Source organism: Alexandromys fortis, unplaced genomic scaffold (assembly GCF_014885135.2).
Source record: "Alexandromys fortis isolate MF-2015 unplaced genomic scaffold, M_Fortis_MF-2015_v1.1 scaffold_31, whole genome shotgun sequence".
NCBI classification, from domain to species: Eukaryota; Metazoa; Chordata; class Mammalia; order Rodentia; family Cricetidae; genus Alexandromys; species Alexandromys fortis.
Genome location: NW_026067974.1, coordinates 15044850 through 15100985, shown reverse-complemented (window position 1 = coordinate 15100985; position 56136 = coordinate 15044850). Strand labels below are relative to the sequence as shown.

The window sequence follows — 56136 nt, the reverse complement described above, 5'->3', positions numbered from 1 at the left end:
GCGCCCAGCCGGATTGCACCCACCTCTTCCCCACCCCCATACACCAAAGTCCATCCCACCTCTCGGGGCTGCGAAAAGCAACAGCCCTCTAACTGCTATAGCAACCACAAAATCCCCTGGGACCAGCTAGACCCGGGCGCGTGGAGAGCTCGACCTCAGAGCTTGGAAATCTCTGAGCTCTCTTGCCCTCAGGATTTCTCCCATCGAGCCCCGACTCCCCCAATGGCCTGACCTCGAACGTCACCAGCCACTTTTGGAAACTTCTAAAAGTGGGCTGCCCCACTTCCAAAATTTTACGACAAAGGGATGGGGTTCTGCCCTTTGCAGGGTTGGAACAGAAAATAATTTCAGAGTCACCACGGCCCAGTAATAGCAATGGAGTGGCCCATTTCGGATGCTTCAAAAACATCTGTTTGCGTTTTGAAATCCGAGCCATAACTTAGGGGCGAAACGGCTGTGCTGCAAGGGAAAGGCAAACTAATTCCAATGTGCTCCTTGTAAGCCTACACAGTGTCCAGTGTGAAGTCTTGATCCACAAACGGGAGAGTTTTCAGTGCCTTTGTTCCTAGAGCCATATCTTCCGGAGATGTAGAAAGTACTTAAGTAGAAATGGCCGTTTTGATGGACTTCATGTATGTGGCATATGGGATATAGGGGAGACATTCTTTGAACGAATAAACTTGCAATTTAAAATTAGAGCCGTGCCGGCATTTAAAAGGCTGGCATTTGATGTGATGTTCACTTTCTGAATTGCAAACCAAGCATCTTGTTTCCTAGAGATTTCCAGGCTACACCTTCAAAAGACAGCTTTGTAACTGCTGTCACTTCACACTGTGTCCAGGGAGGCGCTGGAGTAGGTGGTTAGCCATTGGTATCTGTGGGGACCGCGGAATGAATTTGACTGCCAGTTATAGACGTCAAATGCCTAGGCCTTTGCTTAAACAGTAGGACCCATGAAAGTTTCCTCAGGGTTGAATGCCTGCGCCTTGTATGAATAAAGAAGGGCTTTCTGGCTGGGTGTGGTGGATCTCTTATGGATTTGAGGCCAGCCTGGTCTACATGGAGAGTTCCAGGCCAGCCAGGGCTGCACAGACTCATTTGAAAATACAATAGTCTTATGTGATGACTTCACAGTTATAATCAATTTCGCCCTGCATCCCTCAGATGCTTTGAAAAAAAATCTGAAAACTGCCATACAAACAAAAAGCTACCAGGTCAGCATTAACTAGGGTTCTTTTGGTTTTTTGAGATGTCTTCTTCTAGCCCAGGCTGGACTCAAAATCAGGGTAATCCTCCTGCTTCAACCACTAGAGTGCTGGAATTACAGGTGTGAGCTACTATACCAGCTTGTTTTTCCCCTTGTACTTTTGAAATGGTTTCAGTTAGCCCAGACTGACCCTGAACTCCTTGTGTAGTTTAAACTGGCCTTGAACTTCCTTCCTCCACTTCCTAAGTTCTTGGATTATGGGCATGTACCACCACACCCAATATTATTTATTTACTTTGTGTGTGTACATGCACGCGTGTGGAGGTCAGAATTGGTGAGAGTCAGTTCTTACATCACCTGAGTTCCCAGGGTCAAAACTCCTGCCGCCAGGCTTGGCAGTAGGTGACTTTACACAACGAGCCATCTTGCCTTTTTGAGATCGGGTCTCTCTAGCACAAGTTACGGTGGAGCTATCCGCTTGAGCCCCTCAGCTGTTCTCAGGTGTATACTACTGCATTCAGTGGTGACTAAGATTAATTAATTAAGACAGGGTCTCCTATAGCTCTTGCTGGCTTTGATCTCTGTGTGTCAAAAATGACCCTTGAGCTCCTGGTCTTGCCTGTACTTCCTGAGTGCTGAAGTCGTATAAGCGTACCATCATGTACCATTTCTGTGCTGTTGGGGATTGAACCCAGAGCTGTGTGCACTCGAGGCAGCATACCACCAGCTGAGTTTTAGCCCCAGCCCCTATGAGAGTTTTTAATTCAAAATGTGAGCTACATTTTTTTTTTTTTAGATTTGGCCTTGCTCTGTAGTCCAGGCTGACCTAGAACTATAGACTTTAGTGGCCTTAAATTCATAGCAGCCCACTTTCCATAGCCTAGGATTACAGATGTCAGCCAAATAGTTAAATAAGCTGGTGTAACTATTTCTCAATGAACCATTAGTGCACTGTTCATCCTGTAGTTTCCTTTGTTCACTTGACCCTGATGAAGAAAAGCTGAAGAGCCTTGTATGGTGGCACATCCTAATCCCAGCAGTTGGAAGGCAGAGGCAGGAGAATTACCCACAATTGGAAGCTAGCCTTGGCTATAGAGTAATACTGCCCCCCCCCAAAAAAAAAGAGAAGAAAATGAAGCCAGGTGGTGGAGGCGCAGGTCTTTAATCCCAGCACTCAGAAGGCAAAGGCAGACGGATCTCTGAGTTCGAGGATAGCCTGGTCTCCAGAGCTAGTTCCAGGACAGCCCAGGCTGTTACATAGAGATACCCTGTCTTGAACTCACCCCCCCACCCAAAAAAAGGGGGTGTGTGTAGTTCAGCAGAAGAGAGCTTGCTTAGCATGCTCAGGAGTGGAGGGGGATGAGTTAGGGAAAGAAGAAAGATGATATTAACTTGGTAGCTGTTGAGTTAAAGAGTCATAGGAGCTTAAAGGAGGGTTCGGGTTATCTTTGTGGTTCTTTTGTCAAGAATTTATTGGAGGAGGACCCTAGACTCCTATGATTCATCCTCCATTGTGAAGCAGTCTTGTTAAACTTTGGATGCTACTAAATGGCAGTACTAGCCCAGGTGCAGAAATGTGTTACTCACTGAAAGACGAAGCCTTAGCAGTACTTAAGGATGACACATGAGCTTTTCCATTCCTTGATTTTAAACAGTTGAGAATAGTTGGGTGTGTTGGTTCATGCCTGTAATCCTTATACTGAGGAGGCTGAAGTAGGTGGATTGTCATATTGGACACCAGTCTGAGCTACAGTGAGACCCTATCTTAAACAAACAAACAAACAAAAAAAAAAAACAGTAGGAGAGAGAGACAGCTCTGGCTTTAAAGTGTGCAAGCTTGAAGACCTGAGTTCAGTCCCCAGAACCCAAGTCAAAAGAAATTGCTAGGGGCCTGAACAATGCTCAGTAGTTAAGAGCACTTACGCAGGGTGGTGGTGGCACATGCCTTTAAACCCAGCACTCTGGAGGCAGATCTCTGAGTTTGAAGCCAGCCTGGTCTACAGAGTGAGCTCCAGGGCAGGCTACAAAACTACACAGAGAAACCTTGTTTTGAAAAACAAAAACAAAAAAAGCACTTACTGCTCTTCTCCTAGTGGACTAGGGTTCCAGTACCAGGGTCCTTCTCTGACCACCATGGACACAGGCATGCCTGTGGTTCACATACATCCATACATTCATGCACACAAACACTCAACAAATGTGTGAGATGCCAGGTGTGATGGCGCATTTTCTTGATCCTAGCACTTAGGAGGCAGGAGGCAGAGGCAGGCCAATCTCTTGAGTTTGAGGTTAGCCTAGTCTACAAAGCAAGTTCTAGAACAGCCATGGCTACACAGAAAAAACCCTATTGGCACAGGGGATGTTAGATAGGCAGGATCCCTGGTGTTTGCTGACCAGGCAAACCTGAGTGTACTTGGCTAGTTACACTAGTAACTAGTACCACCAATACAATTATTAGTGCATATATATGACCTACCTTACCAGTGCATACACAAAAGAGAGGCCATCTAAGGAAACTGAGTAGGGTCGGTGTCTTATAGCACCAAAGCAGTTGGTACTATAAGGTACTTGACATTTTATATTATTTCTATTTACTTGACTGGCCCACTGCTGGAGACCAGTCACTCTATAAATAGGATTCTTAGGAAGAGATGGAAATGCTTCTCCAAATTTCCAAATCACTCCCAGTTAGCAATATGCTGATCCATCCTTCCATCCAACCAATTTTTTTTTTTTTTTTTTTTTTTTTTGAGACAGGGTCTCTCTGCATAGCCCTGGTTGTCCTGGAATTCAATGTGTAGACCAGGCTGGCCATGTAGTCAAAGCTGAACTCAATTTCTGGCCTTAGCTCTTAGAGTTCTGGAGTTAGATGTGTACCACCAGGTGTTTGGTTTTTGTTTGTTTGTTTTTTTGTTTTTGGTGTGTGTGTTTTTAGATTTTTGAATGCTATTAGGCTAAGTGTACATTTATTAAGAACTACAAGGAAGGCGTTCCTTTCAGTCCCAAAGTTAACTCCATTATCCAGATATACAGAATTACATGTTTAAAGTAGCCTCCAGAGGCTGGAAAGCTGGTCTCAGTAGTGAAGAGCGTGCTCTTTTAGGGGGCCCAAGTTCAATTCCCAGCACCAATATCAAGGTGGCTTACAACTGCTTGTCATTCCGCCTCCACACTTGTACTCATGTTCACACACCCCTACACACAGACACACATGCACATGATCAAAAATAATAAAATATTAAAGTAGGCTTCAGAACTCCATTAATTTTCTGCCGTAGCCTTCTAGAGGCTAGATCAAGTTCTGTTCATTAGGGGAGATGCTGGTCATTTCCCTCGTATTTTATATGAAGTACTCCAAAATTCTTATATCTCACTTCATTGTAGGAGAGTTTTTTGTTTCATTGGTTTGGTTTTGCCTTTGTTTTGTTTTTACAAGACAAGGTTTTACTGTGTAGCTCTGGCTGTCCTGGAATTCACTATGTAAACCAGGCTGGCCTCAAACTCAGAGAGATCCACCTGCCTCTGCCATGTGCCATCCGTGGTCTCACTATGTGTCCCTGTCTGGCATTGATATGCTTGCCTCTTCCAAGTGACTGGGATTTAGGAATGTAGTCCTTGTTCACTGCAGACCAGTATCAGTTTGTATGTGCTGGAGAGATGGCTTAGTGCTTAAGAACACTTTCTACTCTTGCAGAGGACCCAGGTTCAGTTCCTAGCACCCACATAGTGGTTCATAACTGTGTGTGACCAGTTCCAGGTGATCCATCACATTTTGGCCTCCTCAGATACCAGACATGCACATGGTGCATAAAACATTCATGTAAATTAAATTTTCAAAAATAGAGATGGGTTTAGTGGAGCAGCCTTTAATCCTATCACTTGAGAGTCAGAGGCAAGCATATCTGAGAATTCAAGGCCAACTTAATCTACATATTGGGTTCCAAGCTAGTCAAAGAAAGCTACAAGGTAAGTCCCTGTCTCAGAACAAAAAGCAGGGGGAGAGGGGCTGGAGAGATGGCTCAGAGATTAAGAGCACTAGCTGTTCTTCCAGAGGTCCTGAGTTCAAAACCCAGCAACCACAGGTGGTTCACAACCATCTGTATTGAGATCTGGTGCCTTCTGCTGGTGTGCAGGCAAACATGTAGGCAAAACACTGTATATATAATAAATAAATTTAAAAGAAAGTCTTTTTAAAAAAGGATAGGGGCTAGGTGTGGTGTCAAACAGCTGTAATTCTAGCATTGGGTAAACATGAGGCAAGATGGTCAGAGGAGTTCAAGGCCAGCTGTGGCTACATAGTGACATCCTGTCACAGCAGAACTAGATAAATATATACATCTGTATATATAACTTCAGATAAGACCTTAGAATTCCCTTCTGAGTTTTATTTGTGTATGTGTGTGGTATGTGCCTGTGTGTACAGGTGTGCTTAGAGGTCAGGTGTCTTTCTCTCTTGCTTTCCACTTTATCTTTTGAGACAGCCGCTCACTGAAACCAAAGTTCCCTGGCTCTGGGGAGCCCTTGTGTTTGAGGATCAGTCACTTTACCCACTGAATTATCTTCCCAAACTCTAAATTTTTGCTATTGAAAAAACTGTTTAAGGTAGGTGTAGTTTGTACTCCCAACACTTGGAAGGCTGAAGCATGAGGATTGCTGAGAGTTCAGTGCCAGCCTGAGGCACACAGCAAGTAGTAGGGCAGCTCATGTCACAGTGAGACCGTTCACTTTTGTTGTATGGAAACGGTCTCTGTGCAGCTCTGGCTGTCCTGGTGCTTGCTGATAGACCAGGTTGGCCTGGAACTTAGAGCTATCCACCTGCCTGCCAGAATTAATAGTATGCACCATCTTGTTCTTGTTCAGTATAGGGAGGACTCTTCCAAAAAGAAAAAGAAAACAAAATTAAAGCCATTGGCACTGCTTTTGGGAATTGGACAAATCACACTAGATTTTTCAAGACTTAATATCAGCTTCCTGTAGCAGCTCAGCTTTTTGAGTTTTGTTGACATGTAAAGGTTTGTTAAAGAGCTAGAGTTACTGTCCATGTGGGGTAATTTTTCATAATTGAATCTCATCTTTATAAGTAAAACTCAGGAAAAGTTTACTTAAGTAGTTTTGTTTTTCTGGGACAGGGCCTAGTGTAGACCAGATTATCTTCAAACTCAGTAGATAATTGAGAATGCTTAAACTCCAGCCTGTGCCTCCACTTACAATTCCAAACACTGAAATTCAAGGTTGACACCTGTTCTTTTTGTAGGTTGCTAGAGAGATGCTAGAGACTGAACCCAAGGACACCTGTGTGTTCTACAGGCTGAACTAAGTCCCCAGCTCTTAGGAGGTTTATAAGAGCTAAGTTACCAATCTGTCCAAAACAGTCTTTGTTTCTTCAATAAGAACCCAAAGGTGCTGGGTATAGTGGTGCATGCCTTTAATCCCAGCACTCAGGAGGCAGAGACAGGTGGATTTCGGTGAGTTCCAGGAGTTTCAGGACAGCCAGGGCTACAGTGAGATCCTGTCTAAAAAAAAAAAAAAAAAAGAAAAAAGAAAATAATCAAGAACCCAAATGGTAATGATGCATACCTTTGATCCCAGCACCCCAGGTAGAGGCAAGCAGATCTCTGTGAGTTTCAGGATAGCCAGAGCCACACAGAGAAGCTCTTGTCTCAAAAAAAAAAAAAAAAAAAAAAAAAAAAAAAAGCTTTTCTGAGCCAGATGTGAACCAGGCTACTGGGGAGGCTGAGGTAGGAGATGGCTGGAACCTAGGAATTGAGACCAGCCCAGATAACATGATGAGACCGGTCACAGTAAAATAAATTAACAACAGCTGCGTGTGGTGGTGCATGCCTGTAATCCCAGACAAAGGCAGGGGAATCACTGCAAGGTCAAACATAGTTTGGGCTACATAGTGAGTTGTTCAGGCCAGCAAAAGTTACATAGCAAGGTCCTCTCTCAAAAAATTACATAGTTAATAGGACTAAATTTGAAAATATTTCCGAGTGTGGTGGTATGAACCTCTTATCCCAGACAGAGTTCAGGAGTCTAAGGCAAGGGTGTTGCAAATTTGGCCTATATATAGCAAGCCTCTCAAAAGTAAATGTAAACACTAGGGTCCAGTGAGATAGCTCAGTGACGTTCACTAACGTGGCTACTACCAAGCCTGATGACCTAAGGTGGATCCTCAGGATTTACATGGTAGAATAAGGGGACACCTGGTATCTGCAAGTTGTCTTCTAACCTTCACTTGCATGGTGTAGCATGCCTACACATACACAAGGTGGCTGAGTGCTTACTGGAACTTGCTATTCTTGCTGAGGACCTGGGTTTGGTTCCCAGCACCCGCATGCCCGCACACAACCAATCATCTGTATGTAATCAGGAGTTCTGATGCTCTCTTCTGGTCTCTGACACCAGACGTGCATGCAGTGTACTCACATACGTGCAGGCACACATACACATAAAATAAATCTTTAAAAATAAATTTACTTTTTATTTCTTTATATATTATTTATTTATATTTTGTGTGAGAGTAATGTGGTACTTTTATTGCAATTATGGTGTACAAATGTGCAAAGTTAACTCCCTTCAAGAAAACAGTTAGTGCCAAGTATGCTGGCCCATGCTTGTAATAACCTCAGCATTCAGAAGACTCAGGCAGGATTGTCATGGTTTTGAGGCTAGCCTGGGGTAGAGTGAGACCGCATCTCACAATAGTAACAAAAGTCTACAAATTCAAGTGTACGTTAGGACTCTGTATAAGTACTTTATCAGTTATAGTTAGTTTTTTATCACATTGTATTTGTCCGACATGAGGCATGTAAGTAGACTAGGGCAACATATGTAGGCGTTTAGAATTGCCTAAAGTTCTGTTTTGTTTTTTTCCCTTGGAAATCTTTTTTTTATTATTATTAAAGATTTCTGTCTTTTCCCCACTGCCTCCCCCAATCAAGTCCCCCTCCCTCGTCAGCCCAAAGAGCAATCAGGGTTCTCTGCCCTGTGGGAAGTCCAAGGACCACCCACCTCCATCCAGGTCTAGTAAGGTGAGCATCCAAACTGCCTAGGCTCCTACAAAGCCAATACGTGCAGTAGGATCAAAAACCCATTGTCATTGTTCTTGAGGTCTCAGTAGTCCTCATTGTTCGCTATGTTCAGCGAGACCAGTTTTAACCCAGGCTTTTTCAGACCCAGGCCAGCTGGCCTTGGTGAGTTCCCGATCTGTTTTGGTTTTTGTTTGTTTTTTGAGACAGGGTTTCTCTGTGTAGCCCTGACTATCCTAAAACTCGCTTTGTAGACCAGGCTGACTTTAAACTCACAGAGATCCGCCTGCCTCTGCCTCCCGAGTGCTGAGATTAAAGGCGTGTGCCACCACCGCCCGGATATTGGTTTTGATTTTAAACACAAGATTTTACTTTGTAGAGCAGGGTGGGTGGTCTTGAACTCAGACATCTTCCTCCCCCTGCCTCTGGAGTACTGAGTGCTGCGATTAATGTTTGGTTTCATATAGCCATCCTTTGATAAAATTTATTTATTTTTTTTATTTTATTTTCAAGACAGGGTTTCTCTGTGACTTTGGAGCCTGTCCTGGAACTAGCTCTTATAGACCAGGCTGGCCTCAAACTCACAGAGATCCACCTGCCTCTGCCTTCTGAGTGCTGGTATTAAAAGCGTGTGCCACCACTGCCTGGCTGATAAAACTTTTAAAAAGATAATATTTTTATTTCATTTATGCATTCAATGTTGTAATTTGATTAGTCTCCCTCTTAAGTCCTCCCAGATTACCCATACCACCTCCCGATTATTTATTTACTTACTTACTTTTTGTATCCCACTGATTCTAGTTTGTGCTTCCTACATATCTGTGAGTGTGAGGCTGTCCTAGCATGGAGGACCCGCTAGGGGCCACACCCTTAAACAAACAAACAAAAATAACAAAATCTTCCTCATCCAGAAGCCAGCAGCTGTGATTCCTCTTCCCCTTGTGCCGGAATGTTGACCCCTTGATTTTCTGAAGGTACACTGTTAGGTTGTAGGGTTTTTTTGTTTTTGTTTTTAGATTCTTTGGAGTCTTTTTGTTTCTCTGTCTCCTGTGTCCCCAAACCTGGAGATTAAATCCAGAGTCCTTGTTGAAGCTGGGCAAATACTCTACCACGGAGCTTCACCCCCAGCAATTTCTCTGACTTGGACGTCATTAGGGAAAGTATGGACTGTTTCATGTTTTGTGTGTGCTAGTCAAGTACTCTAACTGCCCTGTCATTGATCTACATCACAGAGCCATGGGGTAGGGAACTAAACTTCTACCATGCAGCAGCTCAGGCTGGCTTCAAACTCTTCTGTTTCCCAAATGTTGGGACTCTAGGTATGCAAGTTGCACCTGGCGTTAAAGTATGTTTATTCATATTTTCCCCAAGCAAGGGATTTTTATTCTGGGTGAAGTGAAAAGTAAAACACTGATCAAATATGCAACTGTGCTTGGTAGAGCCAATAACAATCATGCCTATCTTACGTTTTGTTTTAGTGTGTTTTGGAGACAGGGTTCCTATAATCCAGGCTGATGCTGTGTAACCAAGGATGACCTTTAATTTCTGTTTGCCTGCTTCCACACCCCAAATGCTGGGACTACAGGTGTTCATCACCACACCCAGTAGAAGTATCTTGCTTTTGTATAGCACTTTTTAAAAAGATTTGAGTGTTTTGCCTGTATGTATGTATGTGTACCACATGTGTGCATGCCTGGGTCCATGATGTCAAAAGAAGGGATCAGTCCCCCAGAACTGGAATTATGGATAGCTGTGAGCCACCATGTGTTGAGAATGGGACTTCTGCAAGAGCAACAGGTGCTTTTAACCTCCAAACCATTTACCTATTACCTATCCTCTCTCTTTCTCTCTCTCTCTCTGTTTTTTTTTTTGTTTGTTTTTTTTTTTGTTTTTTTGAAACAGTTTCTCTATGAAGCCTTGGCTATCCTGGAACTTACTCTGTATACCAGGCTGTCCTCGAACTCACAGAGATCCACCTGCCTCGCCTCTGCCTCTGCCTCCTGAGTGCTGGCATTAAAGGCATGCACCACCACCACCTGGCTACCTATCATTTCTGAAATTTCTTAATGACAGTCTTGTATATATGATTGTGTGGCTGTATATCTGTGGCCGGTGCACATACACATGTGGAGGCTGTGGCAGGCACATATACACATGTGGAGGCTGTGGCAGGCACACATATACGTGTGGAGGCTGTGGCAGGCACACATACACGTGTGGAGGCTGTGGCAGGCACACATACACGTGTGGAGGCTGTGGCAGGCACACATACACGTGTGGAGGCTGTGGAAGGCATATATACACATGTGGAGGCTAGAAGACAGTTTATTTTGCAATCATTGTCCACCTTGTTTACTTTGTGTATGTTCTTTATGTTCATGAGGTCAGAGGATACCGTTAGCCATTTTTCCTCAGGAGCTGTCTGGCTGTCTTTTTTTGTTTGTTTGTTTGTTTTTGTTTGTTTGTATTTTAGATAGCCTTAACTGTCTTGGAAAATTCACTATATAGACAATATAGGTCTTTAACTCAAAGAGATCCATCTGCCTCTGCCTCCTGAGTGCTGGGATTATAGGCATGTGTCCTTATGGCCAGGCTTCTTCCCCATTTCCTCAAGGGAAAGTCTTTGACTGGAACCTGGGACTTACATTATATTAAACTGACTAGTTGTCACAAGCCCCAAGGATCAGCCTCCTTCCCCAGTGCTAGAATTGATAAATGCAGGCCCCCACACCTGACTTTTTTTTTTTTTTTCCGAGACAGGGTTTCTCTGTGGCTTTGGAGCCTGTCCTAGAACTAGCTCTTGTAGACCAGGCTGGTCTTGAACTCACAGAGATCCGCCTGCCTCTGCCTCCTGAGTGCTGGGATTAAAAGCGTGCGCCACCATCGCCTGGCCCACGCCTGATATTTTATGTGGGTTCAGGGAACAAACTCAGGTTCTTAAGCTTTATGGCAATCAGTTTACCAATTTAGCTATGTCCTGTCCCCTCCCCCTTTTATTATTTTGAGACAGGGTCTCACATGGCCAGCCCAGGCTGGCCTAGAACTTGGTATGGACAGGAAATGACTCTGAACTTCCGGTCCTCCTGTTTCTACTTCCTGATTGGTGGGATTACGGGCATGAGTACACGCCTGGGTTACCAAACCCAGGACTCTCTACACGATAGGGAACCACTGTGCCAACTAAACTACATTCCCAGGCCATTATTTAAGAGAAAATCTGTTTTTCAGATCTAAATTAATCTTGAATTCTTTGGGTCTGTCCTCTAAAACTTGAAATCAAAAGGATTCTACCTCTTAGTGGTCTCAATGTTTTTGACTGGCCCAAGAGAAGTTCTGTCTACCTGTCAGCCCCGGGCCTCAATTTCCTCTCATCTATAGCCTTAGTACAAGAAAGGGAACAAACTGAAATTGCTCACTTGCAAGCCAGGTCTTTTGAGCAGCTGTTAAAATGTAGGCTGGGGTGTGTGGGGGGTGGCGGATCGTTTGTCATCACAACCTTGTTACTACAGGCAACTCAGCGTCTTCTCTGCTGGAAGAGCAGTAGTCTGTGTTTCAATCTAGAAAGTTTTAGTTAACATTTATCATTCCAAGAACATAAATAGCAAAGTGTTAGTGCCTTTGAAACATTGAGACAAAACTTTGCATAACCCAAGGTGAAGTGGAATAATTTAGAGAAACTTAAAACTATTTGTGTGTATGTTTAAAACCCGGACGTAGTTTTCACTTCAAAGTAGAATGCACACTTTTCCTAGTGACAGATGCATTTAAGGTTTTCCCAGAGTGGGGTCTGGAAAGTCCGTGTTTCTAAGAGTAGAAGAAATAGGTTGTTTCTAGCTGAATCTTAGGAAAACGATCTCACTGCTGCATCCTGCTCTGGTGCACTCAAATGAGGTATGGCTTTGCATGGTAAAGCCAGAGGGCACTATTGCTGCTTTCTGCCAAACAGCCGGTTTTCTAGGGCTGCTGCATGATGTCATAGAATAAAAAATTAAAAAAAAAACACGGAAACTCTTTCAAAATAGATATTTAATGCAATCTTTAGGTCAAAGAAAAATTGGTTTTTACAATTTCTGCAGTAGACCGCCTGCCAGAATGGGACCAGCATCCTACTGGCAGTTTCCCTTGATTTACGGATTTGTCTGTGCTGCTTATGCTCCACTGTGGCCATTTAGCTGCCAGAACAGAGACGGGTACCCCTCCCACCCTGTTTAGGGGTTCTTAAAGAATTGGGCAACCCCCTGAGTTTCTTGAAACCAGTGGCTGTTTGTAAATATATATCTCACAAGACTACATACAATTATATGGGGTGCATGGACCCCCAAGGCCCCCTGTGGTTTTTAAGACTCCAGGTTAAGGAACCAGTGTGCTAATAATTTGAGCAATACAATTGCCCTAGGAAAACACTGACACAGGTCAGGTGAAGGAGGGATACATTAACTATGACAAGAAAGAACAATGGTTGAATTTATTTTTCAATCTGTTGTAGGAACTAGTTCTCAGAGCTTTCCTGCATTTTCAAGAGCAGAAGTCCCTAACCCAGGCAGCTGTCCAGCAGCATAGGAGACTGAGACTAGCTGTTGTACTGAGAACATGCAGGGTTTCTGCTCATCAACTCAGGGCCTCAGGCCCTCTTTGTAACCAGCTTCACTTGCAAAAAGGGGCATTTCAAATTTTAGTTTGATTCTAATGGATAGGTCAGCTTTTCTTAATAGAGAAAAATACTTTTAAGTATAGGACAATGAAGCTAAGTCCTTGGATCACTTAGCCATTTCAATCCAATATTCTGTCTCTAACATGTTAACATAAAGAGTTGCCCCACAAGTTTATTTCTTGCTTGCACTGAGAAAAGCGAGTTTACCAGGAACCTCACCTAGGTCTCCAGGACTCCTTAGCATTATTGGAGTTAGGGGTGAGGGCTTAGAAGGAAGCCAGGACTACTGAAAACTGGGACTTGTAGAGCTGTAATGATGCTTCCAGTTCTCCAACAAATTGCCAAATTAGGTTTATTCTTTGGTTACCACACTTCTGAATGGCCATCAAGGGGCAGATGCTGGGCTTCTGTTTGTAGCCACTTTCTATGCCCCCAAATACCAAGCAACTCATAAAGGAAGCAAGCACAGTTTAGTACTGAAGATAAAGCTGAATGTATTTTACCTGAACTGCATTTTGAAGCATACTAAAACCATAGGGTGGGGGGCAAACCGAATTTCAGGTAGTTTTGCAAACTGATAAACAGTTTTTTTTACCCTTCCTCAAAAGTACAGTCACATCAATCAACACGATTTTGAATCTCTAGAAAGCACACTGAAACTGTTACATTTACAAACATTAAATTTATTATAACTAGAATGAATGTAATGGGTCTCAAATTTGGCCACCTCATAGCTCCGCTTAAGGAGGGGATTTTTTTTAAACAGAAAAATGCATTTTAACTTGGTCAAATTACTTGCACATTAAGAAACAACGTCTAAAAAGGAAAACAAGAAAAGCAACCCTTCAGTTTCACATAATTAACGGGAGAAAGCACACAAGTAACATCATGGCTAAATTTACCAAACCAAAGCCAGGGGGATTTTCTCTTCTGATTATGTGTCATAAAAAGGTCCGCTGTCTTATATACACATGTATATAATGTTACATTCCAGCACTGTAAAAAGTCCCCTTTGCCCCCCCCCCCCCCCCCCCCCCCCCGCCCCAGAGTTTTCAGTCTAGTCGCCGAACTTGGAAAGCGGCGCTCGCTCCTGCTGCCGGTGTAATTCGTTCTCGGTCAGCAGCTGGAGGTTCTCGGCGCGCAGCCGGTCCAGCTCCAGCTCCAGCTCCCGCACTCGCGCATCGACGCCGCCCAGCCGCTTGCTCTCCAGCCGCAGTCGGTTATTTTCGTCCTCCTTGCGCGAGAGGCACTTCTCCAGCTCCAGGTACTCTTTGATGAGCTCCTGCTTGCTCATGTTCTGCAGGCTCTCGGCGTGGTACCGTTCGTACGTCTCCGAGAAGTCCCGCTGCAGAAACTCGCTGCCATCCCCTCCCATGCCATCGCTGCCCCCGTCCTCCTCACCAACTTCTTCCACAAAGTCCTCATCGCTGGTGTCGTCGGATTTGGCGGCTGCCCGCTTGGGGTAGAGGCCGGTTTTGAGGTCAGGCTCCTCCTGATCGTGGTCATCCATGAGGAACTGCGTGGTGTTATAGGGCGCGACCGGCTGGCCCTTGGCGAACATCTCAGCTCGAACCCGCGAAGCTCGCAGGCTCTGCTTCTCGTCGAACTTTTTCTTCTCCTCCCAAGTCAGCTTGTAGTATGGCTTCCAATGCCGCTTCTTCTTGGAGGGGCGCCTCCGATGTTTTTTCTTGCCCAACTGTCTCTGCTGCTGTCCCCATGCCTCCTCGCCTCCAGCGGCAGAAGCACCCAACTTGGTGGCCTCCGAGTCATGACCTGGCAGGACAAGGGGCTCGGACATCGGTTCCCCCTCCACCGACGGGGAGGCACCGCCAGTAGATAGGTCCTCCCCGTTCTGGCCCTTCTCGCCTGTTTCCAGGCAGCTTGATTCTGGACGGTCATTGGTCTGCAGTGGGGGCGGCTGGAGCTTCAGGCCCCCTTCTCTCTCCTGTGCCGGACGGCCACCCGACTGCGGGGACGCTCTCGATTGCCACCTACTGTCCTCCTTGGGCACCCGTTCCTCCGCGCCTGGGGGGCGCTCAGAGTTCTGCTCCTCATGGACAACAGCAGCACCTGTACAGTTGCTAGTTGGAGGCTGGTGTTGATGTTCTGACAAGAGTGGCTCGGCCATGGCTTTAGTAGAGTCCTCTTCAGGAAGTTTGAGAAATTTTGGCTTAAGAAAAAAAAGGCTTTTCTTTCTTTTTAGAGAATGTCCAACAAAGTCCTCTTCGGCCGGTAATTTCTGCAGTGACTTCTTTCGTCCGTCTTGTCAGCAAACTCAAATCGCAACTTGGAGTTAAGTCAATAAAGGGTTAAGCGCTCACAAGCGTGGCCAACTAGCAAGTCCAAGAGGATGCAGCAGCAGGCACAGTACGTAATGTTCAGACTGGTGGGCTTCACGCCTCCCCGCTGAGCGCTCCCACGATGGAGGAGTTGGTGGGCAAGGAGGTGAGGCTTAAGTCCAATGGGTTAAACCCAGCCCCGAAGGGGTTAAAACTACCCGATGACGCTGCCTCCGAGGGGCCGAATCCACAAAGGGTTAAATCCCCTGCCGCAGAGCCCACAAGGGGTTAAAGTCCCAGAGCCACCTCCTCCCACTTCCACGGGTGTCGCTCCAACCCGAGCTCCCAGTTCCCCAGGCCGGGCCGGAGCCTTAGCCGAGGACAGACAAACTCATCTCCCCTCTGGCTCGATGCTCCGCTCAGTTCTCCTCCGCCTCCTCCTCTTTTCCTCCCTCCCTCCTCCCCCTTCAGACAGCTCTTCTTCCGCCTCCTCCTCCGGCTTCCCCTCCCAACCTGACTTTCCACCTGCCAACTTCCAACTGCTGTCTCCTAGCCCTCAGCGCCTCTTATATATAGAAGCTTGCTAGCCCCGCCTGTGCGCATGCGTAACGGAGTCCAGCTGTGGGGCTGCCGGGAGTCGTAGTCCTCTTCTTTCGGGCCCGCCGTCGTCGCGCGCCGTGCAACGTAGCCAATCGTAGAGCGCGTAGGGGGCGTCTCCCAGGCCGCCTCCTTCCATCGCTTTGCAGTCGCTGAAGAAACGTGAGCGGTCATTGGGCAAGAGTTATTCGTCTCTCTGAGGGGGGGAAGACCAATCGCAAGGGAGATGGGGCGGATTCTGGACCATACCATTGTGCTTCAGGAATACAAGAAGATTCCATGACCTTTGGGAGCCTAGACAGAATATTTTTATTAAAAGGTGCGTTTAAAAGATCAATGTCGTATTCTGCTCTCAGCGGAAAGGTTCGGATAGTTATAGACGGTTTTCAACTAGTGCAAAAATGGTTTGTCCCTAAAAAGTAGTCCCTGAAGTGTAAAAGAGGATTAAATCCTATAAAGAGAGATGTTGGTCATGATTACTGACATTGGATTCTTAAAATTATAGTAATGTCTCTGAGGCAGGTGACGAGTTCCTGGGAGAGAGATAAGCGGAAGGATATTGTGGACAAATATTTATTTAAAAAACAAAACCCGAAAAGCGCATGAAGAAGTAAACAAATGAAGAATTAAGAAGTGCCGCCTTAAAGGCACAGTGTGTCGGCCTGTTGTGCATCAGCCTCACGCTAGGCCTCGGGAGATGAGAGGGCGGGTTCGAGTCCTGAGTGACGTCGGCCCCCCAGGCTACCCTGGGGACCCTTGGGTGAGAAAAGCCACCTTGGCCAAGAGCCATCTCCACACCAGGGGCGAAAGCAAAATGGACATCCGGGGTCTAGCACTTCGTCTGAGTCCCACCGAAAGCGCGTAATGGGGGCAAAGGAGTCACCCCGAACCCCGGATTCGGCCGACGACAATGGCCTCCCTGGGCCTTGGCTTCGTCGCTTTTGAGACCGCAGACCTTTCCCTAGCAGCGACAGGAGAGTTCGGGCCAGTTGATGCACATCTCTGTCGGGGAGGGATTCAAAAATCAATGCGATTCCGAAAGGAGCACGGTGTTGTCCAGAGATGAGATTGGGGGAAAGAGGCTTGGAGGAGGAGAGCTGGAGGCCTTCGCTGAAAACGGGTGTGCTTGGCCCCGGGCCGTAGGGTAGATTGGGGGTGAAGTGGGGTCCTGTTTCCCCCTTAAAAGGAGTTCGGACTCTGGTCTTTCACTTGAAGGGCTCTGAGAACTCTCTTTAATCCCCTTGGTGTAATTGCTGCAGCTTCCTTTGCTTGAGTACCTAGTGACCCTTGCTTCTTATTTCTCCCTACATCCCAGCCAGAATCCAGTGAGAGTGTACACATGGAACTATTTGACCACCACAGCCATGTGAGACAGGCCAGGATTTAGCCTCCATTTTAGATGTAAGAAAGCACTAAAACTTGGAGTACTAAAGTGACTTATCCAAGGTCATGGGGCAACCAAGTGGCAGATCAAACTAGAGGTCCTGTCTACCTGACACCCAATACCATTTTTATTTATTTATTGTGTCCAAAACACAAAATCCAAGGCCTGGAGAGCTGGCTCAGCAGATAAGAGCGCTGGCACCCACATGTTGTCTCCAGATCCAGGGACTCTGATGCCTCCCATGGGCACCAGGCAAGTACCTGACTCATACATACACACAGGAAAAAAACACTTCAGATATGTAAAATAATAAAAATCATTTAAAACCGGGCGGTGGTGGCCCCAGCACTTAGGAGGTAGAGGTAGGCAGATCTCAGTGAGTTCAAGGCCAGCCTGATCTACAAAATGAGTTTCAGGACAACCAGGACTATTACACAGAGGAAAAAAAACTGTCTTAAAAACAAAAAAATTTTAAGACAAAACACAAAATCCCCCTCCCCCCATTTCCTCAAGAACCCTGGACTTTATTGCCAATCACTTCAAACGGTTGCAAACAATGCAGTTAGCAGTCATCTGCTAGGGCAGAAAAGAGCTTTAGAGCAGTAAGTTGCTCAGACTACAGTGAGCAACCCAAGCACAGCAGCTGAGATTGCAGGTAAAGCCTCGTGAGCCTTGCTGTCCGGGCTGGGCAGTCTGTGGACAGGCCTTCTGGAACAGCTGCCTGGGACGGAGCATAAAGAACATTTTACTTTGTCTCTGTTGTGTTTGAGGCCAGGCCTCATCCTCCTGCCTCAGCCTCCACAGTAATGGCAGCTGTAGGTGCATGCCACCTCCCAGGGTGTAAAAGAGTTGAGGAACTTCAGAGAGGTGGGGGCGGGGCGGGGGGGGGGATAGCAGTTGTAGTGCAAGGCTGTCTCCAAGGGGAAGCAAGAAGGAATGCTCCCTGGGGAACATTCAGATGTTTTGAAAATTCTAGCTTGTTTCCATGTACTTCCAGAAACTCAGGTCTGTCTGAAAATCCTGCCTTTCTCTGTCTTCATGACGTAGGAGGCACCAGGAGATGAAGAAGAGGAAAAGGGGCACGGGCCGCGGGAGAAGATGGCTCCGTAGCTGAGAGCACGTGTCCTCTCAGTTCACAGCTGTTGGTCCAGCTCCAAGGGTCTGGCGCTGTCTTCTGACCTCCACCAGTGCCAGACATATGCGTTACAGGGACATACATGCCAACAAAATTCATGCATAAAATGTAGCTTAACACTACACCCCAGACAGGGTTTTGCTGTGTGACAGTTTTAGCTGTCCTGGAACTAGCTCTGTAGACCTGGAACTCACAGAGATCCTCCTGCCTCTGCCTCCCCAGTACTGGGATTAAAGTTGTGCACCACCACCGCCTGGCTGTATCTTAAATTTTTTCTTAAGAGGAAATAGGTGGAGGTTTAATCCCAGCACTTGGATCTCTGTGAGTTCAAGGCCAGCCTGGTCTACATAGTGAGTTCTGGGACAGCCAGGGCTACACAGTGAAACCCTGTCTCAAGAAACAATTTTTTTTTTTTTAAGAGGAAATGAGGTCTTTGGAAACAACTTGACTGGGAGAGTCAAAACTTCCAAACTTCAGGCATTGGAGGATTTGAGCATTCAGTCAGGGATGTACACGTTAAAGTTGAACCTAGACAAAGTTTACTGGGCAGTGTTAAGCCGTGGGGTCACCAGGCTGTAGGGTTCCAGAACCTCTAGCCCTTTGCCAAGCATTTCCCACTCTCCAGTCATTGTTCAACGTCTCAACTCCTGCCTTATGAGGAGGAGACCATTCCTAGTTCGCAAACAAGCTGACCCCGACTCAGTTCTTCAGGTCCCAGCTTGCAGAGCCAACGCGTGAGCTGTGAAGCTGACAGTCTACTTTCCCTGCATGCATTGTGGTCCCAGTTCGATGGGCTCCCACTGCCCAGCTGATGTCTGCCTTCAGCACAGGCTTTTCAGCCTTTTCCTGTGACCCTGGACTGTGCCCTGAAGTACCAGTGCAGTGTGTGGTGTCTGTCTTTAGGGCTACCCTCCTGCTGCTAAGGCCCCACAGAGTGACTGTATTTCCCATTAGGCCTAAGGATGGCCAAAGCCTGGGGAAGTGTTCAGACCTACAGTGTTAGGGAACTCAGAGGAACACACCTAGGGATCTCCAGTACCATCCTTTTCCCCCCAGAGCAAGGGAGAGCCTGAGGCTCAGGTGGTAGCAGCTGCCAATAGCTAGCCCTGTAGGCTCTGAGCACTAGAAGGTGCTGGAGTGGTCAGTTTAAAGCGGAATACAGTCTAGTGGTTGGAGGCAAGCCAGGCAGGCACAGCAGGGTCGGCCCACAATATCCGATCAGAGGCCAGGCCACCTAGGCAGTTCTTAGCAAAAGTTCTAAAGCCAAGCAAGCAGCTCAAGAGGTCTGTGCAGGTCCTGGGTCCACAACTGGGGATTGGTGGTCAGGCAATGGAGGACCTGTCCCCACCCCTCCCAGTGGGTGGGCCCGGGCCTTCTAGAAAGTTCTCTGGGAAGAACAGGAGGACATGATAGGAAGTAACAACCAAGACTTAAGTAAGAAGTTAAGTCTTCTTCTAAACGACGCTGAGGAAGAGGCAGCATTGTTTGGAGCCCACCGCAGAGAACTCCAATTCTTAGGGCGGCGTGCAAAGTTGGGCCAGCAGCCCTCCCCCCCTAGGGCGGGGCCAACCAACCCCCGGCTCCTGATAAGAACTCTAAGCCTCCACGCGACACCCCCCCTCCCCCCGCCCAGGTACTCCCTGACCCCAGTAGGAGACCTGTTTTCTCCTGGTTCCTCTAGGGAGGAGGGAAAATATTACTTATAAGGAAGTCCTAGCTCTTCTTCAGAGCATTTAGGGAGTGGGACTGGACTTGTGTCTCGCGCGACCCGCCCGTTTTCCCGCTCTTTTCGTGGGCGCCCAGACGGCAGACTGAGGAGGTTTTCTTTTGTTTAATGAAGGGTTCAATTGCACGTGAATCTTCAGTGAAGTCCTGAGCGCGATGTGAACTTGTGCGTGTGTGCGGGGCGTCCCAGCCCCCAGCCTGCACACCCCTCCCATTCCTCCCGGCTCCAGTCTTTCCTGTAACCTTTCAGCCAATCAGTCTTCAGGCCAGGTCCATGTCCCAACTCGCCCAAGAGCTGAGTCTCGGCAGGGAGCCGACTCGGCAGGAGCAAAGTCAGGTGACCCAGAGGGTGGGGTCGGAGGGTGCTCACCGCCAACCCCAAAGCTAGGATGTGCACCATGACAGCAGCCAATCCAACCGCTTGGGGACTCTGGGCGTCAGTGCGAGTTGCAGGGAAGGGTGGGGTCTTATTGCCCCCCCCCCCCCCCAAGGAGGGCGTGCCAAGGCGAAAGAGGATAGGAGGGGTTTCTAATGCTGTTTCCCTAAACCTAGGGAGGCTCAGGTCACGGCAGGACGTGCGCGGGGACTCGTCATAGCCTTCTCAGTTGCTAGAGAGACCCCTTCCTTGAGTCACCTCTTCTGGGTCCGAAACTGTCGGAAAAGCCACTGGACAACGAAGGGCCACAGGATAAAGAAGAGCAGCGTGGGAGCCGAGAGCCCTAGGGGCCAAGGCCGAGTCCTGGGTGGCCTCTGCAGCCAAGAGGGAAGGAGTCAGAAGCCAGCCCAGCTTCAGGACAGCCCGCCTCCTAGAAACTTACTTCCAGACCTCTTTTGGCCTGGCCTCCCGGAGACTGGGAGGGTCCTAAGCCTACCTGTGCTCCACTAACCTGAAGCGTGCCCCTCCCCTCCCCCTCCCCCACGGGTCCAATCCCAGGTGAGACAGCTTCCAAGCCGGCTCCTCCAGGCCTCAAAAGGACCAGACTAGTAGTACTGTACCGGAAAGATGTGTACTGGAAGAAACAAAGCTCATATTTCAAACAAGGACCCAGCACTTCCTAGCATGTGCAAGACCCCGGGTTTCACCCTAGCACAGCAAAACACAAGAGATACAGAAGACGGGCATGTGGCCCTTGCCTGTAATCCCAGCACTCAGGAGGCTAGGCAGGAGGATCACAGGTGAATTCCAAGGCTAGCCTGACCGACACATCAGGACCCTGTCTCAAAAAAAAAAAAAAAAAAAAAAAAAAAAAAAAAAAAAAAAAAAAAAAAAAAAAAAAAAAGAAAAAAGAAAAAAAAGAAAGAGGAAGAAGAGGAGGAGGAAGAACAAAGTCAAAAAAGAAGAAAATGAAGCCCTGCTTTTTCTGTGGGCAATTTTGTTTCAGGAAAACCCTACAGAAAACAAAACGCTCACCTGTTGGAGGAATAAGAGAATGGAAAATCAACAGATTTTTGCAAGCACTAAATAAATTACTGTCAAGGCAAAGATCATCAGTTGTCAGACACAGTATGGCAAAATGGTTGATGAGCTGGACATTCCGTGGCTTCAAGAGGAAAACTTGACATCATGGAGTTGGGGCCAGACTGTCACCAGGCCAGCAGTACACGCTAGACTCCTTAGTGGTAGAGGGCCAGGTACTACTACCTGTCCCCTAGTGTCGCCTGATGTGAGGAACATCACTCTGATATGGTTTGTTGTTTGTTTGTAAAACAATGATGACTTTATTTTATGTGTGTGTGTGTGTGTGTGTGTGCTTGCCCCATGGGTGTGGGAGGTGCCCATCAAGGTCTGATTCCCTGGAACTGAAGTTCCAGCCATTTCTGAACTGTCTGCCATGGGTACAAGGAAGTGAACTTGGGCCTCCGGATGAAGAGGAGGCACTCTTAACAGCGGATCCATCTTTCCAGCCCCTGATTTCTGTTTTTAATTTATTGAGACAGGGTCTTAACTTTATAGCTCAGGTTGGCCTGGAACTCACAGCAACCCTTCTGTCTCAGCCTCCCAAGTGCTAGGATTACAAGTGTAAACTACACTGGGTGGCAGAGGGGAGGAGACAGGCAGGCAAATCACCGTGAGTTCAAGACCAGCCTGGTCTACATAGTGAGTTCCAGGCCAGCCAGAGCTACACAGTGAGCCCATATCTCAAACAAATCACACACGCACAAAACCCAAGGGCTAGACAGAGGACTCAGTAGGTAAGAGCGTTTGCTGGTCTTGCAGAGGACCCAGCATTCACATGGCAGCTCACAACTGTCTCTGATTCCACTTTCAGAGGATTCAACACCCTCTCCTGACTTCTGAGGATACCAGGCACACATGTGGTACATATACATACATGCAGGCAAACACTCATGCACATACACCTAAATAAAAACCAAAACACTAAAACCAAAACCAAGTGTAAGCTACCTCACATAGTCTCTGGCCAGAATGTTTAACTAGATACAAAGCCAATCTTTGGATCTTAACTCATTTCACAGAAAATACGGTGTACAAGGAAATCAGGCATGATCAGGCCCCAGAAGTGGGGCAGTCTGCATGCCCCTGTGCCAGGACTAGTTTAGGCTGAGGGGTGTAGCTCAGATGCTGAGCTAAATGCCCTGCGTTTGACACCTGCTTCCAGCAGAGGCAACGACAGAAATAATGGTTTAGGGACAGTGTGACCCCAGACTGATCAACAGCGGCTGAAACAACTCGGAAAATCTGAACTTGGACTGGATATCTGGTGATATTACAGAATTGTAATAAAATATATTCAGAATTCAGAGTGGAACTTTATGACGTTTACAATATATATTTTTTTTCTTTTTGGCTGGTGTGGAACTCAAAGCTTAGGCAAGTCTCAAGCTTCACGGATTCCCCCTGACTCTGCCTCCAGGGTGTTAGGATTGTAGGTGTGCTGTGATGGTTGATTTAAAATGCTAAGGGTCCTGGCACTTGGGAGGCAGAGGCAGGTTGATCTCTTCAGTTCAAAGTCAACCTGTTCTACAGTGTAAGTTCTAGGACAGGCAGGGCTGTTAACACAGAGAAACCCTGACTCAAAAAAACAAAACAAGGGGCTGGGGAGATGGCTCAGCTGTTAAGAGCTGCTGTTCCAGAGGTCCTGAGTTCAATTCCCAGTAACCACATGGTGGCTCACAACCATCTATAATGAGATCTGGTGCCCTCTTCTGGCCTGCAGGCGTATATGCAGGCAGAACACTGTATACATAATAAATAAATCTCTAAAACAACAACAAGTGCTGAGGATCAATGAGATGGTTAGCAAGAAAGGTGTTTGTGGCCAAGACTGATGATCCTAGTTCAATCTCCAGGACTCACAGTAGGAGAGATGTAGTTGTCCTGTGACCTACACACACACACACACACACACACACACACACACACACACACACACGTCATCCCCCGCATTTTAGCTAGGTCTCATGTCCCAGGTCTGTGATTTTCAGTTACTTAGCAAATGCTAGGTTTAAACTTCTTTCCCACTTTTGGTGACGCTAGATTGAGCCCAGTGCCCCAGGGCTTCTAGGGAAATGCCCCATTACTGTGCTGTATCTCCAGCCCAACCCCAGCAACTGTATAATCTACGAAACAGTCTAATTGCTAATGGGCAACTTGGTAAGACCTTGTCTCAAATAAAAGACAAGCTGACGAAGTGGCTCAATGGTAGAGTCCTTGCTTAGCACAGGGGGTGGCTGGGCGGGGGGGGGGGGGGGGGGGGGGGGGGGGGGGGGGGGGGGGGGGGGGGGGGGGGGGGGGGGGGGGGGGGGGGGGGGGGGGGGGGGTCCTTCACATTTCAAGTGGGTAAAAGGTGGCATGGGAATAGAGAATGCTGTGGGGGAGGGGCAGCAGTGTTGAAATCCTTGTCACCAAGGCTCAGATCCACCATACTCAGTAGGTTAGGGGTCACACCAGAGATCTCCAAATAGAGCAACGAAGCCTACTCCCGGTTTAAACACCCTTTAACCACATTCTCACTAGGATGGGTGTACCCTGTGCTTCATCAATGCTATTAACCGGAGCCCACGGGAGGAGACCGGTAGGCTCTGGGTACAGCAAAAGCAGTTCAAGGGCTTCCATGGTGTGCCCCCAGGCAAGCTAAGTTCTCGGGCCTCTATTTCCTCTTCTGCAAAAGGGAAATCAAGTCAGGTGTGGTGGTGAGGTTGTAACCTCAGTATTTGGGAGGCTGAGGTTGGAGGAAGGTAAATTCTAAACCTTTGGGCTACATAGCAAGATCTCACCACAAACAGACAAAAGCCAACCCTGTAGGCCACAATGTGAGTGAGGAGAAAGAGAGAGAGAGAGAGAGAGAGAGAGAGAGAGAGAGAGAGAGAGAGAGAGAGAGAGAAGGGGAGGGAGAGAATAAATCAGCAGGACAGGGACCTCTGTGAGTTCAAGGCCAGCCTGGTCTACAGGGCTAGTTCCTAGACAGTCAAGGCTACAAAGAGAAACCCCAACTTGAAAAGTAAAAAAAACCAAACCAAACAAACAAACCAGAAAGAAACAAACAAACACCTTTTGGGCGGCCGGCAGAATGGCTCCCTTCTGGAACTCAAGGCTGGGACAGGCAGATTCACAGAAGAGCAGCCCAGGCTACACAGTGAGTCCCTAACCAGCCTAGGTGATTGGCTTGAGTCCCTATCTCAAACAACACCAGTGAAAACAAAACAAAGGGACACTTAGAGGAGGGGTGTGGGCAGATGACAGGAGCACAGCTGAACAGTTGGGGGCAAACCCTAAATCTAGGAACTGGAGTGCTGCCTGAGGGCCCACAGCGACCCCATCCCAATGCAAAAGCAGACACTCTGTGGCCCTTCCAACTCTTGAGGGTGACTCCCCGCTTGGTTTTTCTTGGGCTGGGCTATCAGTGAGGGGTCCCCCTTTCCTAAGAGGCTCTTCCCACACTCCCACCCGATGGCTTCCCCAACTAGAACAGAAGCCACACCACTCAATTCTCTGCACAGAGCAGTGGACGGTGGAGCCATGGGACCAAAGCCCCAAACAGCCCAGTGAGGAATCCAGGGTGGAGTCCTGAGGCGCTCTTGCCCAATCTCTCAGTGAAGGAGGGAGACACTCACCTGCTCACGTGGCTGGGACTTGCTCTCCAGGCTCTGTAATCTTCTCTGGACATTCCTCATGCTTTCCTGCATGGCCCGGACTGTTCTTACCAGCCATTTGTCCAGTTCCTGGGGCCCCATCAGGCTACCTTCCAACCCCTCTGCGGAGCATAGAGACAAAGGGCAGGGGATGAAGGAGAAGTCTAAGAGCGTGCTGACCCTGTCCCCATTGTGGCCGTTACAGCGTCCATTCCCAGGACAGAGTAATGGGCTGCTTGCTGGCATGGGGCTGACCTAGCACTGCCACCGATGAGCTGTGTGACTCCTGAAAATGAGGGGACGATGTCCTCTTCCTCACGCACCTGGTGTGCTCAGGGGACTAAACAACAATTTATGGAAGTGTCCCTTTGGCGATTCAGCACGCAGGACATTCTAGACCAGGACAAGGCAGACAGAACTCACAGTCTCCCTCTGAGAATTCTGAATGTGAGGGAGGGAGAGGACAACTTCCGGCCGCCATGCACCTGTGTCTATAAGCTGCCTTTGCTGAGGGCGCAGAGGCCAGCAACCTCAGAAAACGCCAGGCCAGGGACTGTGCTCACCTTAGGCTGTTGGGGAGCCCTCCCAGACTGCTCTACTGGACTTTCCACCTTTGTCCTAAGAGATCAACACAGGGAAAGCTTGGGGTACCGGGACCATGGGCAGGACAGAGAGCTCACCTTTTTCACTGGGGGGCTCAGGGTTGCCTCCGGTGTCCAGCTCTGGGCCAGCTGCTCCCCTCTGCTCTGCGCAGGCCTGCTGAGCTGAGTCGCAGGTCTCAGGGTGGAGGTGGGGCAGCTCTGACCCGGGAGGAACAGGGGAGAAGAGGGACGGTCTCACCAACTCTGGCTCCAGCTGCTCCAGAGAATCACAGAAAACCTCCAGGTCCAAGTCCCTGGGTGGCTGGGGCTCTGGAGAGGGAAAAGGCAAGACTCTTGTGAAGGGGAGCTGCACTGGCATTGGGGTTCCTACTCTGGAGGGAGGGGAGAGTGGGCAGCTGAGTAGCAAGTCCTTCCTCAGGGGACCTAGAGTTCTTGCCATAGCAAGTACGATGGGCCCAAGACACAAGACCCTGAAAACAGCCTCAGAGCCTTCCCTTGGCCTCTGAAAGCACAGGAAGTCTTAGTGCCCCTGGACATGCTGATATAAAGGGGACACCAAGTGTCTCCTCTCCTGAAGGTGTTCCTTCCCAGTCTAGGCATGGCTCTGTATCTCCCCTGCTCAATGGCTAACCTGGACTTGGAGGTACTGGCTCCTTCAGGAGGCAAGAAGGCTCTGGAGCAGCCTGATCGTCTCTGTCCAGCGCTGGCTCTTTCCAACCTATGGAGACACAGCCCGTGAAGCGGGGGCAGGGGAGAGGCTGGCATCTGCCAGTGAGATCAAGTCCCTTGTCCCCATTAGTCATGCATACGAGCTGATAACTAGCCCAACGGGGCACTGATTGAGGGCCTTACAGATAGCACACCTGGGGCCCTTTGCTCCTACTGCCTGCCCCACACAGCAGCCACCCACCAGCCCACACCCGAGGCAGTTCGCTCCGTATTTTCAGGGCTCCCATCCTGGAGATCTGACCTGTGACCCTTCTTAGGAAGGTGTCTGGGGGCCTCGGCATGTCAGGGATCACCTGGTACAGGGGCTCAAAATAACCAAACATATCTTCCGCCACTTCGCCCAGGGGCACTGTGTCAATCACCTGTGCAGGAAGGGTTCTAATGGGACAGGCTGGCTCCTCCCACTCCCACCCCAATTCCCTCCGGGTGGAGCCTCTCCCCTTACTACTTTCTTCCCCTGTACCTCCACCTGGCATCAGTCAGGATTGGGAGAGAGGGCAACAGAAAGGTGATTTCCCAAAGGATATCAACGGGTAGGAAACATGGAAGCGCACCCCTGAAGAGTGAGGGGCAAGCCACCCTTAGGGACTGAGCGCCACAGCCCTAACTACCTTCTGTGCCACCAGCTTCATCTCAGAGATGTAGGCAGACATGGCTTCCCCCCTGCTCATCTTGCCCAGGCTGTTCCAGGCATCCCTAGGAGGCAGAGGGCTGTCAGAAGCTGGGTGACAGCTGAGGCATTTGTACCCTGCCCGAGGGAAGCTCACCACTTATAACGTCCAATGGGGTCCCAGAACCCAGGCCGGGGGACCAGGCAGGGCCCCATGGTAGCCTGCTTGTAGTAGCTGTAGAATCGCAGCATCTCTTCATAGGAAGGGCGGTAAGAGCCTGCGCAGAGCAGAGGGTTGGGAAACAGAGGGCACCGCATCAGCCCCGGTTCCAAGAGGATGAAGGGGGCACCTTGGAAGGGCAGAGGCGGCTACGGATCCCACCCCTGGCATCTAAAACAGGAAGCAGAGAGGAACCCCACCACAGTCTAGGGAGGAACTTGGCTGTAAACATTGCAGGGTTCAGGCCCAGTTCCATTTGGGGGTCAGAGCCTAAGCAACCATCCTGAACCCCAAAATGCCAATCCCTACAGCCTCACCATTCTTAGGCAGGTTCTGAATGACGCTGACGGCGGCCTGGAACTGTTTCTGGCAGTCGGGTTCTTCCTTCTCAGTGCCCATGCTACTCCAAGCTCGGGAGCCCTACTTTGGAGCAACTCTGCAAGAGCGAGTGTCAGTGTTACCAGGCCTCATGGTCCACGGTGGCACTGTAAACAACCGGTCTAGTTCCCAGAGAGGCAAACAAAGTCCCAAGACCTGAATGCTACCCCAGGAGGCCAGAAGTTGAGCTGAGGGTCCTTCTCCTACCTCAAGGCAGCGTCAATGGGGCCAGAGTGGCGAGGACCACCAGTGTGGCCATGGGTGGAAGGAGAGGCAGGTGGCAAGGGTCTCAGAGCCCTGTACGTCCTCAGATGCACCTCTCGAGGTTGCCCATTTCCAATTCCTGAACGGGCGAATCGGCGAGCGAGGAGGAGTCGGGAGGGGGGGTGGGCACCCTGGCTTCCCGCGCCCCGGCACCTCACTCAATCTTAGGCGCCCACTGACGGGACACCGGGGTCCTCTTCTCACCACTAACCAGTGGTTTCGGATTGACCTCTGGGTTTAGGGGGGCAGGAATAGGGCGGGATGCAAAGCGAGAAGAAAATTAAAGCCAATGAGAGACACCGTTTCACATTCGGCTTTTATATCCTACCCAGTCAGAAAGGCTCTTTCAAGAGTATGCAAATAGTTTCACTCTGCCTCTCCCATTCAGGCGGGGCTGAGTTCTGGGTCGCACTCCGCACCGCCCGACAGCCAGAAGCGGGCTGCAGCGCCTCCCGGTGGACACACTGAATGGTCGCGGCGTCCGCGCGCCCCCTGGTGGACACTCACGGGAGTAGGTCGGCTGATGCTGGCCCCGCCTATCCGAGACACCGCCACCCAGCTCTTGGAACGCGTCTACGCTGGCAATAGAGGCGAGTCCTGGAGCCCGGCGTTCCGCAGAAGGGACGCTGGAGCTGAGTTTTGGAAAAAGTCAGAGTGAACCAGAAAAATAACGAAAAAGAACATTCCTGGAAGGAATCAAAGATTAAAAGCCGAGGCGAAGGTTCGACAATTAGTAAGAAAATTCAAGATCGCAGAAAGGGTGGGGACTCAAGCAAGCACACAGAATTGCTGGGACTTGGATATGTGGGGACAGAAAAGAGTAGGGCAAGTAGATAGCGATTCTAGGTCCCGGGAAACGCAACTTTTAGCGTGGGACGCCTGGCTGTCGGCCGCTGCCAAGTGCCAGCTCTCTGTCCCTACCCAAAACTTGTGCTTGAGAAGCCACCTGGACAGCCCACCCTTCGCATTCACAAGTGTAAACCTAACACTACGTCGGCTCCCATAAAAGGAGGTTTTCCATGGGCTGACGTCACCAACACTTTCTCAGAGTGCGGTGCAGAAGATCCCTTGACCAAGGATGGAGTGTCGCTATGGTGTACCAAGTCTCTTAAGCTCTGAACCCCAGAACCAGATTTTGGGACTCTAAACTTAGTCGCAGATCAGTCCAGACCAGTTAGCTTCGAGACGTCCACCACTAAGGGGTGGCTACTGGCTCGGAGCTGAGAGGTTAATCCATGACGTCACTGCCTCAGCCTCCCGCCCCCATCCCTGCGCAGCTCGGTTCTGGGGTTCTATGGGCTTCCCCCGCCCCAAGGACCCTTTAGCCCAGCACGAGCCTCTATAGAGCTGTCCCCTGCCTGGCTCCCGAAAGGACCCGGCAAAAGTGGATGAAGCAGGGTCAGAGTCCCCAGAAAAAAGTGTCTGTGCGGGAGGACAGTCCTCTCCTAGGGTATTCAATCCCCTCTTACAGGGACTCTGGCCACTGGTGTGGAAAGACCAGTGGAAAGACGGACTCACTAGCAGAGGCGAACGCGTAGACGCGGGGGACGAACAGCTCCGGGCCCGGGGGTCCCGCAGGCGCCTCGCACCGCCCATTTCCAGCCTCGCTCCGCCCCCTCCACCTCGTCCCTCCCTCTCTCCCTCCTCCCGAGGTCTTCTCCTCCCGACTCTCACGGCGCCGCTAAGTTTCTTCGCTCGGGACCGCGCACTGGGCGCGGGCTGGGTGCAAGCTGTGTGCCGGTTGACCCGTCCTCGCTCACAGATCCCAGGCCCTCCAAGTCCATGCTGTGCGGCAGCTGGAGAAGATGCCGTCGCTCTCCCGAGGAGCCCAGGGTGTCCGCCCAGGTCTCAGCTCCCCTCGCGCTCCCGCCCTCGCCCGCGTCACCGGACAGCGGCACCAAGAGGCCTGGGCTCCGGGCACTGAAGAAGATGGGTCAGTGACACGCAAGGATGGGTCCGGGTGGGCACGGACTGTCTCCAGGGACAACCTGGAAGGAGCGGGTGTACAGGCCAACGGGCTTCCCGAGGGTGCGTGGCGCTGGGGAGGATCTGACCAAGAGCATCAATACTGTTCCAGATGGGGCTCACACCTGGGGGGTCACCAGATTCCCAGGCTGTGCCAGAAGGCTTGGATGTTCAGTCTCACCAGGAGGCTCCCGCCGGGCGGTGCTGGAGTGAGAACTTGGGCTAGGGGCGTTGATAGGGTCGCAGGAACTGGAGAAAGAAGGGAGAGATAAAAGGTTGGCGTTCGGTTGGGATTGTAGCTCAAATAGGGTACTTTGCTTAGCTGTAGGTTCGATCTCCAGTGTCCCATTCCTAGCATCTCATCAACTTGCTGTTGGTTAAACTCCCAGCATTAGAGAGGTGGAAGTAAACGGATCAACAGTTCAAGGTCGTTCTCCCCTACAGGGTAGGTTAGTTAATTCACATATCCCAACTTGGGATACGAGAGCGCTGTCTCAAAAAATTCATTAAAAATTTGGGGTGTGCTCACCTCCCTCCCTAGTGGGCATCTCATAGCACTTGCTGCTCTTGGCCCTAAGCAGCTGCTTACAGAAGGCCTCTGAAAGACTCTAGACTCCCAAAAGCCAGCCCTGTAGCTCTCAGGACCTCTCTGCCAGAGCAATCACAAAGCCCTGGCATGGCCGAGGGAATGGTCTGAGAATGCCCAGGTTCCTGCTCCAGAAGTGAGTAAAGTCGCTGGTTCTCAAGAAGCCCTGGAGTCAGCCCAGGGCTGTGGTGGTTTGTAGGTGTGTCACTCACCTTCCTGAGGTAGGTGGCTTAGTCCCCATTTCACAGAGGAGGAAACTGACTCAGACGTCAAAGGATTTCGTCTAGGTCACTCAGACTACCATCACAACTGGTGTACTCAGAGTCTGGGCAAAATAGGACTTGCGGGGCTTGAAGAAGGGACAGAAGTGAAAGCCCTTTATAAACTGTAAAGTGCTGAAAACCAAAGTGCTTTGTTGGGACTGCCAACCTCCACACTGGATTCAGGGGTCCCAAATGCCAGCCTTGGCTCCCCTCCACAGCTGCCCCCTCTTCTTCCTCATTCCACCTGAACGAGTCGGATGCCGCTCTGTGCCTAAGGCAGATCTTTGTGCCCCACCCTCCATGCAGTATTCAAGAGATCAATATTTATAGACCCAACAACAGACAAAGTAGACACAGTCCTGCCCTCAGAGAGCTAAATGACAAAGTAAAGGAGTCAGAAGATGGGCCTTGAGGAGGGGGGGGGCAGATTGTGATGCTAGGGAAACAGAGGGGAAACACTGGACCCCAGAACTTAAAGGATGCTCATGTGGATAGGAGAGAGTCAGAAGGACCCCTGGGGTCCCTCTCTGTAGAGTGATAGGCTTTGTTTGCATGGCAGGAAGGGTCCCAGAAAGGCCCCTGGCAGGAAATGTAATTGAGTCAAAGGAGTGGATGGACGGACAATGGGGTGATCAAGATGGGGGCAAAAGAAGGGCTGGTTGAAAGGAGGCAGAGGAGTAGTTTGGAAAGAGATGTTGGGGCTTGGGCAGGAAAGGTGTGGGGACGAGGATCCAGAGTCACCAAGAGGAGATGGGGATGGCTCCCTGATATGAAATCAGGAGTCTCTGGGAAGAGGCAGCACTATTCTGTGGCCTCCTGGTTTGTGGAGAGGAGTTGGCCGAGTGAGGCAACCTGCCACTGAGGCAGGACAGGGCTCTCAGGAGAAGCAGCCTGAGCCAGTGGCCCCCTAGGAGTTATGGATGTTGCTGGAGACAGAGACGAAGTTCCCACACACCAGATATCCTATCCTCCTGTGCCCATTTGCTGAACCCCATCAGTGGCCATGGTGCTAGGCCAGGGGCTGAGGCGGCAAAGCAGGGTGGCAGAGGCTTGCCCTAGAGGCACGTGGTGTACGAGAAGGAGATTTGTAGGCACATAATTACAGGAGAGCCCAGTCTGGCACGTGTCAGCTGAGCATGGCTCTGGGTAGTTCATCGTGGAACTATGTACGTATCAGAACATCTTCTTTGCCCTTCCTACCACTGGCTGGTTCTGTCCTGTTGAGTGATTGCTGAGTGACCATAGAGACAGGAATTCCAGTGTGTAGGGAATGCCACCTCCCCCAAGCAATGCTGATCTCCATGCTGAGCCCTTGGATAAAGGCAGCAACAAACTCAGTGGGCCTATGGCCCAGCCCCGTGACCCCCAAATGGCTAAAGCCCAGGCCTGTCACCAAGGTACCTTCTTTCCCCGTCTGCTCCTCCCAAGATGACCCTCATCATCCCCTATCAGGCTGAGAGAAAACAGCTCTTATTTCAGGTCAAGGAACTGGAACAGGGAGTATCTCAAAGGGGCCCGCGGGAGGAAAAGGCCCGTGAAGCCACAGTCGGGGGGAATGAGGCCAAGGGCAAGGGAGGAGAGTGATTGAGTGGGGGCCATTGGCAGTGCTGGGCTGTGCCTGAACATGACTGCCCACTGAGCTTGCCTCAGACTTCATCCTGCTTATTTCTGTCATTCCTGGAGCATGTGTCCTCCTTAGTGACAGAGAGACGGGAGATGGTAGGGTAAAACCCCCGCCAGGCAGCCATTAAGAAACCCTGGCGGCCTGCCACCCACAGTCAAGGTTCGGAGGACACACTTTATTAGCATAGTTAATGAGCGCTGACACCTTCATGCCATTGTGCTGCGTGGACCATCTCATTTAGTGCTCACAGTCATGTGAGAGAGACCGTACCCTGAGCCTCAGTTTACCAGGAAGTAACAGGCCCAGAGAGGGATCAAGGCTAGAAGGTGACCCATGCCTAGAATCCCAGCTCTAGAGAGAGGGAGAGGCCAGCCTGGCGTACATATTGAGTTCCAGACCAGAAAAGGCTATGCACCGAGGCAAGGCTTTGTCTCAGAAGCTAAAAGTGGCGGAGAGATTCAAATCCACGCCGTATGGTCCAGAGTCTAGACTCTAAACACAGAAGTGAAAGCTGTTCATCTGAGAGGAAATGCTGTTCCTCAGAGATGGCCTCCCAGGGCTGCCAATGAAATGCAGGATGCTAGATTGTTTTGGTTTGGGATTTTTTTTTATGTTTTTTTGTTTTGTTTTTTGTTTTTCGAGACAGGGTTTCTCTGTAGCTTTGGGGCCAATCATGTAACTAGCTCTTGTAGACCAGGTTGGCCTTGAACTCACAAAGATCCTCCTGCCTCTGCCTCCTGAGTGCTAGTGCTGGGATTAAAGGCCTGCGCCACCACTGCCTGGCTTTTTGTTTTTTGTTTTTTCTTTTTGAAAAAGGGTTTCTTTGTATAGTCTTGGCTGTCCTGGAGCTCGCTCCGTAGACCAGGATAGCCTTGAACTCACAGAGATCCTCCTGTCTCTGCCTCCCGAGTGCTGGTAGAGTAGAGGTGTGCGCCACCACCAGTGCTTGGCAGGATGCTTGATTTGAATGTTGGGTGGACAAAGAATAATTTCGGACATACATATGTATCTGCTACCTCTAGAATGTGTGTGTAAGTTGTAAACCCGTGGTTATTTGTAATTGTTTTTGGTCTGGTACTGGGGATGGAACCCAGGGTCTTGAGCATGCTGGATCAGCACTGACCAGCATCTCCAGCCCCATGGGCTGCACTTACACTGAAACGGTATCTGTTGTTATCTTAAATTCACCTGTAAGGGATCCCCTCCATTTTTGTGTTGTTTTGTTTTATTTTCCCCCAGCAATTGCTTTCTCTGCCGCCTGTCAGTGCCTGTGAGCTCAGGCTCCGCCCAGACCCCTAATCCTCTCAGTGAACCGAGGGCTGAGTAGGCACAAGCTTGCACTCACCCTCCCTGCTCGCCTCACTCCAACAAGCTGTCCTGGGTGAGGGGCTTTCCCTATGGCCTGTCCAGGATGTTCCCTGCGGGGTGAGTTGGGCTGGTCTGAAGTGGAGACGGCAGGAAGGGGACTTCAAGGGACCTTAGACCTAGCAGGAGCCTGGATTGGGTGGTGGAGAGGGCAGGGCAACCTTGTAGCCTCCCCCTCCCCCCCATCATCACCCCTTGACCCTGTTCAGCCTTGTTCTGGCCCAGCCAAGCCCAGAAGGCGCCACACCCTCAACTCCCTGGCCGTCAGGCCTCTGGGGGAAGCCCTGCCTACACTTCCTGCTTTTCTTGATTTTTTTTTCCCCAGGAATGCTATAGAGAGCGCTCCCTCCCTCTGGCCTCCGTGTGAGGGTCAGCTAGAACCAGGGAAACATCCCTGGTACCTGGGACAGTGGGGCTGGCCAAGGGCCTAGGGCAGGAAGGTCACTGGAAACACGGCTGTTGCACTGTGTGTCCTTCCCAGCACTTCATGGACCCAGCCCTTAGGAAATGCTGCTGCCTCCCACTCCCCTCACACACACTTTGGCAGGAGCGGTTGACTGCCCTGTTCCTGCATGTCTCACATTCCTGACAGAGCCCCGTGTGTATTTCCTGACTGACAGGGCAGTAGTACACACACACACACACACACACACACACACACACACACTACCTGTTTTCTTTCCCAGGCTGACATACACAGCCTATTTTCTTCCTCAGACTCTCTCTCCCTCCCTCCCTCTCTCTCTCTCTCTCTCTCTCTCTCTCTCTCTCTCTCTCTCTCTCACACACACACACACACACACACACACACTGCCTGTTTTCTTCCCCAGGCTGACCCACCTTCCTCCCACCCCACCCACGGGTCTAGACGCACACACAAGCACACATCCTCCCCCATTGTATTCACACCCTACTCTGCACACACCCCTCTGTTAAATGCTCAGAACCTTACAGCCCTTCTTCAACAGCCTACCCCGACCTCTGCCCACTACCCAGCCCCTGCCTTGGGCGTCCACACTGTCTTGACCACGTATAGTCAGCCTCCTCTGAGCTTCGGTGGCCTGTTTGTGATAGGGTCTGGAGCCCTTTCTAGCTGGTGGGAGACTGGACTGCCTCCCACCAGGGCTTCCCAGACAGAACTGCACAAGCCCCATCCCCACCCCCAAAGGCCTGGGTCCAGGTGCATGTCTAGGTGTGCATGTGCGTCCTTTCCTCACCCCTGTGTCTGGGTGGACCCTTTGGAACCCAGCTCATGGACAGTGTCTGCATCCCAGATAGCAACACTGCACCGGACCAGAGGCAACTCAGTCCTGGCTTGGAGAGGGACAGAGATGGACGCCACTGGCCCGAGGAGGGTAGATCCTCTTCCCCCTGGGCTCCCACTCATTCCCACAGAGCCGGGTTTCAGTTCCCTCATCTTCTGAACATCCAGGGTCCCCCAGCTCTGTTCACTCCAGCTCCGCCTCTTGGCTGGCCACTGTGTGACTGGGCTTTGAGGTGATAATGCACATTTGGGATAATTCGGCCGGGTATATGGGCTTCAGGGGAGGGGAGACTACAGAAATTTTTGGTATTTTATTCAAATTGAATAATCAGGACCCAGTCAAGTAGCAGATATCTATAATCCCAACACTGGAGAGCTGAGGCAGGAGAACTGTGAGTTGAGGCTAGCCTGCGACTAGACAGATCTTATTTCAAAAACCTGTGATTGCCTGTGTTGTTCTAGGCTCGGGACTCTAACTCGGTGGCACAGAGGCACCGTGCCTGAAGCGGGAGGAAGGGAGAGAGAAACGGAGAGACAGAGGCAGAACCTCGCTGGAGGGGCATGCCTATAATTTCAAGCGGCAAGGGGCTGCGGCAAGAGTTCAGGGCCAACCTGGGCTACGAAGTGAAGGACGTTTCTCAAAACAACACAACAAAGCCAAACCAAAAAACGAAACTCGAGGCCTATACCAATATATAATATAATCCTAGCACTTTGGAGGCGGAGGCAGGAGGATCAGGAGTTGAAGGTTATCCTTGGCAATGTGGCAAGTTTGAGACCAACTTCTAAGGGCTTGGCCCCTGGCATTTCTGCTCCCTTGCTGTGCAGCTGCCATCCTTACCTGTTCAAGGCTTTCTTTAGCCCCACAAACACACTGTGCAACCCTTAGGCAGCAACTCCCTATTTCTCCCCCGACCGTGATCGGCTTTCTGTCTGTGAGGTTGTCTATTCTGTATGTCTTGAAGGAGTTCGTTCGTAAAATCTGTGTCACTCAGAGATTTGATTTCTTTCATTTATGGTTCAAGGCTCATGGTATGGCATGTGTCAGGGGTAGCAGATGTCACTTTTATTGTTGCTGTTGTTATTTTATTACTGTTATTATTACTATTAATTATTTTAGAGATAGTCTTGCTATTTAGCCCAGGTTATCCCCTGCTTCCTCACCCTGAAGGCTTGGCTTTCCCTTGTATCTGTTCCATGTTTGGCTTCTCCGTTCATCTCTGATGAACTCTTGGCTTCTACCCTCATTTTTTCCTGTTGTGATTTCCTGACGGTTGCCCCTCCCACACAGTTGAGAGAGGCTTTGGCCCTAGCCCCGGGTCAGGTAGAAAACCCACAGACACGGTAGGATGTGGGAGGCCTGTGCACCTGTTCAGAACTTGTCACGAATGAGACATCTGTGAGGTTGGGCCTGGTTGTATTTACATGTTTCCAGGTGGCTAGGTGGAGAGCCAGCAATCACTGCCCTAGGTCTGGGCCTCCTGCTGGCCTTGCCCTTACCTTTGTTGACCTTGCTGATACCTCAAGACCTTCTCTCCCTCTCTGCTCATGGCTTAGGAGTATCTACCTGGGACCAGGCCCTGGCCCAGCTTGGTTATGGACCCTCCCTCTGTATTCTGTTTGTCCTTCCTTCCTTCCTTCCTTCCTTCCTTCCTTCCTTCCTTCCTTCCTTCCTTCCCTCCTGCCTTTCTTTCTTTCTTTCTTTTGGTTGGGAGAGGGTCTTTTTGGGTAAGACCGTAGTCTGTAGCCTAGGCTGGCCTCAAACTTGCACTCCGCTCAAAAGCTGAGGTTTCTGGTGTGAGCCACCACTCCTGGCTCTGGTTGGCTTTTCTATGGGTGTGTGGTTGAGGGGTAAGTGTGGTCAGAAGCCAAAGACACTTGAGTAGGTAGCCTACCGTGTTACCCCTCCCAACAGACTCGAGAGAGAGTGGGGAGGGGTCTGTCATCCTGGAAACCTGCTCCAGTAGGGGCCGTGGGGCTTTCAGACTGCCAGTCTCAATTTTAATGGCCTGTTTGCAGAAGGCTGGGGACAAAGCAGAGCCACTGTGACTCACCTCCATTTCCGGGCTTAGTCACTCACCAGCCCCCTTCCCGTCCCGCACAGGCTTGGCATCAGAGGACTGGCCCAGCTAGGGGAGGTGACCTCAGCTGAGGAACCTTTCCAGGCTGAGGGGGTGAAGGAAGGGTGAGCCCAGCTAGCTTTGGTCCCAGGCCTGGTGGCACCACTGGTCCCCTGCATGCCCCACCCTCCTCTTGTTGTCTCTCTGAATCAGATAATTCGGAGTGCCTGGAATATGACAGGGGGCAGGGGAAGGGGTGAGCCTGGGGATCACTTGACCTAGCGGGGCGCCAGTCCCTGTCCTGACCAGAGGCACAGAGGAGGATTGTGACTAAAGGTCTTAGTCTTGAGAGGCCCCTGGGAACCCTGAGGAGGGCAGGTTACCCCTCCTGCCCCTGAGAACCTGAATTTCAGTCATGATCACCTTCAAGCTGTAAGGTAAATTCAGGGGCTCAGTCAACAAAGTGCTTGTCTTGCAAGCGAGAGGGCTGAGTTCCATCCCCGAAACCCACATAAAAAGAAGGAGCGGTTTGCACACACCTATAATCCCAGCACTGAGGAGGCAGAGCCAGGACTGTTTGGGGCTGGCTGCTTAGTTTATGCACACACACTTGCACACACTTAAGCACTTTTGCACGTGTGATCGTGCCCTCTACCAGAAAGCCGTAAAGTACAGTTTTAAAATACAGATGTCCAAGTGCCAGCCCATGCCTATTGAGTGGGCATCTCTGGCCCCAGGAGAATCCGATACACAGCTAGGGCTGAGAACCCAGACCCCAAGGCCTCGGCTGCTCTGAAGTCAGGAAAGATAGGGCAGGGCTGCGTAGAATTCAAAGCACTTAGCCTGCCCTTCTGCTCTGGCTGCAGAGTCTTTCCGTAAATATTAGTTGGGGCCAGGCTCTGGGAGATAAGAGTTCATTCTGCCCTGGGGCCTATTAAAGACTCCTGAGATTCAGTACAGCATTTTGTCGGTGCTGGTGGTAGTGTAGTGTGGTGTGTGTGTGTGTGTGTACACAAAGAGAGGTACAAATGTGTGCGCCTATGTGTGTGCTCACACACACATGCACACACATAAAGGCCAGAGGAGAGGATTGCGTGTTCTCTATCACTTTTTATCTCCTTAAGACAGGTTGTCTCTCAGAACCGGGAGCCTGGCTGGTGGCCAACAAACCAGAGCCCTCTTTCTCCCTCCGCCTCCCCCAGTGCTGAGATTACAGGCTGAGATTACATGGGTTCTGGCAATTCGAACTCAGTTCCTTGTGCTCAAGCGGCAAGTGCTCTTTCAGCTGAGCCGTGTCCCGGCCCTTGCTGGCTTTTTGTTTGTTTGTTTGGAACTCACATTCCTCCTGCCTTGACACCCCAAGTGTTGTGATTTTGGGGATTTGGGGTGTACAGGTTTGGGGCACACCCTTTTTATTTTTTGCTTCTTTGATTCTTCTTCCTCCTCTCCTTTGGAAAACAAGCAAACAAAACAAAGCAGGGTCTCACTATGTAGGTACCGATGACTTGGAATTTGACCAGACCAGGCCTCAGACTCAGAGATCTGCCTGCTTCTGGCTCCTGAGTGCTGAGATTGTTTTTAAGATTTATTTCATTTATTATGTGTATGTGTGTGAGTGTCTGTACACGACATGAGAGCTTCAACCCTTTGGAGCTGGCGTTATGAGCCTAGAGCTGCCCTAGGTGGGTGCTGGAACCCAGCGTGGGTCTTCTGGGAAACCGGCAGTGCTCTTCATTGCTGAGCCCTCGCTCCAGCTCCTTGCATTTATTCTTAGAATCGAGTCTCCTTCTGTAGCTTAGGCCGGCCTAGAACTCGCTCTGTAACCCAAGCAGGCCTTGAACTAAGAGCAGTCTTCTTGCCTTGGCCTCCTGAATGCTAAGAGATTACAGATGTGAGCCACCACGCTCAACTTTTTTTTTTTAAATATTTATTTATTTGTTATGTATACAATATTCTGTCTGTGTGTATGTCTGCAGGCCAGAAGAGGCACCAGACCTCATTACAGGTGGTTGTGAGCCACCATGTGGTTGCCGGGAATTGAACTCAGGACCTTGGGAAGAGCAGGCAGTGCTCTTAACCTCTGAGCCATCTCTCCAGCCCCCCACGCTCAACTTTTTAAAAAGAAGAAAGTGCCTTTTGGTGTTCAGGTAGGGAGAACCCGCCAATGTGAAGGCAAGTCAGGAAGGCTTCCTGGAGGAGGTGGTGGCTGAGCTTGTCTTTGAACTCGGCTAGAAGAGGAAGAGAAGCAGGAAAGGACCCTCACTACAAAGTCGGTGGGGGTGGTGTGGAGCAGGCAGACTCAGGTCAGAGTTGGGCAAGCAGGAGCCTTGGAGCAAGAGATAAGGTTTGGGTGCCCTAGCTTACACTTGTGATGACAGCACTCCAGTGGCTGACGCAGGAGGATTGATATAATTTGAGCCATCGTGGACTACCCAATGAAGTTCCAGGCAGCCTGGATTGCAGAGTAGACCCTGTCTCAAAGAAAATAGAATTGGGGCGGGGGAGGGGGGGGAGATGTTGCAGCCAGAGAGATGGCTCGGCGGTTAAGAGCACAGACTGCTTTTCACTCTAGTTCAGTTCCCGGTGGCTGGGCATAGTGGCTGACAGCTGTCCTCCAGCTCCCGGGAAACCAGTTTCCTCTTCTGGGTCCCCCCAGCACTTGTTACTCACATGTGCACAAACACACAAACAAAATAGAGCCACGTATGATGGCACACACCTTTAATCCCAACACTTGGGAGGCAGAGGCAGGGGGATCTCTGTGGGTTCAAGGACAGACTGGTCTACAGAGAGAGTTCCAGGACAGGCAGTGCTACACAGAGAAACTCTGTCTCAAAAAACAAAAAACAAACAAACAACAACAACAACAAAAAAGGAAGACAGAAAAAAGGAAGAAGGAGGGAGACTTACTGTTGTTTGCCTCACAGTGGTTTTTGGTTTTTTGCTTTTTCAATTCGACTTAGTTGCCAACATTAAAAAATGTGGTCGCTTCCCATCCAGACACAAATTCCTGGCCTCTGGAAACTCTGGCTGTCCCCTCCAGCTGAAGGGCGAGGCTCTCCAAAGAGTCTGGTTCCCTCTTCTGCTGTCCCAGCTGGTGACCCTTTGTTGTCTGACCTTTTGGGATGTTTCAGCGCAGGCTCCAGGCTTTGAGCTGGCTTGAGCTGAACCCTTCAGGGCAGGTGTGGGCAGGCTATGGTAACTGGGGAGGGTAGGATTGTGCAGCGGGCTGGCATTTATGTAGTCTCCATTATCTGCAGGAGAACAAAGGCTTAGAGCAGTTTCAGGTGAGTAACTGGGAGGTGACAGGTAGGAACTTTGTTCCACAGTGCCTTGGATGTAAATTCCATCACCTCTTTCCTCCCACTACCCGGGTGCTTGGGGAAGCAGGAAGAGAAAGATGGACCCTGCAAAAGGGCCCCGAAGTGCAGTGGCCCAAGAGACTGGAGATCAGACCCACAGGACTTCTGTCGTTTCTGGCACGGCACGTGTGACATTTCAGACACACGTGTCGTTTCTGGCACACGTGTAGTTTCCAGCACGCGTGTCGTTTCTGACACATGTGCCGTTTCCTTGTGCGTGTGGCATGCGCTTCATTCCTGACACTTGTGTCGCTTCCTGACATGCATGCCGTTTCCGTGTTGCTTCTGGCACGCGTTTTGGTTCCAGCATATGTGTCTTTACTGACATACGCGCCGTTTCCGACACACGCGCCGTTTCAGGCATACGTGCCACCCCCACACATGTGCCGTTTCCGACATGTGAGCCAGTTCTGACACATGTGTCATTTCCGGCATGTGTGCCGTTTTCAGACACACGTGCTGTTTCCGACATACGTGTCGCTTCGACACGTGTGCCATCTCCGGCGTGTGTGCCAGTTCTGGCACGCATGTCGTTTTAGACACGTGTGTCATTTCTGGCACGTGTGTCGCGCACATGTCGTTTCTGGCACGCCTATCGTTTCCGGCATCTGACATACGTGCCGTTTCCGACACACATGCCGCACACGCGCAATTCCTGACATGTGTGCTGTGTCCAACATGCGTGCCTGTTCTGACATGCGTGCCTGTTCTGACATGCGTGTCGTTTCCGGCATACGTGTCATTTCCGGCATTCGTGTCTGGCGCGTGTGTGGCCTCCTGGCATGTGCCTCATTCCTGACACTTGTGTCGCTTCCTGACATGCATGCCGTTTCTGGTACGCACGCCAAGTCTGGTACGTGTGTTGTTTCTGGCACGCTTGTCGTTTCTGACATGCGTGTCGTTTCTGGCACGCGTGTCGTTTATGCCTGGCATATGCCTCGTTCCTGACACTTGTGTTGCTTCCTGACATGCATGCCGTTTCTGATACGCATGCCAAGTCTGGCACACGTGTCGTTTCCGGCACACGTGCCATTTCTGACATACGTGTCGTTCCTGAGGCTGGCACACCTTCTTACATGCGTGTCGTTTCTTGCACACGTGTCGTTTCTGGCACGAGTGTAGTGAGCCTATAGTCCCATGGAAGACAGACACAGGAGAATCAAGGTATTCATAGCTAGCATTGGTTTCATAGTAAGTTGGAGGCCAGGAAGGGGAACATAGAGAGAGAGGAGGGACTTGGGATAATGCTAAGTCTTTTCCTAGAAGAATTCATGGGTTGTTTTCCAGGGTACTCATGATGTCACATAGTGGGAAATCATAAGAGACTACAACCCGTAAAGAGAAGCCCTTGACCATCAGACTTCGGCTTCCATGTCCATTGGCTCAATCAGAGTGTCTAAAATTGGTAATCTCATAATAAATTAAGTCAGGACCTTCTCTGGCCAGTCTGTCGCCTTTCTACCCTCGCTCCTCACTGCCCTCAAGCAGCTCCGAGCCTTTTGAGCCCCCGAAGTAAAACAAGAATAACTACGATCATGCTCTGTCCCCCTCATGGATGCCTGAGGAATAAGTAACACACTGAAGAGAAGACAACAGGTCCTATCAAAAAGAAAAGTGTAAGCTTTTATTATTTTACAACTAGAACTACTGTTGGTTCAACCCAAAGAGGTGGCCAAATCTGAGAGAGAGAGAGAGAGAGAGAGAGAGAGAGAGAGAGAGAGAGAGAGAGAGAGAGAGAGAGACTCAGAAGACAATTGACTGGAGTCTCTCCGGTCCTCTACTTCCACCCTGTGGGTGGGTCTCAGGAATAGAACTCGGGACGCCAGGCTTACAGGGCAAACATCTTTACACACTGAGACATCTCACCGGCCCTTGAGCTTTTGGTGGAGGTGGCTGGAAGAGAGGGTAATCTTAAGTGAGACCCGAGTCCCAGGCACTGTACTTGGGAACTGCGGAAACCACAGTAGCGGGAACCTCTTACTGGTCAGCCTGGAAGGGGTGTTTGGGGCTGCAAAGCTTCAAGCAAGTGACCTTGGTGATGTGGCTTGATACAATGAGAGGGTGCAGAGGCCTGGCTGTGGCTAAGCTCGCATAAGGCCTCCCATTTCCCCCATCCTCCACCAGCTGGGGGACAGTGCAAGGGACTGCTGGACAGAGATGCTCCCTTGCAGGGCCAGACCCAACCACCCCGATTTCCCTGCAGGCCTGACGGAGGATGAGGATATCCAAGCCATGCTGCGGGGTTCCCGGCTCCTCAAAATCCGCTCACGCACGTGGCACAAGGAGCGACTGTACCGGCTGCAGGAGGACGGCCTGAGCGTGTGGTTCCAGCGGCGCATCCCGCACGCCCCCTCGCAGCACATCTGTGAGTGGGTCGGGGGTGGCGCGGGGCAGGGCGGTGGGGACAGCAGCGGGCGCCGTGGCCGCTATCTGACCCTGCCTCGATCACAGTCTTCGTGCAGCACATCGAGGCGGTCCGGGAGGGCCATCAGTCGGAGGGCTTGCGGCGCTTTGGGGGCGCCTACGCACCTGCGCGCTGCCTCACCATCGTCTTCAAGGGCCGCCGCAAGAACCTGGACCTGGCGGCGCCCACTGCTGAGGAGGCGCAGCGCTGGGTGCGAGGCCTGGCCAAGCTGCGGGAGCGCCTGGATGCCATGAGCCAGCGGGAGCGGCTAGACCAATATCCTGCCGGGCTGGGAGGGAGGACCCGGCCTAAGGAGCATAGGCTGAGACAGTTCCCGGTGCTCTGAAATGGGGATGGAGGCTCACTCTGGCTGACCTGAGCCCTTAGTGGAGAAAAGCACTATTCCCACTCCAGGGAGGAAACAGGAAGAACCTCCTAATTTGGGGAACTGGGCCCTGTGAAGATGTGGCCCTTGTGCCCTTGGAACACCCCCCCCCACACACACACACAGACATCCCCGGGGCCAAGACAGAAGTACAGTCTCTAATACTGGGGACCCCGAGCCAGGCCTGACAACCTATTAGTGCTGGCCAGAGGGCCCACTTTATCGTTGGTATTTCCTGAGCACACACACCTGGATATGGTCCTATCTACACCGGGCCGACTCCGACCAGGACAGTAAAATGAGCTTCAAGGAGATCAAGAGCCTGCTGAGGATGGTCAACGTGGACATGAACGACATGTATGCCTACCGCCTCTTCAAGGTGAATTCAGGCGCGTCCCCCACACCCCCTTTCCTATCCCAGCATCTGGAACATTAGCTCTATCCAGGATATTTTTGTTTTGTTTTTAAGACAGGATCTCACTATGTAGCCCAGGCAAGCTTTGAACTTGTGATCCTCCGGTCTCAGTTTCTGGAATAGCTGGGATTTCTGATAAACAACATCAGCTACCTTTTTTGTAGGGAGCCACCTCTCCATACAGAAGGGCAACACTGCCAGCCCATGGTGGCACACGCCTTTAATCCCAGCACTTGGGAGGCAGAAGCAGGTGGATTTCTGAGTTTGAGGCCACTCTGGTCTACAGAGCTAGTTCCAGGACAGGCTCCATAGGTACTGAGAAACCCTGTCTCAAAAAACAACAACAAAAAAAGCAACACCTGAGCCTGCTTAATTGGGCTTTTCCGGCTAGGTGAGGTGGTACACACCTTTAGTCCTAGTTATTCTGGAGGCAAAAAACCTTACCCGTTCCCTGGAGCCAGAGAACCAGAACTTTATGTGACTCCTCTAGGCAGAGCTCAGAGGTGAGCTGCAGGCCACCACTTGTTCACGTGACTGTGTGCTTGCACGTAGGAGCACAGGCAAACACTTGAGTGCACAGTGTACACAAGTCTCCTCCCCTCCTCCACCTCTTGTGCCTGTGTGGGAGCTCTGGGGTGCACATTGATTGGGTGACGTGGCAGAGACATGTGTGGATGCTGAGTGTGACCAGCCTGTGCCCTGCAAAGACAAGGGGGCCCAGAGGCCCGTGTACTTGTGCTCACCGAGTAGGTGTCTTATGAGGACAGTAAGTACATGGGGAGGTGGACTGTGCACCCCAAGTCCTGATCTTGATCCTTGGAGTAGGCCATGGTGCAAATGGACAGGTGTGAACCCCGAGACTCTATATTCCTGAAGTTCACTCAGGGCTGTGGGCTTAAGGAACTGGAGTCTCGGGAAGTAGTGGTTGCTGCTTTTCCAGCCATTACGATCACGGAGTGTGTCACTAATTATGACACGTTCCCCAGAGTGTCCCCTCCTCTGAGCCCCACCTCCCTATTCCCCAGGAGTGTGACCACTCCAACAACGAGCGTCTGGAGGGGGCCGAGATAGAGGCATTCCTACGGAGGTTGCTGAAACGGCCTGAACTGGAGGAGATCTTCCACCGATACTCGGGTGAGGACCGTGTGCTGAGCGCCTCTGAGCTGCTGGAGTTCCTGGAAGACCAGGGCGAGGATGGTGCCACCCTGGCCTGTGCCCGGAAACTTATCCAGACCTATGAGCTCAACGAGACAGGTAGGTGAGCACAGCCTTGATCCCAAGCAGCTCCGGATTTCTGCCCAGCGGGTTCTGCCATCACAGCCTGTCCCCTCAGGTCCCCTCGCCGCTTCCAGGCTCTACATCTCTACCTGTAAAATGGCACCATAGTATGTCTGCCCCTCAGGGTTCTGTGGAGGATTAGATGGTGCATACAGTCAGTCAGCAACCACGGGGGCTACTAGAACCTGGACTTGTAACCCCGCCCCCGATAGCCCCACCCTCTCTTCTCCTCTTCCCCGTAGCCAAGCAGCATGAGCTCCTGACGCTGGATGGCTTCATCATGTATCTGCTGTCGCCTGAGGGGGCTGCCCTGAACATGGCCCACACGTGTGTGTTCCAGGACATGAGCCAGCCCCTAGCCCACTACTTCATCTCCACCTCTCACAACACCTACCTGACTGACTCTCAGATTGGAGGGCCCAGCAGCACCGAGGCCTACATTAGGTACAATGGTGAGGGTGAGAGGCTCTCTGCTCTGCACTCCCTGGCTAGGCCTGCGGCACACCCACACCTTGCCCGTCCATCTGTCTGTCAACTGTAGGGCCTTTGCCCAGGGATGCCGCTGTGTGGAACTTGACTGCTGGGAGGGCCCGGGAGGGGAACCCATCATCTATCATGGCCACACGCTCACCACCAAGATCCTCTTTCGAGATGTGATCCAAGTTGTGCACGACCATGCTTTCAAGGTAAGCCCCTGGGACCTCATGCCCAGCCCCGGATCGGATCACTTCCTAGCAATCTCTTATCCCTCCCAGAGCCAATGTCCTTCCCAGAGCATCATTCATTCACCAAGTGCTGTGGGAATAGGAGGCCCGGAGAGCCAAATAAAGCTGAATTGCTCTCTCCTCCCATCCCTGCGGCTAACAAATGTTCCGGCATCACCAAGTTTCCGGAAGAAAACCTTGGGGCTTGGGGGAGGCCAACTGAGTTGTGACTTCTGAGAGCACAGCTCAAGTCCAGCAATGGCACCTGCATACGCTTTGCAGCCATCAGGGTACACAACCTCACCAATGACAGCATCTGCAACGTCACTGACGTGGCCAATCTAAACCCCAATGAACATTTATAAACAAGCCATTGGTGAAGCTGCCCTCAGTCCCCCAACAGTCCACCCTTTCCCAGAGACCCCCAGACCTGACCTCTAGCATTTCCACACATACCTTGGTGCCAGAATGCCTCGTGTCCTACAGACATGGTCCCTACCTGTCTTGAAAGAGACACACTGTGTGTAGGACAGGGATCGGCACAGGGTGATGCTGAGCCGTTGCCTGTCTTCTCCTTCCCCCACCTCCCACAGTTGTCCCCATATCCTGTTATCCTATCCCTTGAGAACCACTGTGGGCTGGAACAGCAGGCTGTCATGGCTCGCCACCTTCGAAACATCCTGGGAGACATGCTGGTGACACAGGCCTTGGACTCCCACAACCCCGAGGAGCTGCCGTCTCCTGAGGTGATGCTCCCAGACCCGCAGCTTGGGAGGTGGGTCGGTCTGACTGTGACCCACCCCTGTCACTCATGTCCTCCCCCTGACTTGGGACCCCTCGCCTCTTTCTGCCAGAACCTTTTCTTGCTCAGCTAAGCTCACATCCGCCACCCAACTGTTTTTTTTGGCTGCCGTCTAGTTCCTCATCCCTTGACTGGCCCCAGCCCATCCACTTACTGGACCTTCTGTGTCTTGCTCTGCCCGCCTGGCCTGTGTGCCTTCTTGCAGGGACCTGTAGGCCTCCGTGGCCTGAGCTGACATTCCTTCCCCCTAGATCTCCCTTCCCAGCCATCTGCTCTTGCCAGATGCCACTGCTTAGGACTGTAGATAAGTAGGGGTAACACTGTGAGGCTCAGCAATCCAGCAGTTACCCCGTCCGTGTACATGAGGCCTTGGGTTAGTCCCTAGTCCTGAAAAGAAAGCAGGTGTGTGTGTGTGTGTGTGTGTGTGTGTGTGTGCTTGTTTCTCACATCTATTCCACTATTTCATTAGCAGTAACCATATTCCAGTTTTTTGTTTGTTTGTTTTGTTTTTCAAGACAGGGTTTCTCTGTAGCTTTGGAGCCTGTCCTGGAACTTGCTCTGTAGGTCAGGCTGGCCTCGAACTCACAGAGATCCGCCTGTCCCTGCCTCCCGAGTACTGGGATTAAAGGTGTGCGCCACCACTGCCTGGCTCTTCCAGTGTTTGTGTGTGTGTATATATACACACCTACGTTCACAAAGATTTTCTCATTTATTTGTTTGGTTGTTTTACTGTTGCTATTATTTTGTGACAGGGTCTCATATAACCTAGGTTGGCCTCCAACTCTTTATGTAGCCAAGGATGGTCTTGAACTTCTGATACTCTTGCTTCTGTCTCAGAGCTGGGATTACAGGAGTGTTTATATAGTGCCTAGGTAGAGGCCAGGACTTTGTGCATGATGGGCAAAACTCTAACAACTGATCTATATTCCCAGCCATGACTGGCTATTCTTTGGCCCAAGCTGGCCATGAACTTGACATCAGCAGGTTGTCGGGCACCTGTCTTTACTGAGACAGAAGAATCAAGAGATAAAGGCTAGAAAAATAAGGAATAGTGGCATATGCCTATAATCCTAGCACAGAGGAGGCGAAGGCAGGAGGATCAGAAATTCAGTTATCTTTCTAATATTGCACTTGAGGCCAGCCTAGGCTAGGTAAGACTGCTTCAAAAACAAACAAACGAAAAACTTACACAAAAGGGTCATGTGATTATATATGCCGCAGTCATTCCTTCCAGGAAAGGTCTTTCTGAACCAGGTGGTGGTGGCGCACGCCTTTAATCCCAGCACTTGAGAGGCAGAGGCAAGCAGATCCCTGCGAGTTTGGGGCCAGCCTGGGCTACAGAGCAGGTTCCAGGATAGCCAGGGCTACACAGAGAAACCCTGTCTTAAAAGAAAAAGCAACAAAACAAACAAAGAGAAAGATCTTTCTGGAAGGGAGCTCCTTCCCTGTAGATCCCAAGCTGCCTTTGAGCAGTGTAAGGGCTGCTATGTGGCATTCTGACAAATGGCACCCTTTTCGCCACCACAAGTGGCCTTGTGGTGGGGTCACGTTTTCCTGTTAGGAACACTCTCCCGTCTCTCTCCTGCCCCCTTGTCTTCCAGCCACTCTCATGGTGGTGGCTTCACTTGTCCGCCTTGGCCTTTACAGCAGCTGAAGGGCCGGGTCTTGGTGAAAGGGAAGAAGCTGCCAGCTCGGCACGAGGATGGCCGGGTGTTGTCAGACAGGGAGGACGAGGATGAGGAGGAAGAGGAGTCAGAAGAGGCTGTGGAGGCTGCAGAGCAGAGCAGGCGGGTGGGTGCTTCCCCTGGGCTGGGGGTGGGCAAGGCTGGGAAAACAGGTGAGAGCAGGAGCCTTGAGCCAGGTGCTCTCCACTGTGGCTGCTTTCCCAGGCCAAGCCCATCTCCCCGGAGCTCTCAGCACTGGCTGTGTATTGCTGTGCCGCCCGCCTGCGGACCCTGGACCCCGGGCCTGGCCCACCTCAACCCTGCAACATCGGCTCCCTCAGCGAGCGCAAGGCCAGGAAGTTCACCCGGGAGGCAGGTGGGAACCAGAGAGTGGGTATCTGGGAACATAAGGGCATGGAACCCTGCGGGCTTGGGGACTGGATGGGGATCCTGAGGTTGTTCTGAAGATTGAGGGGGCTCTAAGGGGACCTAAGGACATCAGGGGGACCAGGAAAGATTCTGCTAGGAGAATGATGGCCTAGCTCCATGCTGAGGGTGGGTGGAGAAGCCACAAATGGGAGAGGCTTGAGGCGGCTGTCTTCACCACACTCATCACCTAGTGGTGGTCAAGGCATTGACTAACCAGTCCGGCTAGTGGCAGGGCTGGCATAGCCCGGAGGTCTGAGCCCCGGGAGGCTTCCTGAAGGATGCCATGCCTGAGAAGATGTCACTGTAGAGGAAGGAGGAAGCAGAAGGGGAAAAGGTCTCTAATTAGGAGGAACCGGTCACACAAAGGCCTAGAGGCATCACAACCATGGCAAGAGTTCCAGGAACCCAAGGCACAGCTGGGGGCGTGGGCAGGATGAGTGACAAGGACTGGCAGCCTAGGGCCAGGTGTTTGGTGTAGGGAGTCAAGAGTGTGGCCATGGGTGATGCAGATGTCAAACTGTGTGGCTGCCAGGTGTCCCTGCCTCTCTCTGGTCCTCAGCAACCTCTTCTGAGTCTTTTCACCCTAGGTCAGAAGAGAGGGAGGAGCTGAGGTGAAGGTGGGGGATGGGTGGGTAGACAGACCCTGGAACTGGGCCAGGGACAGAAGCCTGGATCCTATCACGATCCTGGCCCCAACTCTGCCCTAGGGAACAGCTTTGTCAGGCTCAACACTCAGCAACTGACCAGAGTGTACCCGATGGGGCTGCGGATGAACTCAGCCAACTATAATCCCCAAGAGATGTGGAACTCGGGCTGTCAGTTGGGTGAGTGGGGCTATAAACAGGGAATTCTGGGCGGGGATGGGCACTTCAGCAGTGGGTAGTCACACAGAGCTTTCTAGAAGGCAGTAAATGCATTGGTGTTTAAAGGGCTCGGAAATGTAGGTTTGTTGAGACGGGATCTCACTGTACAGCTCTGACTGGCCTCAAATCTGCCTGCCTCGGCCTCCCCAGGGCTGGGGTTAAAGGTGTGCACCACGCTCGGCAACTTACATTTTTCTTTCCTTTGTGTGTGTGTGTGTGTGTGTGTGTGTGACTGTCCTGGAGCTCACTCTGGCTTTACAGAGATCCACTTGCCTCCGCCCCACCTCCTGAATGATTAGAAGCATGTGCCATGATGCCTGGCCAAGAGTTACACTTCTGGGTGAGGCACACGCCTCACCTGTAATCTGCAATCCTGGTACTTGGGAGGTCGCGAGAGGAGGGGCAGTAGTTCATGGTCATCCTTGGCCCGTGGCTACTTCATGTGTCTGCAGCCAGCCTGGGTTACATGAATTTCAAAATACATAAAACAAAGTTACTTATTTTCGTGTGTTCCCAAGTGTGCACGCATGCGTGTGTATGTAGGCTATGGGTCAGCACAGGCTGTTTGACTGCTCTCCACCTCTTTTTACATCTTTACGAGGGTAGAAATAAAGACGTGAGCCGGCCGTGGTGGTGCGTGCCTGAATCCCAGCACTCGGATAGCTGAGGCAAGAAAATAATGAATTCAAGGCCAGCTTTGTTACAGAGGTAGTTTAGGCCAACCTGGGCTATAAGATTGTAAGACTGTATTTTTAAAAAACCAAACTAGCAAGAAAGGAATTTAAAACCTTTATTTCCACGTGCCCTTAACACACACACATATTTATTTGACAGTTCTGCTAAGTCAATACTGATAAAGATGTGCTCTAGGGGACACTGAGCCCTGCCCAAGGAGATCATGTTCTTTCTGGAAGTATGTGTTCTGTTTTCAGACCTTGGCTCTGACAGCAGGGGCCTTTGCTAGCACACCCCACCTCAACCCCACCTTGGAGAAGGCGAAGGTGAACGCATGGTGTCTCCTCAGTAGGTCCCGACAGGGAAGGAACACTAATAACTAGAGGGTTGGACACTGGGCCCTCTGTCCAGCCTGCTCGTTCCCGAATCCTCCCTGAGGAAAGAGAGCCCCCAGAGTCCTCTGTTCAACCATGTCGTCTGCTCCACAGTGGCTCTGAACTTCCAGACTCCAGGCTACGAGATGGACCTCAACACAGGGCGCTTCCTCATAAACGGGCAGTGTGGCTACGTCCTGAAGCCTGCGCACCTAAGGCAGCGCGACACCACCTTTGACCCGGAGTGCCCTGGACCCCCTAGAACTACTCTGACAGTCCAGGTCAGCAGCCTGGTCCACGCCTCCACCTCGGGTTAAGGCTAGCTCTGGGGAGGCACCGGTCTGAGGGGAAGAAAGACAAGGGAGGTCAGGAATGGGCCTGGCATGAGGCAGCCCACATGTCTGCGTTTGTACAGGAGAGACAATGTGTGAGGACACAGGGCTTAGAGTTCCGGAGGGGCAAGGGTGGGTATGACCCCAGGGGGGGCCCAGCAGAACCTGCCCTCTCCCCCTCCTATAGGTGCTCACAGCACAACAGCTGCCCAAGCTGAATGCGGAGAAGCCCAGCTCCATCGTGGATCCTCTGGTGCGCGTGGAGATCCACGGGGTGCCCGCCGACTGTGCCCACAAGGAGACTGACTACGTGCTCAACAATGGTGAGCGAGGGGCTGGTGGGAGGGCAGGGCAGGCACTGGGGCCAGTGAACCCCCAACTACCACACCTGTCCCCTAGGCTTCAACCCCTGCTGGGAGCAGACTCTGCAGTTCCAACTCCGGGTCCCAGAGCTGGTGCTGGTGCGGTTTGTGGTGGAGGACTATGACGCCACCTCCCCCAATGATTTTGTGGGCCAGTTCACACTGCCCCTCAACAGCCTGAAGCAAGGTAGGTGGTGGGCATGAGGAGGGAATGAGAGGGCGGGGCTCCAGCTTCTGACTCGCCGCTGCCTTCCTCAGGGTACCGCCACATCCACCTGCTCTCCAAGGATGGCGCCTCGCTGTCCCCAGCCACGCTCTTTGTCCACATCTGCATTCAGAACTCTCGAGGGCCTCCCTGACGGGATCAATGGATGCTGGCATCATGGCACAGAGCCCTCTCTGGAGCAAGGGACCATGGGAGTCCGGGCCCTCACATGCCACCTGTCCCGGTCACCAGGTGCTTAGCATACCTGGATGCCGAGAGCTGCTGTTGGGTCCTCGGTGAGAGACAGGACCATGATTGGCATCTTGTCCAGTGGCCTACTGGGCTTCAGGAGCTCCAACCCTGGGACCTTCAGGTGTTCTGGCCAAGTCAAGGAGCAGGACACCTGGCCCTCTCCCCCAGCAAGGCCATCTTAGCCTCCTTCCCCTTTGGCTTCCTGGTTTCTTTCCCGTCATCAGGCAGGGAGCGGGTGAACCCCGGGGAAAACCTGGCAGTATGTTTGTAACTTGCGTCACAGAAGAGCCCTGGAGAGGGCAGAAGAGAAACTGTTTTTAAAAATAACAGAAAAGGGGCGGGCGGTGGTGGCGCACGCCTTTAATCCCAGCACTTGGGAGGCAGAGGCAGGCGGATCTCTCTGAGTTCGAGGCCAGCCTAGTCTACAGAGTGAGTTCCAGGACAGGCTCCAAAACGACAGACAAACCGTCTCAAACCCACGCCCCTTCCCCCAAAACAAAAACAAACAATAAAGAAAAAGTGAACCTTCTCACTGTATTCCCCAGGCCATGGGGAGAGGGACAGGCTGGAGCGAGAGCTGCTGGGGCCTCCTCTCCAGTGCGATCTGGGTTTTGTCCAAGACAGCCAGGGGTGGCTACAGGAGGTGCCATGGCCTTTGCCTTAAAGCTGGTGCCAACACTAATTCCTAAGGTCCCTTCTCCTTAAATGTGGAGGGAGCAAGCCCAGCAGGGCACATTCCAGTGACAGGCAGCCCTAGAGATGAATACCAGGGTGCTGCCTGCCCCTGTGACACGGGGAAAGTGTCACCTAGAGAATCGTGGGCTCCAGCCTGTCAGTAAGGACCCTTAATGGGACTGTTAGGCTGTGGCGTTTTAGATTCCATAGGGTGGCAGTATTAGCCATGGGCAAGGTGGGGGTGGGGCTAGGCTGGCCTTGCACTGGCTCCAAGTCCTATAGAAACCAAAGCTTGAGGCTAGGACACCATTCCTGCCACCTCAAGGCCCAAAGCAGAAAGTGCTGGCTTCTCTTTGCTCTGTTTCTTTGGAAGGGCTTTGCTTCTCTGATGGATGGATTTACATGTTTAAAAAAATTATCAGGATCTGGAGTGGCCTAGGGAAGATGGGCAATGCAGGCAGACCACAAGCCCTGGCGGGGACACAGCTGAAGCCAAGTCCAGTCGGGATGTGCTAGCTGTAGGGGACTGGAAAGGACCACGGGTCAGGATGGGTAATTTCCACAGGAAGAGAACAGTGAAAAGCAAACAGGTTACGGGGCCTGGCAACCTGTCCTGTTGGAAAAAAGCACCGCTAGGGGGAGCCGGAGGTCCCAGAAGAGCTTTGCCTCCCCCGCTAACCCACAGTACTGCAGCAGCATTCTTTAGCTGGGCCTGGTGGGGCAGGCCTTTAATCCCAGCTACTTGAGAGGTTGGAGCAGGACAAGTTAAAGGGCCAGCCTTGGATTCCTCCTGAGACTGTCTCAAATAAAAGGTCAAACGAGGGCTAGGATCAGTAGGTAAGTGCTCGCTGCAGAATTGCTGACCAGAGTTCAATGCCTGGAAGGGGAGAAGAGGACCCCTGAGGTAGGTGTGCTTCCACCATCTCACTCCCTCACCACACACACACACACACACACACACACACACGCACGCACGCACGCACTGGTGGCAGAGTTTGCTGAGCATGTGTAAGATTCTTCTTACTGATGCCTCAGTGCCGGCTCCTCTGTGGGATGGGAAAGGCTAGGGAGAAGTCATCTTGTAAGGCTGGCCTGGTGATGGTGGTTCTGGGGAGCGGGGCTTTCCTGTCACCTCGCCCTAGCCTGGGCCCTGCTCCACTGCCACCTGCTGCCGACCAGAGGAACACCAGGAGAGACCAGTCCTTTGAGCTGCTTCCTTTATTAAAAACAAGTGGAACAACGTGTTTGGTATCTCTGCCCCCCACCCCCACCCCGGCAATGAGCGCCCCCAGTACAGCCCAAAGAAAAGCCAAAACAAAAGTGAAGCCCTCTCCCTGGCCCCAGATGCAGCACCTGCTTGCCAGTCAGTCAGTCTAAGTCAATGAGACTGTCCTAAATCTCCTTAGGTGAGTGTCTGGAGACCGGCTTCCGCTTTGCAGAAGGACAAGACAGGTCTCCGGTTCCAGGGCAGGCCAACCACGCCACAGAGACACTCTAGTTCCCTTTCCTGACCTGAGAGTCTCTCTCTCTTAGGCTGTAGACAGGCCAATGAAAACTGTCCAGGGCCTTCAGGCCCCCAGGTTGGTTTCATGCTGGTCATCTTTGGAGACAGAATTCAATACCACAGAGACCTGCTTCAGAGTGCCAGCATGTAAGGAGGACAAATGGCAGAAAGAAGGGCAAGGCCTGAAATTTTCCATTAAAAAAAAAAAAGTGTTAGCAGAGCTCGGTGTGAGTCAACCTTCAGACGCCAACAGCTCCAGACACAGGCACGATGGGGAGTGAGCCCCATGGAGGCCTCATCCAGGGTTAAGGCTTTTCTACCCAGCTCACTTCCTACAGACTGGAATTCATGGTAGAGCCAATCCAAAGGCAGGGAGGGAAGGTCTTCAGACATGACGGAGGGCTGGGACCAGGCCCACAGAGGCCTTCTAACAGTGGTTGCCTGAGACAGGTCAGCTTGGCGGCCCCAGGGCCCTTCTTGTTTGGTTCAAGCCAGTCACAGGGCTGCCATTCTTCTAAGACTGTGGAGCAGCTTTGACCCCCATGACGGTGCACTTTAGCCCCTGTTCCCATGAGGGTTGAGTGAAGACACCAGGACAGTTTGGATAAAAACAAGACTTCAAAACAACCCTGAGCCAACTCCCGCAGACCCGGGCAGGGCGCCCATCATGAGGCAGCAGCAGAAGCAGAGCAAGTCACCTGGTTTGGGGAACAGAGTTGTTGCCGGCGGATCGGTTTCTTCCAGGGCAGCCCCTGGGATTCACTGTTTTGTTCCATGACCGGGTTCAATGAAACCAAAGCTCACTCCAGATTTGTATACCCCAAATCTCAGGCAATTTGAGCTGAGAGCTGGCTCCCAACTGATGAAGATGAAGAGAGGCCTTTCCACACTCCAGGCCCGCCCAAGCAGGAAAGACTGGAGTGCTTTGTTCCTTAGGAGTACGGGCACTTAGAAAACACCACATCTGATGACTATGAGGCTGAGGGGAGCCCCTGCCTCTCTGACTCCTCCCATCTGTAGAACTCAGTGCACATTTTGCCAAGAGCAGCGGCTTCTTTGGTCTGAGTACCTTGGCGTCACAAGTCAGCCCCCGTCGCTGGCACTTGCAGCTCGCAGCACAGGACAGTGACAGGAAGAAGGGTCCTAGAGCCCTCTGAGGAGAAGCCCGCGGCAGAGCTCCTGCCCACAGCAGCAGTCTACGAAGCAGGTGGCATCCCAAGCACACATTCCCTCAGCTAAGGAGATGCAGCGGTAGCTTCTGTAGAAGTTGCAGCCTGACGCAAACCCCTGCTCGCCTGCAGAACAGCTTCAGTTCCGGGGACAAGGCTGAACCTGGCTCGTGGCTAAGGCTTCTTTCCCCTACAAGCTCCCCCCCACCCGCCCCCAAGATGCCAAGAGGTGAAAGAATAAGGAAACCCCCACTACATATCATTTGGGGCTTTCTCCTAGAGCACAGGTTACGAGGAGCTGGATGTGGCCTGCTAACAGTACAGCCCAGTCCTCCTAGGCCACCTGGCTGAACCCCACTGTAGAACGCCCACATGGGCAGCCATGTGCTCAGGGGCTTGATCACTTCTAGAGGACCATCACTGCCACCACAAAAACACACACAACAGCACTGGTGGTAATCAGACAGTGGTGATGTGCCAAGTCTAGATCGTCTCTAGTGACTGTTTCTTGCCGCCACTGTGGGCTGCACGTCCTGGAAAAGAGACAGCGGATGGGTGCAACGGCAAAGGCAGGGGCTGGAGGGCCCGGGCATCACCACACTACCCCTGCTCAGCCTCCCTGGCATACTCTCTCTTTGCACCAAGATGCCAGCTTGCACTGACATGGTCTCCACAAGATCCAGATACTATGAAGAGGTCCAAGGTCCCTTTGAAATAGCCGACCATCCTAGGTGGTGAAGGCAAAGTCTCACAAGGAACGTGTGCCTGGAAAGTTGGCACCAGCCGGCTCAAAAGCCTTTAAAATCACTTGGTCGGATCATCTCCTACGGGAGAAGGTCCAGGAGGTGGAAGAGGGACTCAATTAAGGAAATCTGTTTCCATGATTGTCACCACTTCCTAGTCTCAGAATGCAGTAGTCTGGCCTCTTCCCAGGGCAGCCCACCCCAGGAGCTTGTCTTGCCATCCTGGAGACACAAGCCCTCTCCTGAGCTAGCAGCCCCTCCACCTTCCCTTCTTGTTCAAAGCCAGCCAGGCAGCCAATTCCAAAGGGGGACCGGGTGAGGCTCCCTAGATCCCCTTTCTCCTGCTCCCCGAGAACAGCCACCTGCTTCTGAAGAAACAGTAACTGTGCCATACATGTCTGTCTGCCACTGTCCTTGGGCTCAAATTTTGTAGAATGACTGGATTCAGCTTCTTTTTTCATTAGAGACCAACATCCTTGTACATTTGGAACATGAAAGATATTTAA

General features: G+C 51.3%; 3 protein-coding genes across 8 annotated transcripts; 1 reads left to right on the top strand and 2 right to left on the bottom strand.

The window, feature by feature from the left end:
- Positions 1-13551: 13551 nt before the first annotated feature.
- Positions 13552-16114, bottom strand: Hexim1 (HEXIM P-TEFb complex subunit 1). The gene has a single exon (XM_050156571.1). It carries the CDS (start codon positions 15015-15017, stop codon positions 13947-13949), a length of 1071 nt encoding a protein of 356 aa, XP_050012528.1. The 5' UTR covers positions 15018-16114; the 3' UTR covers positions 13552-13946.
- A 208-nt stretch (positions 16115-16322) lies between these two features.
- On the bottom strand, positions 16323-29599 carry Acbd4 (acyl-CoA binding domain containing 4). 5 transcript variants are annotated; one of them, XM_050156575.1, is made up of 11 exons: positions 29581-29599; positions 28414-28538; positions 27850-28137; positions 27582-27700; positions 27202-27322; positions 27046-27130; positions 26676-26796; positions 26337-26423; positions 25784-26014; positions 25086-25225; positions 16323-16767 (listed from the first exon to the last, which is right to left on the bottom strand). In XM_050156575.1, exons 4-11 carry the CDS (start codon positions 27661-27663, stop codon positions 16645-16647), a joined length of 990 nt encoding a protein of 329 aa, XP_050012532.1. In that variant the 5' UTR covers positions 27664-27700; positions 27850-28137; positions 28414-28538; positions 29581-29599; the 3' UTR covers positions 16323-16644. The 5 variants fall into 5 exon arrangements, with proteins under 5 accessions (XP_050012532.1, XP_050012529.1, XP_050012531.1 ...); XM_050156572.1 differs by lacking the exon at positions 29581-29599 and adding an exon at positions 29425-29512; XM_050156577.1 differs by lacking the exons at positions 16323-16767; positions 29581-29599 and adding exons at positions 16775-17870; positions 29425-29512.
- Positions 29600-29688: 89 nt separating this feature from the next.
- Positions 29689-52068, top strand: Plcd3 (phospholipase C delta 3). 2 transcript variants are annotated; one of them, XM_050156557.1, is made up of 15 exons: positions 29689-29839; positions 42599-42760; positions 42847-43075; positions 43434-43563; positions 44625-44853; positions 45120-45321; positions 45419-45563; positions 46175-46327; positions 48031-48174; positions 48273-48423; positions 49184-49300; positions 50503-50669; positions 50908-51043; positions 51120-51269; positions 51341-52068. In XM_050156557.1, the coding sequence occupies exons 1-15, from the start codon at positions 29689-29691 to the stop codon at positions 51439-51441; spliced, it is 2367 nt and encodes a 788-aa protein (XP_050012514.1). In that variant the 3' UTR covers positions 51442-52068. The 2 variants fall into 2 exon arrangements, with proteins under 2 accessions (XP_050012514.1, XP_050012515.1); XM_050156558.1 differs by lacking the exon at positions 48031-48174.
- Positions 52069-56136: the final 4068 nt, after the last annotated feature.

Bases quoted from the DNA above. Each gene is read 5' to 3' on its own strand.
- Hexim1 (XM_050156571.1), bottom strand. From the start codon at position 15,017: ATGGCCGAGCCACTCTTGTCAGAACATCAACACCAGCCTCCAACTAGC.
- Acbd4 (XM_050156575.1), bottom strand. From the start codon at position 27,663: ATGGGCACTGAGAAGGAAGAACCCGACTGCCAGAAACAGTTCCAGGCC. The intron at 26,797-27,045 runs GTAGTTAGGGCT...CTTCCTGCACAG, and splicing joins TGAAGCTGGTGGCACAGAAG to GTGATTGACACAGTGCCCCT. The intron at 26,015-26,336 runs GTTAGCCATTGA...TTCCCTCTCCAG, and splicing joins GCCAGTACCTCCAAGTCCAG to AGCCCCAGCCACCCAGGGAC.
- Plcd3 (XM_050156557.1), top strand. From the start codon at position 29,689: ATGCTGTGCGGCAGCTGGAGAAGATGCCGTCGCTCTCCCGAGGAGCCC. The intron at 48,175-48,272 runs GTGGGTGCTTCC...CTGCTTTCCCAG, and splicing joins CTGCAGAGCAGAGCAGGCGG to GCCAAGCCCATCTCCCCGGA. The intron at 49,301-50,502 runs GTGAGTGGGGCT...TCTGCTCCACAG, and splicing joins GAACTCGGGCTGTCAGTTGG to TGGCTCTGAACTTCCAGACT.